At 31.8% G+C, this 72,089-nt stretch overlaps 2 protein-coding genes across 2 annotated transcripts; one reads left to right on the plus strand and one right to left on the minus strand.

Annotated features, from left to right (window-relative positions):
• Nucleotides 1-33,041: 33,041 nt before the first annotated feature.
• LOC122513072 lies at nt 33,042-35,543 on the plus strand. Its single transcript, XM_043629305.1, has 3 exons — nt 33,042-34,275; nt 34,369-34,473; nt 34,579-35,543. Exons 1-3 carry the CDS (start codon nt 33,042-33,044, stop codon nt 35,541-35,543), a joined length of 2,304 nt encoding a protein of 767 aa, XP_043485240.1.
• A 4,335-nt stretch (nt 35,544-39,878) lies between these two features.
• LOC122513073 lies at nt 39,879-41,287 on the minus strand. The gene is made up of 3 exons (XM_043629306.1): nt 41,168-41,287; nt 40,518-41,105; nt 39,879-40,367 (listed from the first exon to the last, which is right to left on the minus strand). Exons 1-3 carry the CDS (start codon nt 41,285-41,287, stop codon nt 39,879-39,881), a joined length of 1,197 nt encoding a protein of 398 aa, XP_043485241.1.
• Nucleotides 41,288-72,089: the final 30,802 nt, after the last annotated feature.

Consider the following 72,089-nt stretch of genomic DNA (forward strand, 5'->3'; position numbering starts at 1 on the left):
TCTTTGGCATAAGAGAGATTCTGGTTTTTTTGTTATTAGACTGTCTGGTTTCTGTGTAAATTTGTTTGGAATTTCTTTTTTTGTTGCAGATGTTCTTAGTGTAGGTTTGTTTGTAATTTGTTTTTATGTGTCTGATTTTGTTCCGTATGATCCTGGTGTAGGTTTGTTTGGAATTTGTTTTTTTATGTCTGGTGTATGTGTAGGTTTTGTTGTAGATGTTTCTGGTGTAGGTGTATATTTCCAGTAATCGACGTTAGTCTGCTCCTTCAGTAAATGAAGGAACATATTCCTAAACCGATGTCGAACTCCATCTGCATCGTTTTCGTTTTTCCTACAAAATCATGAAATTCTTTAGGTTATGTCCCAAGTGCGAAATGCCAAAACTACAGAAACGGTCTATCATTGCTCCAGTAATGTTTGCCGATAATTGGCAATAGTTACTGGTCCATTTCTGGTGTTCAAAATGTCCCATTGCTGGGCCAATGATGGCGCCGATTGACAGATATTCTAATTTTCCAAGACTGGGCTGACTCTCGGCCCAATAATGGCACGTTATTAACAAAGTTGGTCAATATTTAATGGTAAAATACAATTGCTAATGATGTGTCGACCATCGGCCCAGTAATGGCTCATTATTGGCACTTTAATGGCAAAAATTTTGTATCTTTTAAGGCAAATTATAATTGCCAGTAATAGGACGTAACTCGGCTCAATAACGGCACAGTATCGGCCAGTGTAGTGTAGCTTATAAGAACCCTTTTGCTTCCTCGACTTCACGTCAGAATAGCAGAGTGGTCAGAGTGTTAGGCTTTGGTGCGTCAGGTTCAGGTATCGATCCTCTCGAGCGGTAAGAATTTTTCAAATGTTTGTAAGTTTGCGTTTAATTTAAGAAAATAAACCGTATAAATATTATAAATTAATTACTTAATTAATTAAAAAATATTATTATTTTTTTAATTTTGACAATACTGGTGGAGTAATGGCAGCCGGTATTGGGCCATTAATTTCTGCCAATATTTGACTGCCAACCTCGGCTGACGACCAACCGCGGTTAACCTCCTAATAGTCGGTCCAGTACTGTCTGCCAAGATTCGGCACCAACTTTGCCAATACTTGGACATTATTGGGCCGTTTTTAATTTCGCACTTAGGGTTACTTAAATCAATTATTATTGACTAACAATTATAAATTTTATTCAAATATAACTTTAAATTGTTAAAAATGTAGAAAATTAAATTGCTTACCCTTCTACGAAAAGGAATTTCAAATATAATTTGACCTTTTCTTTTAAAATACGAAATTATGACATTGGACTAACTTTTGTTCCGATTGTTTATCGGATTTTTCCTTAACATAGACTCATTTTAACCCTTTCAGTCCCAGTGGTCGATATATCGACCACCTTTTAAGCCACCGATTTTTTTAACATAACTTAAAGGAAAAAGTTAAATAATTGCATATTTCTTATTTGTATGTTACTAAAAATAGGGTTTAGTAGTTTTTTAACAAATTAATCTATATTATTTATGTTTTTTGTTATTAACAAACTTATACACGGCAACACATTATTTCAGGTTAAACTTGACTGTAATAAAATTAAATCAGTAACATATACTTTAAATTATGGTTATTTTCTAAATTCTTGGGTTTGCTGAATATTAATCTAAGATCAGATATGCAAATTCAAAATGGTGGATCCAATATAGCGGACAAAAATTAAAAATTAAACAAATTTGCTTGAAAATGGTCTCTCGGGGGTTTTTGGGGTCGCTGATTACGAATCTAAAGTCAGCTTTTAAAAATTAAAAATGGCGGATCCAATATGGCGGACAAAAATTAAACAAATTTGCTTGATAATTGTCTCTCAGGGGTTTTTGGAGTCGCTGATTACAAATCTAAAGTTAGTTTTTAAAAATTCAAAATGGCGGATCCAATATGGCAGAGAAAAATTAAACAAATTTGCTTGAAAATTGTCTCTCGGGGGTTTTTGGGATAGCTGATTACGAATCTAAAGTCAGTTTTTAAAAATTAAAAATAGTGGATCCATAAATCCATATAGCGGACATTAAAAGTTACAAATTTGGAAACACCATCCTCTTTTTAATACGGGCTTGGGACCGGCAATAGCAGAGTATCATTTCTTTTCTTTTAATTTTTTTTTTGCTTTTTAAAAAATGTTTTTAATGTTTTTCTAAATTTTTTAAAACTTTTATTAATTTTTATTATTTTTTGAATATTTTTTATTTGTCGTAACACAACAAAATACAGGTGACAAAACATAAAAGACGAACGACAAAAAAAACAAAAGACAATCAAGAGAAAACAAAGGGACAATGACAAACGACAAAAAAAACAGTACTTCTCTCCTATTTTTAATATTATTGTTGCTATAGCCGTAACATTAGATTCGCCATTTAAAAATTTTGTAAGAATGATTCCAGATTTGAATTACACACCCCGCAAACTTCCAAGAAGCAGCATTTAGTCCTATATTGTCCATTTTCTATTTTTAATTATCATATTGTATCTATTATTTTAAAGTTAGAAAAACTAACTTCTGATTCAGAATCAGCGACTTCAAAAACCTCCAAATACCAACTTTTAAGCAAATTTGTTTCATTTTTAAATTTTGTCCGCCATATTGGATCTGCCATTTTGAATTTTGAAAAACTGACTCCAGATTCATAATAATCAGCGACCCCAAAAACCCCCGAGTGACAACTTTCAAGTAAATTTGTTTAAATTTTGTCCTCCATTTTGGATCTGCCATTTTTAATTTTGAAAAACTGACTCCAGATTCGTAATCAGCGACCTTAAAAACCCCCGAGTGACAACTTTCAAGTAAAATTAAATAGTTTTTAATTTTTTGTGTGGTTGCTTGTGAAAATAAAATTTTAAGTATCTTTTTATTTGTAAAAAATTAGTTTCCGTGTTTATTGCTTTCTTTCTAATTTTTTGAGTTGAACAACTCCCCTTCGTGAAGGTCCACAACAAATTTTTGGTTAATTTTCTAGGTTAAATTATGCACTGAAAAAAAAGTGCTGTTGAATCAAATATCTCCATGCTATTGAATTCCCCGTCATTGATTCAATGACACATTTATTAATCGAAAAGTATATTGCTTAAAATGAAAAAATGAAACTGTTTAAATTAAAAGTACGGTACTGTAGAATTAATGATATTGTGCAAATTGTTTCTATAGTTCATCTATACATAGCAACAGAATAATTTATTGCTTCTTTGACATTATTCATTTGAAGCATCTAATAGATAAATTTGAAGAAAATGCGTGTAAATTTAAATCAAATGAAAAATTGTTTGCTCTAAAGAAGCGCGCTCTGAAAACGAAAGCATATGCTTTCGTTTCAATGAGTGGTGCTATTGCGGACTGCCTATAGCATATGCTATAAAAATAAGAACACTATGTTTTGAGACATTGACAGGTACTAAATTTATTGAAATACTTACCCACATATATTTATATGTTTATTAAACCTGTCGTTTTTGAGATTCCAATATAAAAAAGTATTATTTAAATTCTTTTAATTAATTAATGACTAGTTAAATATAAATTCCCTATATAAATTCCCTTATATACGCGAAAAATCTCGAGCACGGTATTTAACCACAAAGTAAGTGCCCAACGTTGAGAAGCGGATGTATTACATTGCAGCGCGGCGGTTCTCGTCTATCACGGAAGTTAAGCGTCGTTGGTCGCGGTTACTAAATGGATGGGTGACCGCTTGGGAATAGCCTATTTTTCTGACTAAAAAAGATAAGTGTGTTTGAATGTGTATGTGTGTGTGTGTTTAGCCGTTGGAAAAAATGAAAAAATAATAAAGATGTATATGTTAGTGTGAAAAATTGAAAAAAAGATGTGTATAAAAAGTGTTGTGTTAAAGGTGTGAGAATTAATTATAGTATATAAAAAACATGTGAACAAAAATTCCCTTTTTTCAATTTATCGTTGGTATATATTTAACCACATAAAAGAATTGAATTAACAGCATGGTGTTATTCAATCGATAGCAACAACTAAAAAAATTAAGAGTACAAATTTTTGAATCATAAAAATGATGCTTTTAAATTTAAAAGTTATAGTCATTGACTCAAAAGCATATACTGTTAAATTAAAAAATTTTGTTTATTGATTCAAAAGGATTCACCTTCGAATTAACATAGTATGCTGTCAATTTGAGAAATATGCTTTTGTTTCAAAGAAAGTGATACTATCTAATCATTAGAATCGGTGCTTTCAAAACAACAGCATATACGTTAGGCAGCCCGTTATGACACTATTCAATGAATCAAACCCATATGAATGACTCCACTGTGTGACAGTAAAATGGCACTTTAAATCTGACCTATACTAACTTGTTCGTCTTAAAAAACTAAAAAAAGTAGTATGTGAGGCATTCTCTAACATGAAAGCCACACTAAAAAAATTTCTTTTTGGAAATGAAGTATGTTAAAGTATACATAAAAACAAGTATGTATAGTAGGTTTTTAGGTCTGTGTAATGCGTGGTTGCCATGTTATCAGGGGCTCAATTTTTTCAGTATAATTTTCAAATGGCAATATCTTTTACCCATATCAATGAATTTTAAAGTTGTATAAGTGTATAAGTGTTTTTGGGTATTTTTGAAAAAAATTGAAGGGGGGAAAGAGGGGGGAAAATTAAAAAAAATTTAATTTTTTGATGAAACTACATTTTTTTAAATAGTTAGTTATTTTATTCAAAAGTTTGGAAAATTCTCTACTAAAAACACTTATACAACTTTAAAATCCATTGATATGGGTAAAAGATATTGCCATTTGAAAATTATACTGAAAAAAAATTAAGCCCCTGATAACATGGCATCCACGCATTACACAGACCTAAAAACCTACTATACATACTTGTTTTTATGTATACTTTAACATACTTCATTTCCGAAAAGAAATTTTTTTTAAGGTGGCTTTTATGTTAGAGAATGCCTCATGTTTGAAATTTTCCAAACACCCCCAAAATTTAATTTTTGGGGCAAAAAACCGTTTTTGTGTATTCATGTAAAGAATTACTCGTAACTTCCGTAATTTTCAACCGATTTTCAAAATTGTTCTTTTGTTTAAAAGGGAAGAAGCACACGTTTTTAACCGTGTATTGCTCGTTTACTCAAAATAAAAATTGACAAAACCGTAGTTGAAAACATTTGCGATTTATCGATTTTTATTCCATTTTTTCAACTTCAACGAGGTTTTTAGAGTAGTATTCGAATTTACAGATTTTTTTCATAATAATTTCTTAAAAGTATATTCAATTCTGCGTAAAATGAGTATTTTCTAAAAAGTTTTAATACAAATTCAGAGAGATACGTTAATTTTGATTTACAAATTTTTTTCCCAAAGTTACAAATATTTCCATTTTGCTGTGGAATTTACATCAGGGCACTTTAAATTTTGTGTTCACTAAATTTAATTATTTAACTAAAACGGCATGCATGGCAAAGTTGTTTTTGATAGATTTAAATAAAGACAAAGTCCGTATTTAGGGGGGGGGGGGTTTGGTTAAATTTTACCTTTTCTATAATTTATATTGTTTAAGTGTGTCAATGTTTTTCAAACATTATTTAGGATTCAGATCTATTCTATTATCTTTAAATAAAGAATAACAGATAATTATTTGACAATTTATATAAGAATGCCTTAACATTTTGTAAAATATAAATTTGAACTTCTACCACATTTTTTAATTATTTTTTATTGTCGAACTTTTCATATGCTTTTTTCGCAATGTCTACTGAACAGTTTTATTAATTTTGATAATATAGAATAGATCTGAATCCTTAATAATGTTTGAAAAACATTAAAACACTTAAACATTATAAATTATAAAAAAAGTTAAAATTTAACCGGACCTCCCCCTAAATACGGACTCTGTCTTTATTTAAGTCTATCAAAAACAAGTTTGACATGCATACCGTTTTAGTTAATCAATTAAATTTAGTGAATACAAAATTTAAAGTGCCCTGATGTAAATAAAACAGCAAAATTGAAATATTTGTAACTTTGTAGAAAAAATTTTTAAATCTTAAAATTCACGTATCTTCCTCAATTTGTATTAAAATTTTTTCAAAAAATACTCATTTTACGTAAAATTAAATATACTTTTAAGAAATTATTATGAAAAAAATCTATAAATTCGAATACTTTTCTAAAAACCTCGTTAAAGTTGAAAAAATGTAATGAAAATCAATAAATTGCAAATATTTTTAACTGCGGTTTTGACAATTTTTATTTTGAGTAAACGAGCAATACACGGTTAAAAAGGTGTGCTTTTCCCCTTTAAAATAAAAAAACAATTTTGAAAATCGGTTGAAAATTACGGAAGTTAGGAGTAATTCTTTACATGAATACACAAAAAACGGGTTTTTGCCCCTAAAATCAAATTTTGGGGGTGTTTGGAAAATTTGTCACACATCATTGTTCATAGTTTTACTAGACCTACAACTTATACTAGGTCTCTATAAAAGTGCAGGCAACTTTTTTTATTTTGTCACACAGTGTCATCAACTGTATTATCTACTTTTGAATTATTTTGTCCTAATCTATTTTCATCATCTGAATTTAAGACATGCCGATTCGAGATGATATCGATAATGCGCGATCGCACCAAATGTCAACAAGTAGAATATCTCCAAGTAAAGCAGGAATTGGAAATAAGGAAGGAACGAGGAGAAAAAGATATGACGATTGCTTATCGTCACGGGCTTCCTACAATAATCAAAAACCGACAGCGCAACGAGAAAACCAATTAAATTCTACAATTATAACAAATAAACAAAACTTACGTATTTACTATCAAAATATCCGTGGACATTTTTTGCTTAACTGAGTCGTGGCTTAAACCAAACGTATCATAAAATCAAATTTTTGATGCTTCACAATTCAAAGTCTTCAGACATGATAGATTAATTAGACCTGGAGGTGGTGCATTAGTATCAGTGCATACATCTTTTTGTGTTACTCCAGTTGACATGGCTCCAGTTCTTAATCTCAATTTGGATATAAACATCTTAGGTTTGATTTAATGTAAAAATAATTTTTCTTTTATTATTGTCAACATATATATACCACCTAATATTTTGTTAGACAATTATAATTCAGTAATCAACGTACTTCAAGATATACAAGTATTGTTTTAAAAACCCTTAATTAATGTGGGAGATTTCAATTCGCCTTTTATAACTTGTTTACGCGAAAAAAAAGCTTGACTCTGAATCCTCTTCTCTATTTTTCCTAACCCATACTTTTAACATGCAACAATTCAATTCTTTCTTAAATGATTCTAATCGCATGATTGACCTTGTCTTTTCAAATATTCAATCTGCAATTGACAGAACCTATCCACCACTTGTTCAAGAAGATATATACCATCCTGCTCTATCTATTAACATATCAGTACATTGATCAATCCCATCTTTACCAAACAAATTTTTTAGCAACAATGATATTAAAAAAAATATAATTTTCGTAAATTATTATTATTATTATTATTATTTATTATTATTTATTTATTATTTATTTATTATTATTTTTATTATTATTATTATTATTATTATTATTATTATTATTATTATTATTATTATTATTATTATTATTATTTTTCGTAAATTATCAGAGATGGACTTATCTAACATTAATTGTGTTAATGACGTCAATCATACCTGTGACTTGTTTATTTATGAATTGGATAAAGTTTTTTAAGCGTGTGTTCCTTTATATTGAGTAAATAAAAATAATCACCAATACCCGCCTTGGTTTACAAAAATGATCATTAATAAAATAAAAAAAAATAATTTTATAAAAAAATAGAGTTATGGTCATTATGATTAACAGATTAAAACTCTCTTAACTGATATAAAAAAGAATATAAGATACCAGTTTAGAAATTATGTCAATAATGTAGAAACTAACATTAACTCAAATCCAAAGTCATTTTGGACATTTGTAAACAATACTGGTCAAAAATCTAAACTACCTGATTTAATGAATTACAAATCTTGTATGTTAACAATACCACAACAAATTGTCAACGCTTTCTCAGAGATGTTTTTTTCTATTAATTGTATATCTTTTTGTAATACTAATGTAAATTCATCGGATATTTTATGTAAATCTTCTAATTGTAGTACTAAAACTTTTCAAACTGATCAGGTCCTTAAAGCTGCGAAGTCCCTAAAACCTTCTTGTACAGCAGGTATTGATGGTGTCCCTAGCTTTCTAGTAAAAGACTGTGCTCATATTTTGGCTAAACCATTAACTAACATTTTTAATCAGGCCTTGATATCAGGAAAGTTTCCACAAAAATGGAAAAATGCCAAAATAGTTCCAGTATATAAATCGGGAGATACATCAAATTGTGAGAACTACAGACCAATTGCTATTATACCAAATTTTGCAAAGGTTTGTGAATTTACCATCTTACCATATCTAAATTTTTCATTAAAACCGATTTTATCAGAAATCCAACATGGATGTATTAGCCACAAATCAACGAATCCAGCTTACTTAAAACACTTCATTGTAAATTCTATGCAAAAGAATTCACAAGTAGATGTTATTTATCTCGATTTTTCAAAAGCTTTCGATACTGTCGACCATACCATACTTAAAAAAAATTTAAAAATAGTGACTTACATAACAGCTTAACTACACTTCTCATGAATTATCTTTCAGATAGGATCTGAAATACTTCTGTTTGCTGATGATGTCAAAATATTCCGTGAAGTGAATTCGGAACAAGATACAGTTGACCTTCAAGATGACTTGGATAATATTTGTGATTGGTGCAATAAAAATAAATTATTGTTTAATTATAATAAATGCTGTGTTAAACCCGTTCACAAACGATCAAAAACTGAAATTACTGCTAAATATAACATTAACAATCACATCCTAGTTAGAGTAGACTCAGCTGTTGACCTTGGTGTAACATTTAATTCAACTTTAAGTTTTTCTGACCATATTACTAATATTATACCTACAGCATCTCTAGATGCTGTAGCTATAATATTAGTTATTAGGATACCTGATTAGTTCATCAAAGAATTTTTCGAAAACCTCGACATTAATATTACTTTTTAATTCTTTTGATAGATCTCGAGTAGAATATGCAGCAATGATTTGGGATCCTATGTATAAAAAATATTTAATTTTATAACTTTAAAAGAGCGGCGTAGGGTAATGTCACCTTGAGTGGACCGCCTAAGCTTTTAAGTTATCTGACAGTGGAAACGTGAAATAAATAGTGCGAATAGCAGCACTGCAATTAGAAACCGTCGAGAGAAATTAAGTTCTGCGATGAACATATACGTTACCGTTTGATGTAACGCGTTTTTAACATCACAAACCAAAAAAAAGTCGCTCTTACAATAAGTAAAGTGATTTAGAAGTGTAAAAGTAGTGTAAAATTTAAGTTTTAAAAGGTTACTTATTTTTTCCTACTACTTTGACCATTGAAATTGATTGTCTTAGTTTAATTAAGTGATAATTTTGACTCAAAAAAAATTGTGGTGGCTGCCATGAAAAGTTGCATGTCACCATGAGTGGACCGCTGTTTGTAACCATGAGTGGACTGCCTGTTTTTTCCATTTTTAATGCCAGTTTACCATTTTTTGGATATAAGTTGACAATGAATTGGATTGAAACTATGTTTTATGTTCTTTATTAATTTTTTTGTGATTTTGATGTGATATGTGCCAAAATTATTAAAAATGGTTTCACTTGCAAACATTGCGACACACACATGGTCTGAAGCTGCAGAAGCATAAATTTTGTATGAATATATCAGCAATATTAAATACATTAAAGAATTTAGAATAACTTTTGCAATTTTTTAGGAGTGGTCCACTCAAGGTTACACTTTTTTCATTCCATAAAAATTAGCTTTTTCTTAAAAGTCAATTTTTTCTTCCAAATAGAAAAATCTAAGCTATTATGGTTATAACACTTTTTTTGCTTAGGGAATTTTGGGAAATCTGTCTACAGATACCTTGGATTCCGCACTCCAAGGTTATGTTAAGTTGGTATAATAAAACAAAAGAAATATAAAGAAAAATAAAATAATAAATTTAATAAACTGGCGACCTACTGCCAGCCCGACCCACTACAACCCGTAACCCTTCTTTTGGAGCCCTTTACCCTCCCTCGGAACTGTCGTAAGACTTTAGCCTTCAAGGGTGGCGCTCCAACTCTGTCGCTGATGCGACCTTCTTCTTTTTCTGCGGTTCTCCTGCGTCCATAGTTAAAAAAAGTTAAAAACTATTTCATAGTCTAAGCGGAATTTATAGCACAACAATATTAAAAAACGAATTTTTAAAAGTGTTAAAAGTCAAAAGTTAAAATTGTAAACGGGTATAAAAAAGAAACAAAAAAAAGTAAACACGTATATAGTGTTGAAAAAATAAAACTGTATAAGGATAATTAAATCACACAACAATTAAAAATTAAAAATGTATAAAGACAAATAATCACAGAGTAAATTAAAATTGTATAAGGACAAATTAAAATTACAAAACAATTCAAAATTGTAAAAGGACAAATAAATCACAAAATAAATTAATAAGAAACAAACAAACAAATTAAATGCTGTTTAAATTACGCTTTTTGGCGGCCGTCGAGATCCTTCCTTGACATAACCGAGGTTACAAAGTTCCCGACTTGCCGCCAATTTTCTTCCGACTGGGTCATCAGCTCTACCATGTTCTTCGGTGTAACCTAAAAGTTAACACCGTCGAACATGGCCCGCCTCTCCAAGTCCCACTTTTTGCATAAAAAGAGGGTGTGTTCTGCGTTGTTTACAGGGAACTGTCAGTACGCACAGACCTCATCATTGCGTAATTTAAAGCAATACAGGTACGTGTTTAAACACCCGTGGCCTGTAAACGCCTGTGTCAAATAATAGGAGACTTCTCCAGGCTTATGGTTTATTCAGGTGGTGAGTGTTGGAATCAGATGATGAGTCCATCTGCCCTTTTCCTCCCTATTCCATCTGTCCTGCCATGTCTCGATAAGTCTGTTTCTCGCATATTTGCGGATGCAGTCCTTGCTAAGTCTTACTTCCTCTGGGTACTCGGGATTATTTCTTCTTTTAAAAAGAAGAAATACTTCCTCCTTTTCCCTTGCCATAAGATCTGCCTACGGGATACTTGCAAGGACTTGCACAGCACTGGTCGAGACCGTCTTATACGCAGAGACGATACGGGTGGTAACACATCTCTGCGCATACAGCATATTATCGCTAATGGTTTTGTTTCTTTTTTTAAGTGAGGGAGCTCACGCTGCTGCTGCGTAAAACAGCTTAGCGTGGGCAACACTAACCACCAGTCTCCTTTTCCTTTCACGCGGTCCGCGAACGTTTAGCATGAGCCGTGCCAAGTCTGACGCACACTCTATTGCCTTGTTTGAGGCCGTCGCTATATGGTGATGGAGTTGGTGGATACATTCCACACGAATGGTCCCACCCTTGAGCCTTAGGGGCACCACTTTGCATCTCTTCCTTCAGATTCCAGTTGTCCCCCTCATAGATTACCCACCTGTCGCTAAGATAATCATTCATTATCCGCAACAAATAGAGCGGTATTCTCTTCTCCATCATCGACTGGATGAGATCTTTCCATCGTGCGGAGTTAAACGCGTTGCGTATGTCAATAGCCACCAATGCGCAGAAGCCCTTTTTCTTCTTTGGTCCCAATTTGTTTTTTCCCGCTTTGGCTATGTCCACAACCGCCTGAATGGCATCAACCGTGGACCTGCCTTTGCGGAAACCAAATTGGTAATCGGATAGACTATTCTCTCCGGTCAAGTGGGTTTGCATTCTCTGTAGAACCATATCCTCTAGAAGTTTACCCATCGTATCTAGCAGGCATATAGGCCTGTACGACGAGACTTTAGCTAGAGGTTTTTCGCCTTTTCTTAGGAGGACTAGCCTCTGCCGCTTCCAGTCGCGGAAGAACTCTCCTTTCTCAAGGCAAAGATTGAAACATCGGAGCAGAATCTGGGGTGAAGTATACCAATTTTAGGATCTCGTTACTTATCCCATCGATTCTAGGCGCCTTGCCTGTTTTCAATCTTCTACCTGCATTTTTGAATTCTCTAAAAGTGAAGAGCTCCTCCTCACCGACTTCACAGGTACTCCAGTCCTTCCTAACCCACTGTTCTTCAGGAGGAAATAAAGCTTTTATATTCCTTTTGACCCAATCGGGATTGTCCAGGCCGGGGGTCTTTTGCCTCGTTCCTAATTTCTTAGTAACGATTTCAAAAGCCAGACCCTATGGGTCCTTCTCGACATCATCAATTAGGTCTTTCCAGCCACGACGTTGTGAGCCTTGACTCGTCCACTCCGTCGACTTAGCATTAAAATCCCCGGTGACGAGTACATCCAACCTGAATTCTCTAAGGCTCGACTCGAGTTGCTGAATGTCAGCTTTAAAGTCCGTCAGTGCATCGTTTGGCGAGAAGTAGCAGCTGTACATACGTATGCCCGCAACCTCTACCCAAACGAATCCACTGCTCGTCTCCAGGTACCTAGCAACCCGCAGCTCAGGATTGCACACGTGAACAGCGGCCCTACCTGATTTATCCTGGCACTAGGGAGCGAGATCGTTCTTCCTGTGTTGCTCGCTGCAGAACAGGATGTCGATCCATTTTTCCTTGATCGTCTGCATCAGGAAGGGCCTGCGCCGTCCTGCAGTTTTGCAGGTTGACCTGCAGAAACCTTAAGGGTTTGCCTTTTTAAGCCTCTGCAGCAATTCTCTGTAAACCGGGCAAGAGCTTTTCCCGGAGAAATGGACAATATCTGTCTTCCCTGAATCTGTGCATGTTAAACACTTAAGTTGTTCGACAGAACAGTTCTTTGCCATATGACCCTCACCGCCGCATCTCCGACAGTTTTTAGTTCTATCGGGGTCTTTGCATGATCGGGTCACGCGTCCATATGTAAGGCACTTTAGACACCTCACAACTTCCAGATTCTCTCTGACTTGGACGTTTAGCCATCCTATTTTTACTTTGCCGATCTTGAGCAGAGTCTGACTATTAGTCTCTGCCAGGCAGACCAACGCGACTTTTGTGCCACTAAAACGTGGCAGAAGTCTGCACACTATGTCCGTGTCAGACTTCCCCAATTTTTCCCTCAAAACTGAAATTACATCCTCCTCAGTCGTAGTTTCTTCGAGACCTTTTAATTCTAGACACCTTCTATTTACAAGAGCCGTAACCTCGGCCCTACCATGTGAGGCCGAGGCCAGAGCCCCCGCGAACATCAAGGTATCACCGCCATTTCTCACGACCAGGAGAACATCTTTATTGAGTGCCCTCCTGATCCTGAGAACCTCTATATTAGATTCTTCAGGCCTCACAGAGCGTTTCATTTCTGTCACGATCTCAGCGATAGCCTTTGGGTTTTTTGCTGAAATCCTTACTGCCTCTGTATTTCTCGGCTTTGAGGGGTACTTTTGGAGCTCCCAAAAGTACCCTTTCTTTTTTCCTTTTTGAGGCCTTGTTTTTGGCATTTTCCTTTTTATCGTTGACAACGGCAAAACCGTCGCCATCTACTAAGACATCCTTTGAGCTAGCTGAAGCGTAAGTCTCTTTGACTTTTTGCTCTGCTGCTCCTCCACTACCTGGCTCCAACGGAAGAGTTTGCGCAGGTACGTCTTCGCGCATCCTCTTCTCAGACTGGCCATCGGGATGTGGACTCGCGTTCGGACTATTCCCGTTTCGTTGGCGCTTTCTATCATTAATTGCACCGCTCGAACCCTCCGCAGCACGCTTCTGTGGTGGTGTTACACAGTTCCTGTTTGTTGGCTCTGGGATTATAAAGGGCTCGGGGATAAATCGCAGGTTACTGCGAATCATTTCGACCGCCCTTGCTACATCCTCAATACCGTTCTGAACGCCTTTATTTACGTTCTTTTGACGTTTGCAGGTCTGGCGCATAGCATCAAGAACTTCCGGGATAATCCGAAATTGCTCCATAACATTTGCCTCGAAATTTCGAAAAAAAGCTTAGGCGGACCACTGAAGGTGACATTACCCTATTATTTTATTTACAATGTTTCTTTTCAAATTAATTAACTTCCAAATCAATTCTGCAGATCTTTTGAATCTAATTAATATCAAAATTTCACGTTTAAATGGAATGGACCATGGAAACTGTACATTCATCTTAGTCTCCTGGAGAACAACGACGAGATCCAGGAGGTGTCAAAACAAATCAACAAGTAGCAGACGACAGGCTGGAATCGAACGAAGTGAAGTTGGTATTGACGGAAGATAGTCGCTAATTGATAAAGGGGCCATCACACCATTCCTAAGGGCCCGTTTACATGAGAGGGGTGCACACATTGTTAACATGGTGTGCCACCCCCTCCCGAGATGAAAGGTTAGGAACTGAGGGTCAACTAGCATCGTCTTCAGGGTGTAGGAGACGTGCACAAGTCACCTCGGGCACGTCCTCCTAGAGAATTTGCAAACGCAAGACGGTGGACACAGACTTTCAGCGCCGCGGCGGATGTTGGTACTACGGAGTTTCCGCCGTGGGCCTGTTGTCCAACTGAAGTGGGCCGCAGCTTACCAACCTCACCTGTCAACTACATCGAGTCCAACAGTCTGGTCGAAGCCGTGTGTGAAGCAAGGTTCAAGTTTGTTTACAAAAGTCGGAAAGAGAATAAAAAATGAGTTCACGAGACTAGGAAAGACGTCGTCGAGAAGGTTCGTGGTGCTAGTTTCCTCCTGAGATCCATTGTCGTAGACGGTGCTGTGCTGTGTCGTTAAAAATTAGTTTTAAAGTCACAATAAAATATATACAGTAGAACCTCGATAAGTCGAAGTTGAAGGGAAACGGTGAAAACTTCGAGTTAAAGAGGTTTCGACTTATAGAGGTTTTCATATATTGTATATTTATTAAACATTAAAAGAAATCTGTAATTTTTGTTTGCCTTAAAGATTCCGAACACTGTTTATCTACAATGGTTTCTACAGTAAACAGTGCAGAAAATACATTTTCGTTTATATCATTACACTTTTCTACAAAAGTCCTTAAAGTATTAATTGCGTCCCTTGCTTGCTTCGTATTTACCGTCATAAAAGATGTAGGTAAGTCCTCATCATTTAGAAGTAAGTCTTCGTCTTCATCATTTTGTTCAATGGAGTCAATTGTTTCTGAATCAGTTATTATTCCTGTAGTAGAAAGGTCCTCATCAAGCAAAGTAAACTCTTCAAAAGTGATGTTTGTTGTAGATTTTAACTGATTCTGACCCGAAAATTATCAATTTTTAAAGATTTTGCGTAGAACTCAGCTTTTTCCATTAATACAGGCCCACTCACTGTTATATTTTTGTCGCGACATTGTTTGAACCAAGTAAGTAAACATTCTTCCAAATTAGGAAATTCAGCAGTTCGTTGTCTTTTAAAAGATAAATTTTCTCCGCTCTCTTCCTTTTCCAATACTGAAGCCTGTTTTTTTATTATTGTTGAAAGTGTACTTAAGGGTATGCCATATTTTAAAGCAATATCTTTTTTTTTCTACCACTTTGCACATCTTCAATAACTTTTAACTTTTCCGCGTATGATAAAGTATTTAATTTTCGTTTCACACTCATCGTTATTGAAAATATAAATGAATACTGAACACGAAAAATAACTTTTAAATTCAATACAGGAACCTCTGTTTGATAACAATTGTATTGTATTAGCTTCTAGATATAGAGGTTCCGAAAAACAAAACCTTAGAGTTACAGAGGTTTAAAAGAGCCATATGTACTAACTTCGAGTTATAGAGGTTGCAAAACTAAACTTCGAGTTATAGAGGTTAAAATACATGGAAAAGTTGTTGAAGGGAAATGAAAATTACTTCGAGTTATAGAGGTTGAAAAGTTCGAGTTACAGAGGTTTTTGGGCTTCTAGGGAAGGGAATGGACATTTTCTTCGACTTACAGAGGTTTTCGACTTATCGAGGTTCTACTGTAGTGTAAAGTTAGGTTAGAACTGAATCATTGAAATTTTCTACAGTTAAATAAATGTAGAATAGTGTTGAATTGCTGAAAATTTAAAGAAAAATAATATAAGTGACAAATCTCTCTCCTTTCTCTTGAAATCTACGTCCTGAGAAAGGAGTTAAACACGAGGCCGAGCATCCAAAATAATTGATTAATAAGTGTTCATGATGTCTTTTTTCGGTAATAATTGTTTTATATAAATTTGTATTTGTTATTAAATTTTTTATTTATAATTTCTTTTATAAAAATCTTATGTAAATTAAAATAAAAATTTTTTAGTTCTGAAGAGGACGGCTGTGACTGTCGAAACGTTAAACTAGACATGTGTGTTTTTATTATTAACCTGACTTGGATTGATTGATATATTCTCATATATTGTTTTATATACTTGACCAAGTGATAAATTCTATTGATATTATAATCCAATATAATTGTCACACCGGAAGCCACGAGGTCGTCGCAGTTCCGATAGAAATATTTAATATTTCTACCTGGCGCCAGGCGAATTTCGCATAGAGAAAGGAACGTCGTCGAAGGGGTTAACCGGCGGAACTAAGATAATTCCGCGGGTTATCGTGAGTGGTAGTTCCAGGGTGGTAAATCGCCAAATTGTATCTTGGAACAATTCTTAAGTTCGGCTTGGTCACGTGATCAGCTGACCAGGCCGACGCGCTAGAAAATCCAAGCATTACAAATCATGCGCATTATCATTTACGCTGGCGGTCGAGAAACGGACACAAGTCGCTGAATGATCGCACTATAGCGAAATTAGAAAAAAGGCTACAGAGCTATAGCGAAACGAAGACAGAACAGGCTTACTATATCACTTTGCAAACGAAAGCAGAATTATAATATAAGTAACGATTTACTTCGTTACACTTTATAATATTAAGAGTTGCATAATTAGAACGATACAATTTACTTACGTATGTAGTTTCCTTAATTCCTACTGCACTGAACGAAATAAAGAAGGATCGTTTTCGAGGCTACTTGCTTTACTTCAAGCGGGCAAAACTATTTTAATAATTCATATACTTTCAGCGAATTAAATTATAACGAACTGACTTGTCATAACAAAAATTCAATAAGGAAGTAGAACATTCCTTACCAACATTCCTTATATCTGACTTGTGCAGAGATACTCCATCTAACACTTATTGCCTTAATGATATAGTTTTTTCACTAACAAACTAATGACTCTGATCCATAATTGAAATAATGTCACAGGCCAATGAGAACAACATAACAAGTAGAGAACAACTAGATTTATTTTTATGATGAGGTTTACAATAGTAAAAGGTTAGGTGATTGGGGAGATTGAAAGAAATACAGAAAGAAAAGAAAAAAATGGTGAAACTACAACGTTTAAAAAATGTAGATTGCTTGCGACGGAGCTGGACTCACTTGATGAGGTCCACCAACGGAGGCAAGCAATGAAGGAGAGGAGAAGGCCCAGAAAATAACGTAGGCGATCACCCGTCGACAGTGTTCTTAAGAGAACACATTTAAGAAAAAAAAGAAGAAGAAAAGTAACGATTTATAAGAAAAGAAACAAATTGAAAAAAACTCACAAAGGCCGATTAGTAAACTTTGTTTCGTAGACTGGTCGGGTGGTCCTCACTATCCTTGTGAAACTTTAGGCCACGTGTTTCCACTAAAGAACGGTGAAATTGATGGTCAAAAGGCGAGCCCCAAAAAAACGATGTGGTTCCTCTAAGAGATCCGCAAGAAGAGAGCGCCTCGTTCGAAGCGTGTTTGCGTCGAGGTGGGAGAATTGAGAAAAATGATGGAAGGGGCGAGAGGTGGGGTCTTGTGTTCAGGGAAATTATGTTAAATAGTAGAAGCAAGGAGGGGAAGCCAGTGGCGTAGGACAAAAAAGAAATAAAACCTTCAAGAATGAAGCGAGATTCAAAATCAATTTAATTGCATAAACAAAGACAACTGCGATAATTGTTTTTTATTTACCAGAAAATAAAAGTTGAATTATGCCGAAAAAAATAAATGGTTTTTTACTGATCTTTTTAAACATTTGCCGCCCCCCTTTCGTTAAGCAACTAACGGAACAACTTGAAGATTCAGATATGTGTATAATTTAAAGTGTGTCAATTGGAATAGGAAGGGGGCATAGTTTAACAATAGGTCTAGTAACGATAGTGGTGCTTGTCTTTACCGTAGCTACTCTGACAAGGCCATCTTTACCGGGATGAACATCCGTGACTCTTTCCAAAGGCCACTTGGATGGAGGGTATCGTTCGTCGACAACGAGAACCAAGGTTCCAACTTTAATATTATCCGTGCTCTGATTCCACTTATACATCGACTGATATCGTTGAAGACATTCTCGTGACCACTTACTCCAAAATTGCTGCGTCATTTAGCAGATTTGTTTCCAGCGGGAGAGTCGATTGATGTTCACATTTTTAACGTTTGGCATCAGCTCCTTTTAAATTGGTTCCACAGTCACTCGACAGTATTTGGCAAATACCGCGACGTGACGTAAAGCGGTGATAAGCGGCTAAGAAAGCGTGAGTTGTGTAATCGGTCACTATTTCTATATGTAGAGCCGAAGTCGCTGAACACACAAACAAGACAAGGTACCCTTTGTATTGGCAACCAAGAATCCAACAGGTTGACCTTATGTAGAATAAAGTGGATTGAGTTGATCCATGAAGGGTTCGAATGTGGGCGTCAGAAATGATAAGTGTTGAAAGGTGTGAATCCTTTAGAAGGATGATGGGGTGTTTATTTTCATGGCTGAGAAAGGAATTGTTTAACTGTTCACCGACTCTAACAAGTAACACTACCCAAGTGCCAATCGGCGATTGACTTTGAGCATTTTTTAGAGGACCTAAAAATATTTGACACGTATTTTTTTATATCGGCAATGAAGATGTTTTAAGGGTTGAAAATAGGGGTTGAAAAGTCATATTTTGAGTGGCAAAATAAGCATATCATGGTAGAAAGTTTAATTTAAAGAAACTTTAATTAAAATATTAATTTATTTATTTAAGAAATGTTTGACACATTTCAAGGGTAGAAATTACCCTTATAAACCTTTTTGAATGGGGTGAGTTAATCCTTTAAACCCCAACGGTTTCGATTAAAACCACTTTTGCATTTAAAAATTCATAATTTTGTCAAAAATTAATAAATATTTGTTTACTAAACACAATTGTCCTACAAATTTGATTTACTTTATGAAAATAATAATAATTTTGGGCAATATTCTTCATATTCCTGAAAAGTCAATGAATTCGCCTAAAATTTGTTACTCGAGGGTTTTTGGTGTCACTGATTACAAATATTCAATAATTCAAAATGGCGGATTCAATATGGCGGACTTATTTTTTAAATTGATCAAATTCACTTGAAACTTGTCCCACGGGGGTTTTTAGGGTAGCTGATTACGAATATGAAATTCATTATCAAAAATTCAAAATGGCGGATTCAATATGGCGGACAAGAAACTTCAAATATCATTATATTGGCTTAAATCTTGTAACTTGGGGGTTTTTGGGGTCGCTGATTACAAATATGAACTGTATTTCCAAAAATTCGAAATGGCGAATTCAATGTATCGGACAAATTTTTTAAACTTGATCAAATTCATTTGAAACCTGTTACTCGGGGGTTTTATGTACGTTGATTAGAAACCCCCAAGTTACAAGATTTAAGCCAATAGAATGAAATTTGAAGTTTCTTGTCCGCCATTTTGAAATTATGAAAATGAATTTCATATTCGTAATCAGCGATACCGAAAACCCCCGAGTAACAAAATTCAGGCGAATTCATTGCGTTTTCTGCAATCATAAGAATATTGCACAAAATTTTCAAATTTTACATTAGATTTGACACCATATTGGTCCGCCATCTTGAAATTATTAATTCTACTTTACTTTTCCCGAAAGTGTATAATTTTTATGCACCGATGGTTGAAAATAGAATTTTATTCTTACAATTTTTCGAGGTAAAAAAATGTCAAACCGTTTTATTTATAATTACGTAGCTTGAAAATGACCAAAGAATTTTCACGAGTTGGGCATTAATGGGTTAAGTGAATCTATCAAGTTTTTTAAAATGGCCTTAAAGGGTTAATCACTCCCTTCCCAATTTTTTGTCCGACATATTGGATCCACCATTTTGAATTTTGAAAAAGTTGACAACAGATTCGAAATCAGCGACCCTAAAATCGCCGAGTGTTCATTTTTATGAGCTCATAATAAGCTTTGAGTAATTAAAAAAATTACCATTTTCTTTGCAAGTCTTATCAAAAACATTTTTTTTAATGTTATAATAATAAAATTGTTATAAACATATTGTACTATTATTTTCATAAAGTAAATCAAATTTGTAGGACATTTGTGTTTAGTAAACAAATATTTATTAATTTTAGACAAAATTATGAATGTTTAAATGCAAAAGTAGTTTTAATCGAAACCGTTGGGGTTTAAAGGATTAACTCACCCCATTCAAAAAGGTTTATAAGGGTAATTTCTACCCTTGAAATGTGTCAAACATTTCTTAAATAAATAAATTAATATTTTAATTAAAGTTTCTTTAAATTAAACTTTCTACCATGATATGCATATTTTGCCACTCAAAATATGACTTTTCAACCCCTATTTTCAACCCTTAAAACCTCATCATTGCCGATATAAAAAAATAGGTGTCAAATATTTGCAGGTCCTCTAAAAAATGCTCACAAACTCAAGTCAATCGCCGATTGGCACTTGGGTAGTGTTACTTGTAAGAATACCGCGAGCATCGATGAAAGGGGTTAACCGATTTAATAAATGGTTACGAGGCAATTGCTTCTCTGATTTAAGGGAATTAATCTCATCTTCAAATGCTACAGTTTGACACTGGTGGACACATATATACTTTGCGTTTTCTAACTCTTCGGGAGTTAAAGGGATTGTTTAATTACCAAAAAAACTTCGTTTCTTTATTACTCTTTGGCAAATAGCGACAACTCGTAAAAGTCGAGTTAAACTAGAGAATCGTTCAATTAATACAGATAGGCTTGTAGAGAGTCGCATTAGGTGATTGCGTTTTTCGACATATTTCTCTAAATTGGTGTCTTCATCAACAGAAATAGTAGGATTAGGCCAGAAAGAGGGACTTTGGATTAACCAAGGGGGACCACACCACCAAAGAGAATGATTTAATAATTCGGAAGTATTTAATCCACGTGAGGCGCAGTCGGCCGGGTTATCGTGTCCTGGCACAAGTCTCCACTGAGCTTGTGGTACAAGTTTGTGTACAAGACAAACTCTGTTGTGGACATACTCCTTCCATTTGGAGGGATAGTTACTGACCCATGTTTGAACGATTGAAGAATCAGTCTAAAGATAGAGGTGGCATTAGTAAGTTCGAGAGTATTGAGAACCACTGATATCAATTTCGCCAGCAATACGGCGGCGAATAGTTCAAGGCGAGGGACTGTCTGTTGCTTTAAGGGGAGACCCCACCTTAATTTTGACCCCTGTAAAATAAAATTATTAAAGGAGGTAATATCATTTTTCTTGCATCATTTTTAACCTGAAAACATATAAGATGGTCAAAAATATTTAATTTTTGAAGAGGTTAGAATTTTTTTCTTCTGACCTATTGCATATTATTGCAAATCCATGCGAGAAGTTGTTTAGAATAATAAAATATGCATGGAAAAAAAATTTCGTTAAAAAATATTAAAAACTGTAAGAGAAGATCGATTTTTAATATTCAAATCTTTAAATTTTGCCGAAATTTCGAAAGCCGTAAATCTTTAATTTTTTTCCAAATTGTGTTTATCTACGTAATTTGATGCTATTTTTAAAAAAACATTGTTAACATTTATATTTAGCTCATTTTCGTAGTAAATTCCATAAAAATCATAGTCCGAAGCTTTTATGGTATACTTTATATATACCGAAATAAATGCAAACAAGTTGTTCATTTCATGATCATTAAGCTTCCTCAATATAATATATACCAATTGTTTAATTTTTTATTTTAGAATAATTATTTTAAAGTGTTAAGATAAATTGTCAAAAAATACAAAATTTCAATTTTTTGTGAAAATTTAAAATATTTATTAATTCTATAAATTTTGATAAAATATATACTTTATATACATAAATCGATTCGTTTTTATGTCAGGAATGCAATTTTGACAAGAATTAATAAAAATTTTAATATAGAAAAAAGTTATTTCAAAAAATCCAAAAATTAATTTTTTCAAAAATTAAAAAATTGTTGAAAAAATTTTTTTTTTAGATATTTTTGAAAATCCTTTTGTCTGATTTTTGGTATTCGTGACCATAATACACCTACAAAATTTTATCAAAATCCGTCAAGACGTGTAAGAGAAAATTTGTCCACAAGAATCGGTGACATACACACACACACACATACATACATACACACATACATCCGGACATTTGTTCCTCTCGACGAATTATGTATACTACACTTGAAAATTTGTAAAAATAATTTGTTCTAAAAAATTCGGAAATCGACATCACTATAAGGCTTCCTTTATGAGGAAGCAAAAGCCATGATTTTTATAGTTTTTACCATGAAAATAAGCTAATCGTCAATTTTAACGATGTTTTTTCGACTCAGAGCATCAAATTGGAAAAAAATAAAGGTTTAGGACTTCCGAAATTTCGGCAAAATTTAAAGATTTGAATATTAAAAATCGATCTTCTCTTACAGTTTCTAATATTTTTTAACGAAATTTTTTTTCCATGCATATTTTACCATTCTAAACAATTTCGCGCATGGATTTGCAATAATATGCAATAGGTCAGAAGAAAAAAATTCTAACGTCTTCAAAAATTAAAATTAAATATTTTTGACCATCTTATATGTTTTCAGGTTAAAAATGATGCAAGAAAAAAAATATTACCTCCTTTAATAATTTTATTTTAAAGGGGTCAAAATTAAGGTGGGGTCTCCCCTTAAGGGTGCAACTTTAGTCTTGGCGCAGAGCAAGAAGGAGGTAATAGAGTGTGTGGTTGCAACTCGTAAATACACAACAGCTGCTAAGCCATCCACGGAGGCGTCAGAAAACCCGTGTATTTGCACCAGAGCACCATTAGTGATGCCCATCCAGCGTGGAATTCTTAAGGAAGAGAGGACAGATAGTTGTTCAACAAACATATTCCATGTTTTCTCTAAGTTAGAAGGAACAGGATCATCCCAACCTACCCCAATGGTCCATAATTCTTGAAGGATGAATTTAGCCCGAAGTATGACAGGGGCGACAAACTCAAGGTGGTCAAATAATTTGGTAATAAGGGACAGAATATGTCGTTTGGTAATGGGTGATGTAGGAGTAAGAGACAGTGAGAAATGAAAATAATCACCGGAAGGTTGCAACAAAAGCCCTAATGTTGGTACTGATATGGATTCATCTATAGTCAAACTACCAATCGGAAGTAGTTTGTCTGTGGGAAATCCTTGTAAGGTTGTCGGATGGTTGGAAGTCCATTTGTGCAATGGAAATCCACCAGCCTGGCACAGTTGATCAACTTGATTTGCTACTTCCATAGCTTCCTCAATGGAATCACCTTTTCCATGCACATCATCGACATACCTACTCTTCATCATGAACAGAATCGCTAATGGAAATCGATCTTCTTCGTCTTTGATCAATTGATTAAGCGCTCGGAGGGCGAGAAATGGTGCACAAGTGAGACCATAAGTTACAGTGGGTGTACTAGTACCTGACGATACATTTGTTTTATGACGTTGGTGAATACATACCGAAAGGTTCGGAACCGGTTATGCTCGAAACCGAGTGTTTTGTGCTCGAAACCGAGCACATCGGTTATGTCACTCTAGAGTTTCGTTCCAGAGTGGAGAATATCGTTTAGGGAGGTGCCGCTACTGATTTATGAGAAACATTGAAAACCACCCTAAGTTTTTTATCTAATTGATCTGAGTGATGGAATGATGAGGGAGGTAGAAAGAGGGGTGTGAAATGAGATCCTCAGATGGTATCTTGTTCATATGGCCTAATTGTTGATACTCATCAAAGAAATTTTGGTAGCGTTCAATCAACTGTGCTTCTAACCCTAGTCGGCGAAAATTATGGTTCAGCATTCGCAAGGCTGATGATTGAGATTCCCCAAGGTTAGTAGGCGGGGATTTAAATGGTAATCTAACACAGAACTTGCCCGATGGGAGGCGTGTATAAGTGGATTGAAAGAAATCTTCGCATTCCTGTTCCGCAGGGGAAAGAGTTGGTTCGAGAAGAGTCACCTCTTCTTGGAACCAGAAGCGTTCAAGTAACTCATATAAGTCACAATCTGCTGATGTGTGATAAAGGCTACGAGTGTCGGAAATCTGTGCTTGTCCAGAGGGACCGGAAATGATCCATCCAAAGATGGTTGATTGGGCTATTGGAGTATTAGGAGGTCCCTTTTTGAGGCCAAGTTGAATGATATGTGCATATGCATCGGATCCCAAGATTATGTCGACAGGAAATGGATCAAAAAAGGTTTGATCAGCAAGCGGTAATCCATCGAGGTGGGGATAAAATTGTAGAGAAATCTTTGTAGTGGGAATATGACCTGTAAGATTGGTTAAAATCTCAGTTGAAATATTACAAGATGCATCGGGGATTAATGTAGATTTTAGTGTGATAAGTGAAGAACCTTTAGACCTTCCAGACGGGTGATTTCCAGCTCCGATAATTAGTACGCGGGAAGGACGACGAGGGATATTAAAATTCTGGACTAAACTTTCAGTGATCAAGGACACTTCTGAACCTTGATCGATAAGGATTCTCACCTAACGGAAATTCCTTGGTCAAGTTCAATTTTCGCAATAGCTGTTGATAAAAGTACAGAGGTTACCTTAGAATCGGGTCAGGTATTCGAAGGACAAGCATCCTGATCACGTGGAACGGTGTTTGTTGAAAGAGGTGCAATAGAGTTAGGAAGTAGACTAGTTGGTGTCCTTTCGTCACTACCGTGAATAGTAGTATGGTGTTTTTTTGCCAAATTTGAGGCAACGTCTTGGTGAAGGGCACGTATTGAAAAGATGTGAACCCAGGCAACTATAACACAAGGAATGCTTTTTTATAAGTTCTAACTTGCGATCTCTGGATTTGAAAGAATACTCAGGGCATCGCATGGTCTGATGTGATTGCGAGCATATAGGACAATTTTTGCTGACAGAAGTAGCAGTCGAGGAGTTTACGGTACCCTGGAGAAAGTGAGATTTTGCATTTACTTGAGCTGGGAGGGGAGATATAATAGTTGATGCTCTGTCAAGAGCTTGAAGGGAGCGCCTGCGACATAAGATAAATTGATTAAGTTGGCTCAACTTAGGGTAGTCAATTGTTGATCCTAATTCCATTTCCCATGCCCGAACAGAAGCCGGGTCAATACATCGGGTTGTCAAGTAAATTAAGATGGAATCTCAATGTTCTATGGGTTGATTCAGGGTTTTCAAGGTACGGATGTCTTGTTGCAATGTAGTGTACAAATTTTCGAGCTCAAAAGCAGATTCTTTCTAAATACGTTTTAACCCATTGACTGTCGCTGACGCATATTATCCGCAAAACAAAACTGGCCAAAAATGGTTCATGACGCATATATGCGCAACTTAAAAAAGGTGATTAAAAACTTCTTAAATGTTCCTGAAACCGGTTACTCGGGGGTTTTCGAGGTCGCTGATTACGAATATGATATTCGTTTTCCAAAATTCAAAATTGCGGATTTAATATGGCGGACACCAAAATAAAAAATTGATCAGATTGACTTGAAACATATTACTCGGAGGTTTTTGGGGTCGCTGATTACCAATCTGACATCAGTTTTTCGAAATTCAAAATAGCGGATCCAAGATGGCGGAAATTTTTTCAAAATTCGTCGAATTTGCTTAAAACTTGTTACTCGGGGGTTTTAAGGCTCGCTGATTACGAATCTAACATTAGTTTTCCAAAACTCAAAATGGCGGATCCAATATGGCGGACAACAAAATAAAAAATTGATCAGATTGGCTTGAAACTGAATACTTGGGGGTTTATAGGGTCGCTGATTACGAATCTGTCATTATTTCTTCAGGGTATTTATCAAAATTTGATTTCATCAAAAATTATCATACTAATATCAGATTAACCAGATTCAAACCAATTCAATAAATTTTAAAAAATTTTCCGCCATATTGAACCAGATATTTTGAATATTGAAAAACTGACTTCACATTCGTAATCAGCGACCCTGAAAATCCCCAAGTATTCAGTTTTAAGCCAATCTGATCAATTTTTTATTTCGTTGTCCGACATATTGGATCCGCCATTTTGAATTTTGGAAAACTAATGTTAGATTCGTAATCAGCGACCCTTAAAACTTTGAAAAATTTCCGCCATCTTGGATCCGCCATTTTGAATTTCGAAAAATTGATGTCAGATTCGTAATCAGCGACCCCAGAAACCTTAAGGTACCAAGTTTCATAAAAATCCATTAAAAATTTTTTCAACACACTTTTGGCCCAAACAGTGGAAATCTCGTTGACAGCCAAGGGGTTAATGAAAAGAGGGCATGTTTCTTAACGGAAGATAAAGTTTTGTTGTTTATAACAAGGGAAGAGAACAATTCAGTAGATATATAGGGCCGGTTCTGGATACAGATTCCTTTACCGACATTTACCGACATTTGAAATAAAAAAATGGTTCTAATCCATTCTATTCGAGAAACTTCTAAAGAAAAAAAGAGAAGAGCAATTTCTTCTAAAAATTTTTCCAAAAAAAACTTATTAAAAAAATTTGTAAATTTTTTTCAAAACTGAGAAACGAATAAGTATATTTATTATGTATACTTTAACATACTGTTTTATTATATCTTAAGCTTTTACGGTAAGTAGAAAATTTTTTCAAATAAATTGTTTAATTATTTAATAGAAAATTAATTATCTGTCTATAATAATAAGAATGAGGAAGCATCACCTGTTAATGTTATGAGTTTTTATTGCATTGATGATAAAAATAGTCATGTACATTTCAGAGAGGAGTCATCTGAAGTGTAACATGATATAAGATATAAGAATCGTTTTATTCTAAATTAAATGACTCTCATACTTCTGAAGAGGATTATAATCATGCTTGTAAAGTATGGGAAACATTTAATTTGAAAACATTAGATGAATACTCTGACTTATATTTAAAGACTGATGTTTTACTTCTAGCTGACATTTTCAAAAATTTTCGAAAAACATGTTTATTAACATATAAGTTAGATCCACTTTATTATTATACTTCACCAGGTCTGGCATTCGATGCAATGCTCAAGTATACCAACATTGAACTTGATTTACTAACTGATATAGAAATGTTACTTTTCATTGAAAGAGGTATTAGGGGTGGAGTATCTCAATGCTCAAATAGATATGCGAAAGCTAATAACAGATTTATGGAAAAAGACTTTAATTCCTTTGAACCAGAGTCTTATATTATGTATTTTGATATAAACAATCAATATGGTGCTTCGATGAGCGAATATTTACCATATAAAGACTTTGAATGGTTTCAAGAATATAATAATGACTTTTAGTCAAATATTCCAGATGAATCTCTAGAAGGATATATTCTTGAGGTAGATCTAGAATATCCCCTTGAACATCATAATATACATAAAGATTTTCCTTTATGTCCTGAGCATTATATACCTCCACTTCCAAAATGCACATTACCAAAATTAATTCCAAACTTATTGTCAAAAAAAAATACATAGTTCATTATAGAAATTTGAAGCAATATTTATCATTGGGAATGAAATTAACTCAAATACATAGAGTTTTGAAATATAAACAAAAACCGTGATTAAAGCCATATATTGATTTGAATACAGAATGAAGAAAAAAGTCATGCAATGAATTGGAAAAAAATTTCTATAAATTAATGAATAATTCTGTATTTGGGAAAACTATAGTAAATATTAGAAAACACAGAGATGTAAAATTAGTAACAAAATGGGAAGGAAGATATGGTGCAAAAAATGTAATCGCTCAACCAAATTTCCATAGCTGTATTGTATTCGATAAAGATATGGTTATCATTGAAATGAATAAAACAAAAGTTACGTTTAATAAACCAATTTACACAGGATTCACAATTTTAGATATTTCAAAAATTATAATATACGACTTTCATTATAATTATATTAAAAAGACTTTTAATGATAATGCAAGATTACTGTATACTGATACTGATAGTCTTATTTATTATTTCACAGTACCAAATATCTATGATTATATAAGACGAGATTTACATAAATTTGACACATCTGATTATCCTGAGAACAATATTTATAATATTCCTCTTGTAAATAAAAAAGTTCTAGGTCTTATGAAAGATGAAAATAATGGTAAAATTGTAGCTGAATTTATAGGTTTGAGATCAAAATTGTATGCTTTTAAATTATGGGGTGATAATAAAGAGGTTCAAAAGAAAGCAAAAGGTGTAAAATTTTTAACATTAAAAAGAATAGAGTTTGATGATTATAAGCACATTCTCGAAAAATCTGAAAACTTGATCCAAAAACAGTACTTTATTAAAAGTAGAAAACATGATGTTTACACTTTTAAACAAAGTAAAGTTGTTCTCAACTGTCAAGATGATAAACGAGTCTTGCTGCCTGGAAAAACAGACACACTTCCTTGGGGTTACAATGCACCATGATGAAAAATTGTCCAAGTCATAAAAAGTGTGAGTATTTTCTTCTTTAATTTATTATATATATTAATGTCCAAAGTTAAGTAAGACAAAAGTGTTGATTTCAAGATATGCTTATACTTTAGGAATAAAGAATTGTCTCTTCTAGCTGTTCAGCTGATAAGAAGTGGGATAAATTTCAACAATTCAGCAGACCAACGTCAAAGGTTTTATATAAAAAATTTTCTAAACATTTCAAGAAGACTGGTAAAAAGGGAGGACAGTAGACTAAACAATGTACATGAAGACAATGTTGAAGAAGAGATTTCTTTCAGTTTTGTGTCACTTCTTATTGAGGCATGTAAAGTTTGCTTAAATAAATAATTATGTATCCTTATAGAAAAAAATTATTGTTTCATCAAGATTTGTATAAAAATATTATAAAACTATTTTCAAATCTTGCTGTGCAATAACATTTTTTTTAGAGTATTACAGTGTATTGTGAAAAAATAGTTAAATTTTGATTATTTAATTTGTTTGCAGTTAAAAAAAATGGCAACTCCAGTTTACAACCAAGTCCAGCCTACAATTGTGATTCTGAGTGAGTGGTGCAGTTCCTTCCGACATAAAGAACTTTTGGAAACAGTTAATAAAACCGTCGACTATTTTGTGGAACTTTATTTGGAAATGAATGCAGAACCGGACGTATCTTTGAAAATTGGTGAAGTTACAGCAAAACTAAATTTAGTAAATGGTGAATTTTGTTTCGTTCGACCTGGCTTTCCCAGATATTATACAAAGTGCTATATCTGTACCCGCAGAATGGTTTATTAATTATGACTTAGATTTTCTTTTGCCTGTATTAAATTTTTCTGTTGACCAATATATTGAAAAATATATGACTTTGAAATATGAGCCAAAAATTATATTAAAAATTGATAATGTTTTTTGCGCATTAACAACAATAAATAATAATTATGTGTTCACAAAAATCGATGCCTAGAGTTTAGAAAAATAGTTGTCTTAGAAATGTGTTGAAGAAAGTTGTGCATAAATATATTTTTATATTAATGAATATATTTTTTGAATTATTAAACCTTGATCTTTAAAATATTAGTACAGAATTTAATTAAAAAAATTAATTCTTGAATTTTTTATATCTACGGAATAAAACATTTAACCTTGTGTTCAGAATTTAAACAGTTTTTTGTGTTAATTCTAAAAACTAAATTCATTTAATTCTATATGCCTTTTCGTTGACAACCCGATTTACATCAAGTCCATCGTTCTTGATAAAAGTCGAGTTGCGCATATTCAAAATTTAGGAATCACACTCTCTTACTTCCGAGTTTTGCTCTCGAGAACATGTGCTCGCACAGAGTCTTTATATTTACATTTTTCAATCCGAAATTGTATTAAAAATCCTTCAATTTAACGTTATTTAAAACTAAAATTATATTTTCTAAAATTATAAATAATAATTAAAGTATTGTATTTTTTTGTTTACCAATTAAATAAATTACCAGTGTTTATTAAAGTGGTGAAAACTTATTTAAACAAAAAAACCTGCAAATCATTAAAATTAATAAAGTTTAAAATTAAAATAAATCAACAACAACTACTAAGAAAATTTCTTGAACATAATTAATGGTCCTTCGAGCCGGATTTTTAAACGATTTTGTGCTTCTTACGATTTAACTTAAAAACGTGTTTCAATGAATCTAACCTGTGTTCAACAAATATCAACACACCAGTTCACTGTGAGTCAATTCAATTCATTTAAAGGAACTTAAGTATGATGCAATTATTATATTTTCAAAAATATGAGTAAGTAATTTTACATCTTTTTTGTAATTCTCTATTTTGAACGAACAAATGCTTTATAATGCTTGCTTGCCTTAATTAAATTCGCTATTCTTACATGTCATTTCGAGCATTTTGCAATTAATTTAATACGAGCATGAAAATTATCTTTTCACCTGCTTTTTTCTGCCTTGCAAGTGTATTGCGTACCTTGAGGGGAATAGTAGAGTACCTTTAAGATGCTTGATGCATTTAAAGCTTTCAAGGCTTAGCTTAACTAAACTTCCTTTTTCAAATTTCGTTCTGCTCGTTTTATTTTAATTTGTAAAATAAAACCGAAACTTAATAAAACTCTTTTTTTCGGTACTACTTGACCTTGGAATCTGACAACATGGATGAACTCGTGAAACAAAAGGATCTTGCTAAACGGATCAACAAGTATTAGAACGATACCTGCAAATCTGTCATAGCAAAAGAAAGTCCAATTAATTATCTGGAAACTCGACTTACAACCCTGGATACTTATTGGAAGGATTGCTGTGAACTACACTGGAAAATCATCATTCATTCCGAAAGTGCAACATCTGAATATGTGACCCAATCACATTTCGAAATTATTGAGGAGGACTACATGGTAGCGAGAGCATCCATTTTGAGGGAAATTCAAAAGTTAATAAAACCACCTACACCTCCTGCAGAAAATATTCAAGTTCGAAATCAAGGTAATCATTTTTCTGATCATGTTTATAAACACTTACCTGCTTTAACTTTACCCAAATTTTCAGGGAATCAATTAGAGTGGGAAACCTTCAGAGATCTCTTTACTGCCATGGTAGATAAAACAAAAATTTTTAACGTTTAAAAACTATATTACTTAAAGTCCTCTTTAATCGGTGATGCCGCGGAAAGAATAAAAAATCTTACAGTTAACGAGACTAACTATACTGAAGCCTGGACAATGTTAGTGAAACGTTATGACAATAAACGTACTCTGTTAGCAGCACATATGCGAAAACTTCTTTCTTGCCCAACTGCCTCCAAGAGATCCGTTGATGAGATTCTTCGTCTCTTGGATGCTACCAACGAATCAATTCGAGCTTTTACTAACATGGATCGACCCGTTGAACTATGGGATGATTGGTTTGTTCATCTTCTGGTGCATAAACTTGATCCATGCACTAGAGAAGACTGGGAAACTTCTTTAAGGGACTCTGAAGAATTTCCTAGTTATGAAGATCTATCCTCTTTTCTTGAAACTACTGTTAGAGCATTGGAAGCCTATTATCCAAGTCAAAACTCTTCCAGTAACACACCTAAACCTCAGACTATGAAAGGGAAGAAATCAACTGTTTCAGTTAATCTTTCTGAAACTGATACTGTCACCTCAACTTCTTCCTCATCTAAACTTTGCCCTATTTGTCAATCTTCACATTTTATATCTTATTGCCCTCAGTTTAAGAAATTGAAAGTTTTACAAAGACTTGAGCAAGTCAAAAACTTAAAACTTTGCTTCAATTGCCTGAGAGGCAATCATAAATTGGAAGACTGCCCTTCGCAGAAAAGATGCTTTGTCTGTAACTCACACCATCATACTTTTCTTCATGATAGTGTTCAAGCAAAGCAAACTGCAAAAATTTCTAACCCTGCGCCAAGCACTTCTTTCTCGGAGCAGAGCAACAGTCATGCTTCATACCAGTGCAATCATCTCTCTGAAAATCAAAACAGTCGTCCCAACGGCATCTTTGCCTCTACTTATGTTAAATTGACCTCGTTTAACGGCAAGTCAATCATCGTAAAGGGTTTCTTAGACTCTGGTTCCGAACGAACCCTAATAACTGAACGAGTAGTTCAACTGCTTAAGTTACCAAAATTGAAATGTGATGTCACTCTTAAAGGTATTGGCAATTCATCATTGGGATCTGCAAACTACAAGGTCAATCTCTGGTTACAATCACCTAAGGATTTGGAGTTTAAACTCCCGCTTAATGCTCTTGTTCTCAAATCATTAATTCAAATGGTGCCTAAAATCAAACCTAGGCATAGTAAGTGGCCACATCTTAAAGATCTTGACCTTGCTGATCCCAATTATCACATTTCCGAACCTATAGATTGTGTTCTTGGAATCGATCTTCTCGGTCATATTCTCTTACCAAGATTGAAAAAGGGTCCGCTTGATAGTCCTACAGCATTACTTACTCCCTTTGGTTGGATTATTTTTGGTGGATCGTTGTCTTCACATGATTCTGAGAATTCTGCTTCTGTTCTTCATGTTGAAGAAAAAGAATCTTTTAATCAACAACTTCGCAGCTTCTGGGAATTAGAAGAATTACCCAAAACTACTTTTCTCACAAAGGAAGAGATCGAATGCGAGAATATTTTCCGAGATACCCATTATCGAAACGACAAAGGTCAATATGTAGTTCAACTACCTAAACTCTAATCACCTGATCTATTAGGTCGATCTAAGGAAGCTGTTGTTTCCATGTTTAAAAGAAACGAAACTCAACTCACGAAAGATCCAGTTACCAAAGTTAAATCTTTCATTAAATCATATGGAGCCTGTTTCTTCAAAAGATGAAAACTACCCTAAGCCTAACTATCTCCCACACCATGTGATTTTTAATGATCTTCTGTTAAAATTCAGAGTAGTATTTAACGGTTCTTTTCTAACTAGTTCCGGCGTGTCTCTTAATGATATCCTGCACCCCGGGCAGAAACTGCAACCAGACATTTGGCTCATCATCAGTCGCTGGAGGTTTTGGAAGTTCGTGTTCACTGCCGATATTGTTAAAATGTTTAGGCAAATAAGAATCGTGTCTTCCAATTGCAACTTGCAACGAATCGTTTGGAGACCTGATCCAAGCCAACCCTTTCAGGAATACAATCTAACTACTGTCACTTACGGCACTAGACCTGCTCCTTTTCTAGCCATTCGAGTTCGTCAACAACTGGCTAACGATGAAAGGGAACAGTTCCCATTAGGTGCTGAAGTCTTACTCCAAAATACTTACGTTGATGATATTTATCCCGGTGCAAATTCTTTACAACACGCCATTGAAATAAGAGATGATCTTGTCAATATCCTAGCTTCTTGTGGAGTCACACTTAGTAAATGGGCCGCCAATGATAACGCTTTACTTCCAGATAATAGTAATGAAAAAATAAAATCCGATAAGGCATTTGATTTCGAAAATTCAGTGTCCACACTAGGTCTGCGCTGGAATCAAACCTCTGATGATTTCCATTTCGAAATAACACCTATCTTGTTATCAAATCCAACAAAGCGAATGGTCGCCTCTGAAATCGCAAAACTTTTTGACCCATTAGGTTGGTTGTCACCATTCTTGCTCACAGCTAAAATTCTTCTTCAAGATTGTTGGTTGGCTGGAATTAATTGGGATGCAACTCTTCCTGAAACTCTTCAGATTAAGTGGAGTGATTTCCAAAAACAGTTTAACCAGCTCGGCATGATTAAGATTCCTCGATACATTCAAACCAACGATGATCAGTCCAATTGGGAGCTCCATGGTTTCGCTGATGCCTTTGAGAGAGCTTATTCTGCAGTGTTGTTCTTAGTCGATCGATCTACGGATGTTGCACATTCCCATCTTCTTATTTCGAAAACAAAGTTGGCACCAGTCAAAGCAATTTCTCTTCCCAAGTTGGAACTTTGTGCTGCTCATCTTTTGTCTAAACTAGTTGCAATCATCATCGAAAAACTACTAACCTCAATCCAATTAATATATTACTGGTCAGACTCGCAAATTGTTTTATCTTGGCTTCAAGGTCATCCATCAAGATGGAAACCTTTTGTCCCTAATCGGGTGAGTGAAATTCATTGAGTTTTGAAAGATGCTTCTTGGTCGCATATTCGCTCAGAATACAATCCTGCTGATTGTGCAACGAGAGGATTCACGGTACAAGAACTTCATGAATCTTCTCTCTGGTGGCATGGACCAGAATGGCTGATCGAAGATCCTGAACGTTGGCCTGTTTCCAATCATGTAGTTAAAACCGAATGCAATCTGGAAGTTAGATCTAAGTTTCTGAAAGAGGATGAAAATGCTCAGATCAGTCTCTTATGAGAAGTTCAAGACCCTGACTTATTAGAAAGAGTTTCATCGTTGTCCAAACTCGTCAGAGTTACAGCCTACTGTTTTCGTTTCGTACGGAAACTACGAGATCGAACTGTTGACTTACCAACTTACCTTACCTCTGATGACCTGAAAGAATCACTTAATGCCTGGATTGTATTAGTCCAAAATGAACATTTCAGTCAAGTTAGAAATACCTTGGAAGCCGGTCGACGCCTACCCTCTAAACATCTTATGTTAAAGCTAACTCTATTTTTGGATCAAAATTCAATCCTCCGAGTTACAGGTCGCCTGGAGAATTCATTTTTATCTTATGACGAAAAACACCCGATAATTTTACCCAAAAATTCTCGTTTCTCAAAACTAATTGTCCTAAAAGCTCATTCTGAGTGCTTGCACGGAGGTCAGCAGCTCACTTTGAGCAGAGTTCTTCAAAAGTTCTGGATCATCAGTGAGAAGACATTCATCAACAAAATCGTTCGAGACTGTGTTAAATGCGCTCGATTTCGTACCGTAACACCAACTCAACTCATGGGTCAGCTGCCAGTTGAAAGAATCACCGTATCAAAACCGTTCACTTTCACTGGTCTTGACTACGCTGGTCCCATTAGAGTTCTTCCCTCGAAAAGTCGAGGCATCAAATCAACTAAAGGCTATCTCTGCCTATTCGTCTGTCTTTCTACACGAGCCATTCACCTTGAATTGGTTTCCGATCTTGAAACAAAAACCTTTTTAGGTGCATTTAATCGATTCACTTCACGTCGTGGTCAGTGTATCAAGGTTTTTAGTGATAATGCCCGAACCTTCGTTGGCGCTGAAAGAGAATTGAAGGCACTTTTCTCTGGCGCAAAAAGTATTTTTCCCAGAGTTGCCGAGGTACTCGCTACTCAAGGAACCACGTGTTCCTTTATTCCTCCACACTCCCCTCACTTCGGAGGAATTTGGGAGGCAGGAGTTTAATCGGTTAAACATCACCTGCGAAGAGTCATTGGTGAGACTCGACTTACCTTCGAAGAGTTGTCGACTGTTCTTTGTCAAATTGAGGCTTGTCTTAATTCTCGTCCCCTCTACCCTGACACTTCTGACGCTCAGTCTGTTTCAGCAATTACGCCAGGACACATTTTAACAGGTGGACCTGTTACTGCTGTTCCAGAACCTACTCTCAATCAAGTGATGCTTCAACCTAATCAACGTTGGAAATTAGTAACAAAAATGAGATATGAATTCTGGATGAGATGGTCACGAGAGTATCTTCACCACCTCCAACAAAGATCCAAATGGCTAGTGGAAACGAACACAGTGAAAGTTGGAGACGTAGTTTTGATCAAAGAGGACAACTTGCCTCCTACTCAATGGTTGATGGGTCGAATCCATCAATCCTTCCCGTACCAATCTCCAACGACGATGCTTAATGTAACTATATCTACGCTTTTTCTTTTGTTTTTATGTAAAACTTAAAATTTTTATTTTGTTATAATTTTTGCGTTGATAAACGCAACCCGGACAGAATGTTCAGAATTTAAACAGTTTTTTGTGTTAATTCTAAAAACTAAATTCATTTAATTCTATATGCCTTTTCATTGACAACCCGATTTACATCAAGTCCATCGTTCTTGATAAAAGTCGAGTTGCGCATATTCAAAATTTAGAAATCACACTCTTTTACTTCCGAGTTTTGCTCTCGAAAACATGTGCTCGCACAGAGTCTTTATATTTATATTTTTCAATCCGAAATTGTATTAAAAATCCTTTAATTAAACGTTATTTAAAACTAAAATTATATTTTCTAAAATTATAAATAATAATAATTAAAGTATTGTATTTTTTTGTTTACCAATTAAATAAATTACCAGTGTTTATTAAAGTGGTGAAAACTTATTTAAACAAAAAACCTGCAAATCATTAAAATTAATAAAGTTTAAAATTAAAATAAATCAACAACAACTACTAAGAAAATTTTTTGAACACCTTGAATTTAACATAGGAAATAATGTAATTTAATATATGGGCAATTCCACGGGAAATTTTTCTACGACATTTTAGAATCGGTTAAACATATTTTTTTATCGTTCTTGATAGAAAAATATTAAATACGTATTTTTTTATTTTTCCATATTTGCCAAAATTTTCGAGTTATGAATTTTCGAAATTTTGGATTTTTAAAAGTAGACCTATTTTCAATAGCTTATAACTTTGAAAGTATTGAGTTAGGAAAAAAGTTGTCGAAGGAAGAAAGTTTTGGTTTTTCTTCAACTTTTAAAAGATTTAAAAAAAAATTTTTTTTTTCAATTTTTAATAAAAAAAAATTTCTTTTTTATAAACAAATTAATTTTTTTTAAATTTGGGCGCGATTTTTTTTTATTTTTTTTTATTTATTTATACCTACTAATATACAGAAAAGTTTCCAAAAAGAATCGAGATGGGCCGACTCGTAGTTTTCGTTCCATAAATTTTTTATAGAACAAAAACTGTGAATTATAAGTCTAAAAGCTTGTAACTTTGAAAGTTTTGAGTTTAAAAAAAACTTGTCAGAAAAAGAAAATCTTGGTTTTTCTTTAACTTTTATGTAATTTAAAAAAAAAATTTTTTTTTAAATTTTTAAGAAAATTTTTTTTTTTTTACAAACAAATTAATTAAAAAATTTATAGAACGAAAACTATGAGTCGGCCCATCTTGAATCTTTTTGGAAATTTGTCTGTATATTAGTAGGTATAAATAAATAAAAAAAAATAAAAAAAAATCGCGCCAAAATTTAAAAAAAATTAATTTGTTTATAAAAAAAAAAAATTTTTTTTATTAAAAATTGAAAAAAAAATTTTTTTTTAAAATCTTTTAAAAGTTAAAGAAAAACCAAAACTTTCTTCCTTTGACAACTTTTTTCCAAACTCAATATTTTCAAAGTTATAAGCTATTGAAAATGGGACTACTTTTAAAAATCAAAAATTTCGAAAATTCATAACTCGAAAATTTTGGCAAATATGGAACAATAAAAAAATACGTATTTAATATTTTTCTATCAAGAACGATAAAAAAATATGTTTAACCGATTCTAAAATGTCGTAGAAAAATTTCCCGTGGAATTGCCCATATATACAGTTCTGTTATGTAACAATTGAAAATGTTAATTTTAAATTATAACTGTGATCTAATTGTTACAGTTATGTAACCTAATTGGAACAGTTTTGTAACCTAATTGTTACAATTACGTGATCTAATTGTTACAGTTATTTAATCTAATTGTTATAATTATGTGACCTAATTGTTACAATTATGTGATCTAATTGTTACAGTTATTTGATCTAATTGTTATAATTATGTGACCTAATTGTTACAGTAATGTGATCTAATTCTTTTGTTATGTGACCTAATTCTTTTGTTATATTACAAAACTGTAACAATTAGATCAAATAACTGTAACAATTAGGTCACATAACTGAAACAATTAGATCACATAATTGTAACAATTAGGTTACAAAACTGTTACAATCAGGTTACATAACTATAAAATTTAAATTATATTTATGCTATTTTAAATTAAATTAGAGTAATATAATTTTGTTTGTTTTATATATTTAACTTATAATAAATAAATATAATATAAAATTTAGATTGTCTTTAAAAAATTTTATCAACAATTTATCAAAGAAATTTAAATAATTTTTTTTTTATTGTTTATACTCCTGCCCTATTGGCCTTACGCACTTCGACAAGAGTCCCCGAGAAATACTTTTTTGGATTAAGCATAACCATTCTACTTAGAAATTTTCTATATATTAACCTAATTTGCGTCTACAGCCGACTTTACTAGGAGTACTCACATTACGCCTGGACCACCCGTCAATGGGTTTTCTCGCCAGAGAAGAGGGAAACTGTAGAAAACCTCTCCTGAGTACAACCGGTTTATCGACAGTCGAGTTCTAATGGTGTGTACCGGACAATAATCGACGGTGCACATCATTATACCTCGACGTCAAACCTCCCGCTCAGATTGTCTCACGTGCCGGAAAAATACCAAGCCAAGTGGGCGCGAACCAAGGGTACTTATACCCTTGGTCCTTAAACGACCACCAACGCTAGGCATCTATCCGACTGAGCCAATCTGTCGGTAAATTTAAATGATTTAAAAGTGTAATAAATATTAATACTTTATATTAAGCATATTTAAAATTAAAAAAATAAATATTAATTCAACTAATTTAATTTTTTTTTACAATTTAATTATATTTAATATCTATATTAAATAAAATCCTCGCAAAAGCATATGATATACAAGTCTCATAGCAGGCTATATTTTTATATAGTACGCTCAGCTATCCTCGTCCGTCCTCCGCTTCCTCATATACTTTTGTCACCCCTTTCGCTGCACTTACGTCTTAAGATTGAGTTACTCATCATACTTTCCTCCCCCGCTTCATCAACACGTGCTCAGACCCCGGCCGCCCATCACTACTTCTACGCACCTATAAACTAAAAAATGACTCGAATAACGCTTGGAGATAGAAACGTTATTCATTTACTTATTTAATTTCTGTTTTCAGTTCTTAAATATTAAAATAAAGACTTATCAACTATGAATAAAGTTGAAACTACTTTAAAGTAATTTTTTCTTTTTTTATAATAAATTAACATTTCAATCAAAATAATAGCGTTTTTATAAATAAATGATATAAGACTATTTTAAATTTTATTTTATTAAAAATAAGAATACAATTTTTTACATTTTTCTTTTTAAGAAAACTTATTGCTAGAGTTTTTAGACAACCACTCTGATAATAGTTTTACATTTCGCTCCGCACATTGAATTAAATCTATATCAATTATTTTGCGATGATTATAACATGGTTTAATATTATTTGCATCATGTTTTAGTGTTTGAAGCGATGAACATATCATCATATCTATAACTACAGTAGATGGCTTAAGAAAGCTTTTTAACCACTTCTTTTTTTCTGAACCCTTTACATAAATTAGAGTTGCATTTTTATAAACAGTCTCTAATATAATGGGAAGTAATGTATATGGAATATCACCAGTTGACCAATTTATACAATGTAAATTATTTTCCAACAACTTATTCATTGTTTTGTAATGTGGTGAAATACAGTTCCAATCACATGGAGGTTGAAAAATGAATTTGTATGGTTGTAGACAATTTTTTTCAAGCGGTAAAATAGCTAATTCTTTTATAATAAATTCGTTAATAGGTAATTTAAAACATTGCACATCTACAATGTATGCCATTGTTCTGAAAACTGAATATGTTATTAAAAATATTAATTAATTTATATAATTTTTTCAAACAATTTCTTTAACCTCACCACTAATTGGTCTGTACTCAACAATTCTATCATGTAAAATAAGACAATAAGCTGCTGTTTGGTCAGGTAAATTTTCCTTTGCTTCAAATTCAAGACGAATGTCAACAGGGCCGTATTTTATTGACTCATTTTGTCTTGAACAATCAATTACTATAAGTGGAGCATATTCAAGAAACTCATTTTTTGACAAATATGGTTGCTGTTCCTTATTGTAATAGCTCGCTTGGAAATTGGTATAGATATCATAAGGAATTGCATAGTGTCGTTTATCAAAATCTAAATTCAAATTTCCATATGGATAACTTTGGTTGTTTAAAAATAATTTAACATTTGTAATTTGACAATGATCAAAATGACTAGCATTTCTATTATTAACATTTTTTCGATTTGTCTGAAAACCTAAAATTATGAAACGAGGTTTTTCCAACTGTGTTGATGTTTTAACTGTCCCGACATGATTGGCTGCCTGTGGTAGTAAAGGATATTCATAGAGTTCCTACGTTCGAAAGCTAATTGGAATAAGTGGGTCTTTCTCAATATATTTTAGTAATTTGAATTTACGTGAATCAGACAAGCGAACATTAGGTAATAACCATTAAATTTTATTAATGGATACTCTAATTTGTTCTTCACCTGTCTGCAGAATCGCATTCACATCAATTCTTGCTCTGGTTAAAATTAATTCATGCCTTGCATTAACAATAATTTTTTGGTAGTCCTCAGCAAAGCCAAATAGAATATTAAATGGTATTGAAATATCAAAATTTCCAAGGTTATTAACAAGAACAGTATTTGCGTTACAAGTCGAAAACCAACCAGCGTTTTCTAAAAATTTACTTTGAACTCCATAGACTGAAACGTAATTTTCCATGAGAGTTGTAAGACCAACATTTTTAGTTTTATCAATTTCGATAGCGTTAAGTTCATAACGAGCTTCTTCAAACAGATGACAGATGGCATTGTTGACAAATCTAGTATGTATAACTGGTAATCCGTTTTCTTTTACTAATTTTCCTTGAATATGCAAACAACTTTTGCTTGGCAACACACAATGATCCTGATTTTGTACAGCTATTCTTATTTCATCACTGTTATTAAATGTTGCTGAGGCATATGGTAGATGAGCATGAATCTCATAGTGAGCAATAGATTCATTGTAGACAATTGGATTTGCAATATTTAACACATCTTCATCTTCCATTTTCTTTGACAAATAGTACACTTTTTAAAGAGAAAAACCACAAAACAGATGCAAACAACTTTTACTCTTGTTATCTTCTTCTTTGTTCCTTCTCGATTACTTTCAGGCCCAAATTCTTCAATAGTTGAATGTTTTGAGGTGTTAGCCTCTTGGTCGTAGTTTCGTAACTGACTCTTTTTACACATTCTGGCTTTTTATAACCGTAACCTATTCTTCGATTAAAGTCAATACCCATTTATATTGATTTCATATGCAATCTAATGGTAATTGTTTCACTTTGAAAATGTACAAGATTTCCGTCTTAATCAACAATTCTTAATTAAATTTGATCAATGCTCTTGACTGCGATAGGCAGGTAAATGACATGAGAAGGTACTTCCACTATTTTATATCCTGGTGGAACAGTTGGAAAAAATTTATGAATTGTGTGAACCTTTTGATTATTTATATATGCACCGGTTGTAATATTACATTCAACACGTAATGCATTAACTTTTATAATAGACACTGCTAAATTAGATTGGACAAGTTTATCAGCTTCAAGAATTTGAGGGTCAAATCCTAATAAGTAAGCTATTGAATCACTTTTTTGAAAATTAATTTCACGATTGCACAAAATCTCACTACGTAAGGTATTGTTATTTGGTTTAATATAAATTTCAATTTCTTTGGGTTTTAAAACACTTTGTAAATAGCGCTGTATATCACCAATTTCATATCTACCAGTTGGTATAGTTATTTCTTCTTGATCAACATAAAACTTATTGTGTCCAATAGGTATCTATATTTGGAATTGAATTAAATGTAAGAAATTCAACAAGACCAAGTACATAATTTTTTTAAGGCAACAATTCAATTGGTGGAAAATATTGTGTCTCCAATATAGATGATTTACCTGACAAGGTAAATGTTAATGAATTGTTCATATTGCTAGTTTAATTTATACTAAACTCAATGTTTCCATGTCATTACTTTTAAAGAGTAAACATACTTTTATCCTTGAGTTTATTTAAAAGAAATTTTAAACACAAATGACCACACACAAAGGTATTAAAATTTTAATAACTTTTGTGATTGTATTTAATAATTTTAACACCGAAATAATTAACAAGATCCGTAGGTGGTTGAAGATTAGCAAAACTATCAAAATATACAATATTATTGTTCATCTTTCTATAAGCTACCCAATGAGTACCAGCATTATATTTACTATCTAAATTTACTACAGCTGACTCAAATTTATAAGGTCCTGAAACTGGTAATTCATCACGCATAAAAACACCACGAAAGTGTGGAATTTTAACGATTTTAGCGTATTTCAGTATATCATAATTAGTTAACGCTCGATTTGGTAATTTTACAATTTTTTGGGCTTTTTTTTCCTTTTTTCCACAGCACATGCTAATCCTAATCCTTGTTTATATGGCTTAAGATAGAGAGACCTTTTCCTACAGCTAGAGATTCCATGGCTCTGTTATGACGTTGACTTTCTTCCAGTTGATTTTTAGCTGCTTTTGCTATTCCAGCTGCTCCACCAGATAGAGCCCCTATTGCACTAAGGCTAGCAAAGAGTGGTATAAGAAATGGTAAAAAACCATTAATTTTTTTTGGTATGGGTAAAATTCGAGGTTGTTTCACTTTGCATTTTCCACCTGCTACTTTCACAGCTATACGTGCACCTTTTAGAGCTGACTTTATAGCAGAAGATGTATCATTGCTAGGTGTGATAAATTTTTTTGCCGCTAAAACAATATTTCTTAATGGAAATGTGGCCTTTTTGTTTTTCTTCTTTTTCATTTTCGATTTAAGACCCATTCCTAATTTAGTTTTTATTTTTATTGCGTTAGTAACTGCCCAAGCTGCAGCTTTTTCACCAAGTTTTGCGTCACTAGCACGTACACGATTCCAAGCTTTTTCCGCGAGTATCTTATCTGCAACGTGTCTATTTTCAAGGTTATCTTTATTTTGAGAATACGCAATATCGTGTTCTCTACAAGCTTGATCAAGAGGATTAATTCCAGGATCACCACGTGCCAATCGTTTTGCTAAGTTTGTTCCAGGTCCACAGTATTGATAACCAGGTATGTGTAATTCAACAGGTAACTTGTTGATAATTTGATTTAAGAGACCTCTACCACGTTTGATAGATTTTTTAGAACTGACAGTTTTTTTCTTGACAAGCATACTTTTATATTTCTACACAAAGTATCTTTTTAAGACTGATGTAAAAATGTATAAAAGCCGTGTGTTTATACTTTCTTAACCAGTTTACTCTAAATATTTAACCTTTCTGAATTGCACAAAATTCTATAAATAAACAGACCTACAAAATAATCTAAAAAAGTCTTGCATTTATACTTTTCAACCTCAGTGTGAATCAAAAGATGGAGTTCAATAAACAATCAACAGAATTACCTGTGTTAGATTTTGATACAGTAACACAACAAAAATCTAACAAAAAACGTCATGGAAATCTGTTACCTAATACGGTAAGAGCAATTTTTTGTGGTCCATCAAACTGTGGCAAAACAAATGCCTTACTTGCTCTACTAATACATCCAAATGGACTACGTTTTGAAAATGTCTACATTTTCTCAAAATCATTAAGTCAACCAAAATATAAATTTTTGGAGAAAACTCTTGACTTAGTGGATGGTATTGAATATTTTCCATTTCAAGAGCATGAAGAGGTTATTGAACCAAACAAAGCAAAATCAAATTCTACAATTGTCTTTGATGATGTAGCCTGCGATAAGCAAAATAGAATTCGAGAATTTTTTTCAATGGGTCGTCATAGACTTATTGATTGTTTTTATTTATGTCAAACGTATACACGGATTCCAAAGCATTTAATTCGAGATAATGTAAATTTTTTGATAATTTTCAGACAGGATGACTTAAACCTTAAACACATATATAACGATCATGTTAATACAGATATGATATATTCAAAATTTAAAGAATTATGTTCTTCTTGTTGGAATAGTGACAAATACGGTTTCGTTGTTTTTGACAAAGATAGTGACCTTAATCATGGTAGATACAGAAAAGGGTTTGATTGTTTTATAAAAGTTGCTGAAGCTTAAAATGATTTCCACTGAGCCTCTAAGTTTAGTTGGTTTATACTTGGTTTAATTAAGATGTCATCTTCAAGAATTGAACAAATTCAAAAACAAAAAGATATTGCGTGGAATTTAGCAAAAGCCAGTGATGCAATTCGACGAAAACATAAGATGTTAAAGTTAGATAAAGAAAACTTTGAACAAACGTTAGGTGATACTTTCAAACCCATTATTAATCCTTTAGAAAAACTTGTTAGTGATTTTCAAATACTTAAAAAAGATAGTAATAAAAAGGAGAATGTTAAAACTGATAAACTGGAAAAATTTAAGACTTATAGTGATAAAAATGATGGTGATGATTATAGTGATGATAATGATGATGATGATGATTATGATGATACTGATAATAATAATAATGGTGATGATGACAATATAAATGAAGAATCCTTCAAATCAGTAGATTATGAAAAGGAAGAATCACATTCTTCTTTTTTACCATCATTAGATAACGAAACAAAAGTGTATCTTAAATTGTTAAATACAAATAGTAAAGAAATCGATAATATATGTGGTGTACGAAAATTAGCTAATAGCAAATTAAAGTTTGGTAATTCTCCAATAAGTTTTAATGAAAACTATATAAATGTGGCAAATTCAACGTTTTCTAGTAGGAAAGGATTACTTGAACTGCTCTTTAAAAAAATTCCAGATGAATCTTTGATCTATGCTAAAGATCTGGAAAATTTAAAAAAAATACTTGTTTTGACAAACGCACATAAAAAGAAATATAAAGCTAATAGTGACATTCGTCAAAGTAAATCGTTTAAATTTAAACGATTCATATGCAAATTATTTTCACCTACAATAAACAATGATCATAAAAAAGAAATTTCTTCTCGTGGAGGTGCATTACTTGAGTTTATGCTTGCTAAACAAAAAAATCAAATGGACTATATATATTGGGATGATCCAAATGAATTAGTGGACAGACTACGTTTACTATTAGCGTCTCAAACAGCAGGAAATCCAAGCCACACAAACGAAATTTTATCAATCATTGAAGAATTACGAGAAGCAAACATTATTTATTAATGTTGATTACTTTAAAAACCGATCAGTTGAATAATGTCTCTCGACGTATTTGGACGTTCTTTTAAAAAAATTGAGAATTCTATTCGTGGGCCTCCTGGAGTTGGCTTTAAATTTACAGAAGAAGGACATTTTAATGTTGAAAATAAAAAATTGTGTAATGTTGCAGAAGCTTTAAATGGAGGTGATGCAACTAACTTGAGCCTTGTGAAAAAAATAGTGAACAATGAAGTCAACGATTTTTATGAGATATTAGGATCAATGAGATCTGATATACTTAACAATAATATAAAAATAACAAAGCTAGAAGATTCTATAAACAAATATTTACAGAATCTATAAATAAGTATTGAGAGAAATATAGAGTGGTTGGCGCTTAATAAAGAGATCCTTACTCAGTTAGACAAACGACTAAGTGCACTTGAATAAAATAAAAAAAATTTGATTGTAAAATATGAATGAAGAAAAGCAAGCTCTAGTTAGAGAATTACATAAACCAGCTAGAAGAAATTATGCTAGGCGAAAAGTTGACATACGAGCTATCGATGACACTTGGCAAGCCGACCTCGTGGATATGCTAACATATTATGCAAAGAAAAATAGAAACTACAAATACATCTTAACGATCATTGATCATTTTTCTAAGTTCGCCTCGGCTGTTCCTGTGAAGAATAAATCTGGTGAAGATATTTCAACTGCAATGAAGTCAGTGCTGGACCGAGGTCGGGTGCCGAAAAACCTACATGTGGATCAAGGAAAAGAATTCTACAATATTAATTTTAAAAATCTCATGAAACAGTATAAAATAAATATGTATTCTACATTTAGTAACTTAAAAGCTTCGATTTGTGAACGCTTTAATCGTACCTTAAAAAACAAAATGTGGATGCAATTTAGTTTACAAGGCAGTTACAAATGGTTCGATATTTTACAAGATTTATTTTTCTCGTACAATAACACTAAGCATCAAACCATTAAAATGAAGCCAAAAGATATAAACAAAAATAATGAAAAGGCAATTTTATTTAATGTATATAAAACATTTCTTTGTAAAATCTTCGAAAAAGAAACCGAAATTTGAAAAAGAAGATAAAGTTAGAATAAGTAAACTTAAACATATTTTTGAGAAAGGCTACACACCCAACTGGACAACAGAAATTTTTACAATTGATCGGGTAAACAATACTTCACCAGTAACATACTTGCTCAGAGATTATCAAAATCGACCTTTAGCTGGTAATTTTTATGAAGAAGAAATTGCTAAGGTTAAAAATCCAGATATTTATTTAATTAAAAAAATATTTAAAAAACGTCGTCATCGAATGTATGTTAAATGGTTAGGTTTTGATAATTCTCATAATCGTTGGATAAATGAGGATATGTAACAAATTTTTTATTGAAATAAATAAATTCAAGAATTTTCATTAAAATATATTTATTGTTCAAATTTATTCTCCTTCAATATAATAGTTCTAAGTTATTACATCATCATCTTTTTTTCTATTTATATTTCATTATTATCATTTTGCCATATAATACATTTCTTGAAAATTACACATTAATATAATTATAAAATATATTTTAAATACAATAGATATGCACAATTAATTTCATTCTTCTTTGCATCAATCATCATCTATTTTTCCTTGAAACAATAATTGGTTTTCTTCAATTTTTGGATAAACTTTGTGAAATCTACTGGACAGAATTGTTCTGAAACTTATAACAGATATAAATTAAGTATATTATATATTAAGAAAATTTATACACAATAAGAAAACTAAGGAAATACTTACATTATAATTTTCATGATATTTTGTTTGTATATTTTTGAATGTAAATTAAAACTTCATTACAAATTTCCTTTAAATGAAAAGTCATAATCTCAGAAAATAGCTTTTCTATATTTACAGGAGATGGACATTCATTATTTAATAATACTTTTTCTAAGATTTTAAAATAATTTTTCTCAATTAATTTTTCCAAAGCCGTCAGTTGGTGTAGTTCAAATCGCTGATACACAATTTCTGCAATTGTTTTAATAACACTTAATTTAATATATTGCAAAGGTAAAAATTTTTTATCCCACATGCACAAAAATGGCGCTTTTAGATAGCTGACGACAGGGAGTAAAGTCATTCATTTGTTCGACCGTATGAAAATGGCGACCTTTTTTCCCCAAGGGCAAAAATACAGCTAGTCCCATGCTTTTTTTTGCCCAAGGTAAAAAAAGGCCGCCATTTTCATACAAGTCGAACAAGTGAATGACTTTTACTCCCTGTCGTCTGCTATCAAATTTCAGAGAAAATAAATGTATTAAATCTAATTCTTCTTCTTGTGAATTTCTAATTAACACAAAGCGATGATTTAAATAGCTGTAAAAATTCAGATGAAATGTATCACAGTTGATTTCATGAGGTTCAGATTTATTATCAAAAAACATTTTAATTTCTGAATAAAAAGTGGTGAAAAATTTCCATTCTAGTACTGAGAATGAGACTGATGTTTGTGGGTGGCTGCTTATTAACTTAATTTTTATGGATAAATTGCTCTTTAATTCAGCTCCAATAATTACTTGTTTTGTAAACGATGAATTTAAGTTATATATGGTTGATAGAAGTAGTTGATTACGAGGAAGATATGTCATTTTTATTATTCTGCTTTAGACACAAATTCAAAGTAAAAAAATTTTATTTTTGAAGTAATCAGGTATTGAAGTTTTAGGTCATTTTATTTTCATTTTATTATTACTTTGAAACAAATAAAGATAATAAAGTAATTTTTTTTTAAATTAAAGCTTAAAGTCTATACTTTAAAGATGAAATAAAGCGATTGCTAAAAAATGAAAATTTATAATTGTTATTAACAATTCTTTTAAACAATTGCAAATTGAAGAATGTTCTCAATGTTTTTGAAAGATTAAATTACGATATATTGATGCGCAAAACTATAAGGAGCCATTTAAAAAAAAGAAAAATGAGTAACCTCCAATATTATAGAAATTGTGTAGATTTTTCTGCCAAAATGCAGGCCAAAATCGATTTTTAATCTTAAAAATCCGCTTGAAAGCGTGAAGTTTCTAACAAAACAAAAGAAGATCTTATTTATTCGTTTGCAATTTTATCTTTTTCCAGGAACTTGAGTCAATTTTTGCTTGCATTTTGTCAGCAAAATTTACATAATTTCTATAATATTGGAAGTTACTCATTTTTCTTTTTTTTAAATGAATCCTTATAGTACTGCGCATCAATATATCGTAATTTAATCTTTCAAAAACATTGAGAACATTCTTCAATTTGAAATTGTTTAAAAGAATTGTTAATAACAATTATAAATTTTCATTTTTTAGCAATCGCTTTATTTCATCTTTAAAGTATAGACTTTAAGCTTTAATTTTAAAAAAAATTACTTTATTATCTTTATTTGTTTCAAAGTAATAATAAAATGAAAATAAAATGACCTAAAACTTCAATACCTAATTACTTCAAAAATAAAATTTTTTTTTGAAAAATATTTTAGGGGGAAAAAGTGTACTCATATATCTACTAAAAATCATAGATAACTTGAAAATTGGAGATAAAAATTTTTCAAGTGGCCGGTTTCACTTATTTTGACCCATAAATTATTTGACGGTATTAAGAGGATATTAATTTGAATTGAAATAATTAATTATAATAAATAATTGAATATTTGATACAAACATGAATTATTAAATCAAGTAATTTTCATAATTAATTTAAAGCAATATTTATCAAATCCAATTAATCCATTTATTTATCTTAAGTAATTTGTTTTTGGTAAAAATAAACAGTTATTGAATATTATAAATTTTTAATACTTATGTCTAGTAATATTTATTTAATAATATTAAATAATCATTTTTATTTGATTTAAATTAATTTTTTTTCAGTGAGAGTATGCCTACACAACAGATGTTAAGAAGAATGCAAAAGAAATAGCTGAAGAATATACGAAAAGAAAAATTTACTTCAAAAAAGAGATTAAAAACCAACTTAAGTGTTCAAGAAAAGTTATTGGAGTCAGCACCGGAATTAAATGAAAAACCAAAAGTTGTAAAAGAGAGAAGTGAACTGTGTACTTCTCAGAAAGTAGCTGAATCCTTGTGAAGCAGTAACAGCATTGATAATATTAGCTTTAAAGACAACGAATTCTCTAATATTGAAGATACAAATAAATGTAAGTATTTATATATGCAATAATTAAGATGGTTATTTTTAATAAAGAATGGTATTTTAAGCAGGCTTCGCACTCATCTACTAAAACCTGCTATTTACTACTTTTTTACGTTATACTTTTATTTCTTTGATAAATTTTACATCCGTCATTCATTTATTTTGTTGTAATAAATTTTACGAGGCCTTATACGGTTTAAACAATTTTATTTATTTATTTTGACGACGTTTCGATACATTAAGTACCCTCTTCAGGTCAAAAAATTAAAAATAATTAAAACAAACAGTCGTTCTGTTATTTTATCGAAAAAGTAAAAGAAAACAGAAACACCTCATAAAGAGGGTTTCTATTAATTTATTATTATTACATTTAAATTATTTTTTAAAAAACAAAATGTTAAAGCAAATCCAAATCAATTAGGTATTATTTTATTTATTTATTTCTTTTTATTTTTTTTATTTATTTTTTTTTATTTTTTATTTATTTATTTTTTTTATTTGGTACTATTTTCAGATTTCAACCACTAAAAGCTACTATTTTTATGTTTTCAATATCAGGGAAAACAAAAATGACTATAAAAATTTGTTTTTTTAAGATTTTCATTGTCTTTTTGGACATTGCAAATTGGCATTTTTAATACTTTTCTACAAATGGCGTTCCACTTTCGCTCAAATATTGATAAGTAAACTCAAAATATTTATATGGGAAATAATATTGATTTATATCTTATAATCTCTGAATCGTAGAACTGCGTTATAGAATCATTTGTAAATTGTTATAAATAAATTATATAAACAAATTGTTAATTAAGACGATGGGTTCAATGAATTTTAATAAAAATTGTTACTCGGAGGTTTTTGGGGTCGCTGATTACGAATCCGATAAATATGTTCATGTTAAACTCATATTAAATTCCTAATCAGGGTCACCAAAAACCCCTGAGTAAAACGTTTCAAGCGAAATCAATCAATTTTTTGTAAACTTGTCCGTCATATTGGATTCGCCATTTTAAATTTTAAAAAACTGACATCGGATTCGTAATCAGCGTCACCAAAAACCCCCGAGTAAAACGTTTTAAGCGAATTTAATCAAATTTTTATAAACTCGTCCGCTATTTTGGATTTTAAAAAAACTGACATCAGATTCGTAATCAGCGACCCCAAAAACCAAAATGGTGGATCTAATATGGCGAATGACTTTTTTAAAAATTGATCCAAATTACCTGAAATTTATTACTCGGGGGTTTTCGTGGTCGCTGATTACGAATATGATGTCGGTTTTACAAAATCCAAAATGGCGGATCCAAAATAGCGGATGATTTTTTTAAAAAATTCATCCAAATTACCTGAAATTTGTTACTCGGGGGTTGTCGGGGTCGCTGATTACGAATATGATGATGGTTTTTCAAAATTCAAAATGGCGGATCCAATGTGTCGGACATTTTTTTTTAATTTGGATTCGCTTGAAACTTGTCATTCGAGGGTTTTTTGGGTCGCTGCTAACGAATCCGATGTCAGTATTTCAAAATTTTAAATTGCGCATCCAATATGGCATATCGTGGAGATCCACTTTACCCATGAACTTATTGGAAAGGTGAAATGCGTTAGGACATTTCAAAGTAATTTTAATTTTTGCTCTCTCTTTATAGCTGTTCTATGAAACCGGCATTTGTAAATATTTTGTTCTGCTTTCACTATAAAAACAAATTTTTTTTAATAGTATATTAACCCCTTCGCAGTCAAGACCAAAATTTCATAAGTGAGCTCAAGATGTCGACAACTTTTTAGAAAACTAAAATTCAAAATGGTGGTTCCAATATGGCGGACGAAATTTTCTAAAATTTATCGGATTCACTTAAAACTTTTTACTCGGGGGTTTTCGGGGTCGCTGATTACGAATCCGATTTCAGATTTTGAAAATTCAAAATAGCGGATCCAATATGGCGAATGAAATTTTCTAAAATTTATCGGATTCATTTAAAACTCGTTACTAGAGGGTTTTTGCTGATTACGAAAAACTTTTGAAACGATAATAAATACAACATTTTTTCCCGCAGTCAGCTGTTAAGTATACTACGTTACTAACGACTCCAGAGTTTACCGCGTGGAGGTATGCGGTCGGATTTTACACTCCTTTATTTATTTTGTTTTTTTATTTTTTTTTGTTCTTATATTGGATCCGACACTTTCAAAATCGATATTACATTTTTAATCTACGACATCATTAAATCCCAAGTAACAACTTTTAAGTTAAACTGATAAATTTTTAAAAATGGCTCTAGCCATATTTGAAACGCCACATTGTATTTTAAAAATCTTATGCTACATTCGTAATCAGCGACCCCGAAAACCGCCCAGTAACAAGTTTTAAATGAATCGGATGAGTTTGTAAAAATGTCGTCCGCTGTATTGGATCCGCCATTTTGAATTTTTAAAATCTAAAATCGGATTCGTAATCAGCGACCCTGAAAACCCCCGAGTAACGAGTTTTAAATGAATCAGTCGAGTTTTTGATAATGTCCGCTATATTGGATCCGCCATTTCAAATTTTTGAAATCTGAAATCAGATTCGTAATCAGCGATCCTGAAAACCTCCAAGTAAAAAGTTTGAAGTGAATCCGATGAATTTTAGAAAATGTTGTCCGCCATATTGAATCCGCTATTTTGAATTTTCAAAATCTGATATCAGATTTGTAATCAGCGAGCCTGAAAACCCCTGAGTAACAAGTTTGAAGTGAATCCGATGAATTTTTAGAAAATGTCCGCCATATTGGATCCGCCTTTTTAAATTTTCAAAATCTGATATTGGATTCGTAATCAGCGACCCCGAAAACCCCTGAGTAACAAGTTTCAAGTGAATCCGATAAATTTTTTAAAACTAGCGCAGTCGACGGCCGCAAGCGGCCGTCTCCTTTGCCGTTCTCTGCCATTTCTCAATTCAGTTCCCTGCCTAATTTTTAATTAATTACAATTTTTCTTTTTTCTTTGTGAATTTCATATACAATTAAACTTACACAAACATATAAGCGTAAGGCATATGAAACTGGCGAACGCTAAGCATTAAATAGGGAATTATCTTTAACTGTTCTACGCCATTTCTAAATTTAGTTTGCTGCCTAATTTGGAATTAATTCTAATAACTTTAATTTCATTACATTTAAATATAAGATTTAAACTCCTGCCCTATTATAATTATATTCTTTGTTACTATTATTAATAATTACTTATTATTTTCAATAATATTGATTTCAATTTATTTATTTTAATTTCTTTTTTAATAAACATAAATTGATAAATATATACCATTTGTCTAGTTTTAATTATCTGATGCTGAATTAGAATGTATGTTCATTGTTATTAATAATATTAAAAAAAGTTTTTTGTTTATTTAATTTTCTTAATTACTTTTAATTAAAAAATGAATAAAAATAAATATTTATTTTTTATCAATTTCAAAAAAGGCTATCAACATTTTAAAAGTTAGCGCCAACAATTGGACAACCGCAGCTCCATCTGCAACATGCACTTTGCTTATGAGTATGCCTTTCTCCAATGCTTTTTTCCTAATCGCGCTGCGAGTTCTCTTCGATATTTTCGATATTCGATCTTGCCCATGCCTTCATGCTTTTTTTTGGTAGGATGTCATCCGCCATATTGGATCGGCCATTTTGAATTTTTTAAATCTGAAAACGGATTCGTAATCAACGACCCCGAAAACCCCCGAGTTTTAATTTGTGGACAAATCTGTGTATTTTTGTAGCCAAAAATCTGCTTGCGTCTATACACGTCATCGCCAGTTTGAGCCCACCTGGACCATGACATGTATACACGTCATCGACTGCCAAGGGGTTAAGCAACAAGGGTATAAAGCTGGCCATTTGTTTACGGTAATTTTTGTGTCACGAGTGGAGGTGAAGGGCGCCCCGAGACCGGAGCGAGTGTCACAAAAATCATCGTAAACAAATTGGCTGCCTTTATTCCTATGTTATTTACGATATTTTTTATTCCTAATGCACAAAAGTGGCGATTTCAGATAGCAGACGGCAGGGAGTAAAAGTCATTCACTTGTTCGACTTGTATTAAAATGGCGGCCGTTTTCTCCCTTAAGCAAAAATAATGCATGTTATCAGCTGTTACTTTCGCACATGGGAGAAAATGGTCGCCATTTTCATACAGTCGAACAAGTGAATGACTTTTACTCCCTGTCGTCAGCTATCTAAAAGCGCTATTTTTGTGCATGTGGGATAAAAAAGTTTCCGCCATATTGGATCCGACATTTTGAATTTTTAAAAACAGACATCGGATTCGTCATCAGCGACTCCGAAAATCCCTGAGTAGTAATTTTCAAGCTAATAGAAAATTAAAAAAAAAATTTACCATTTTGGATCATTTTCCATTTTGAATTTTGAAAAATTGACATCCAAATCGTCATCAGCGACTCAGAAAATCCCCGAGTGACAAGTTTCAAGCGAATCCAAATTTTAAAAAAAATATCCGCCATATTGGATCCGCAATTTTTAATTTTTAAAAACTGACATCGGATTCGGCGTCAGCAACCCCGAAAATCCCCGAGTGATAATTTTAAAGCGAATCCAAAATTTTTTTTTTAAATGTCTGCCATATTAGATAAGCCATTTTTAATTTTGAAAAACTGACATCATTCAGATTCATAGTCAGATTTTTTATTGTTGGCATTATGGGCACATTTAGTGTTTTTCAGCCGACAGTTAAGCAAAAATGGGTAAAATGTAAAATCCCATGTGGAAAATTTCAATACCTACTTGAAAAATAAGAGTAGATTTTACATGGGATTTTTTTTAAAGAAATATAGGCTGTTTTGGGATTATTTAAAGTATATTTATCACTTAAAATCGTGTCGCAATTTCCCATACGGTTTTACATGGGAATCCTTATGGTTTCCTTTATTAAAATAGATCCCATGTAGATTCCCATGTAGGAATCGAAAACGTGTTATACTTTCCACTAATAATATATTTAACAGTGTCTATCAACCGCGAAGGAAAACCGAGAAATAGCCGGAAATTTAATTCAACCAGAAAAAATCGGGGATTTTTTTATCTAATTAAAAATTTTTTTATAATAATTTGTTTTTCAAAAATTGCTTTTTGCTATAATTTTTATTGATGTAATATTTTTATTTGTCAAATTTTAAGCCCTAAATTCAGCCTACAATACTGCCGTCCAGTTTAAAAAAGGCACTATCTACATATTTTATGAAAAATGAATTCTTTATACCGTTGGATTGGTATTGAAAAGACGAATCTAATAGTCGTATTCGTAATTAAAAACTTTAATTAGATTAGAAGATAATTAGCGGTTAATTAAACTATCTACAGAGATTTTCGAGAAATATTTTTTAAAGTGTCACTATCTGCAGAAGGAGACGACCTACATACAAAATTTTCAGGATTTTCAACCCACTTGGCCCCAGAAATCCTGATTCACGAGCACTATGTACATAGGTTAGTCAGTAAACTGATCTCAAAAGTCACAAAAGTAGAGAACTATGTACATATGTAGTGACGTTTTTCGTACATATTTTTCTCAAACTTTGATTAACTTTCCGCAAGAAAGAGCACTATCTACAAGTTTAATTATGCAAATAAAATAAAAATAACAAAATAATTTGCAAATAAAGCTTTTATTTTGTATTAACACATATAGGGTAAGTGCGGGTATAGTCGGACAGTACTAGTAGTCGGACACTTTCGTGTTTTTTGGCAAATAAATAATAATGCATTGTGATAATTACTTTAAAAAGTATACTAGACGAATGTGTGAAGTTTATATTTTATTAAAATAGTGTTATTTTCGAAAATAATTAAACAATATATATTTTATTTAATGTTTTAAAAATCATGGTGTCCGACTATAGATACAACCATTTTCGAGTAGCGCGATGAGTGGCACAAAGTTTTTTTGATAATTAATCATAAATATTAAAACTTATAGGGTTTAAATAATATATTAATAACTTCTAATATGCTTTAATTCCATTTTCCAGCAGATAGCAATTAAAAAATTATCTTCTTCACTTTATAAATTCAAAATATCTGACAGATGTCCGACTATAGAAACAAGGGGAAAAAGTGTCCGACTACTAAAGCATTCGTAATTTTTTATTAAAATGTTAATATTTTATTAAATACTCAACTATTTGTAACAAATTTATATGATTTTTAATCCTGAAGAACTCCTTTAATTAATAATGTGCTTATAAACACAGTAGATATTTTCTATTTCAAGAAAAAAAGCATAATTTAAGATTGTATCCTTAAGTGTCCGACTACTAGTGCATTTACCCTATGCTGTAGACGCAAAATTAGGTTAATATATTGAATTTTCATATGTAGAATGGTTATGCTTAACCCAAAAAAGTATTTCTCGGGGACTCTCGTCGAAGTGCGTAAGGCCAATAGGGCAGGAGTATAAACAATAAAAAAAATAAGTTTTTTTTATTATTGACAATATTTTTTAAGCATTAATATAATTAATTTATCTAAAAATCACATCATCATTTTCTTTGCTCTCAAGTCACATATTCTACTTTTGCTCCTATTATTATTATAAACCATTTTTACTATCAGCCCCTCTATGGTTCGTGATTTTTCGTTCGGTACTTTCAAATTTAAAAAATATAATATAATAATAAGTAAAATAAAATATAAAATAATAATAAAAATATAACAGAAATAAAGGATTGTGTTAGAAAATAATGTAGCTAGTGACGCTTTCAATAGGAAAGTGGACCGACAAAGCAATTTTAAACGTACTATCTACCACATAGTGCACTTTTCATGTATTCTCCATAATTTTCGGATAAAAATGTGTTATCTACAGTTTTATTCATAAATAATTAAAATTAATAATTTTTTTTGCACCAATGAAAAGAGCGTGTCTGAATTAGTCAAGAACATAAGTTTGTTTACAAAATTTTAAATTTTATTAAGAGATTCAGATACAAACGCGTTTCTTACAATATCTCCGATTGAGCTAAAATGTAGATACTGTCTTTTAAAAAAAGTATGGCAGAATATACGTCTTATTTTAGATGTTAGCAGTCGTAACGTAGGGTCTACTTGCGATACAATTAGTTTGAATTAGACTCTACATAACTCCAAAAGCCGGTGGAAAATTAGGATTAATTTTTAATACATTAATTGAAATACTACAAACGCCTAAATTACTACAAATTGTCAAATACTGTTCTGTAAATCTGAATTAGTTAAATATAGTATTTAATAGGAAAAGTCATTTACTGATTCAAATAGTAATATTAATTGGTAACTAATTATAATTATAATATTATAATTATAATTATAATTATTATATATAAATTATTTTTAAACCAGTATTCCAGAGATATTAACCCTCCTGCGCATAAAGCCGAGTATACTCGTCCAAACTAAACCGTTACCGTATGCATGAGGACGAGTATACTCGTCCAAACATATTTGTTAATAACTTTTGTTTAAATAAATATTAAGACATCGGACAAGTTGCAAATTTCTTTTAATGAACAAACAAAGCTATTTGAATTATTTAGCACACTATATATTATTTATTTAACAATAAATATTGCATATAAAATGTTTAAACAAATTGAAAAATTTCTGTTTTATAAATTAATTAATAATTAATAATTAATTAATAATTAATTAATGTTTGTTTATCGGATTTTCCAAAAATTGTCCATCAAAGGGTTTTTGGGTGCGCTGATTACGAATTTAACCTCAAAATTCAAAATTTCAAAATGGCGAATCCAATATGTCGGACAATTATATTTTTTAAAAGTGGACTTTTAAAAAAATATATAGAATTTTACCAAAACTTATTATTAAAGGGTTTTAGAGGTCGCTGCTTACAAACATGGAGTCAAAATGACAAAATTCAAATGGCGGATCTAATATGGCTGATGACAATTTTGAAAAAGTTTTCTAATCGTCCCGTCTATTGCTGTCTAGGTGTTTTTGAGGTCGATAATTACGAATCTAAAGTCAAAAATTCAAAATTCAAAAAATCGAAAATGGCGGACCCAATATGGCGGACGACAATTTTTAAAAAGTTTTGTAATCGTCCCGTCTATCTCTATCTAGGGGTTTTTGAGGTCACTGATTACGAATCCGAGGTCAGAATTCCAAAATTGAAAATGGCGAATCCAATATGGCGGATGATAATTAAAAAAAATTAATCCGACCCTCTATCGCTATCTAGGGGTTTTCGGGGTCGCTGATTACGAATCCGTTATTAGATTTTGAAAATTCAAAATGGTGGTTCCAATATGGCAGACAACATTTCCTAAAATTCATCGGATTCACTTGAAACTTGTTACTCAGGAATTTTCGAGTTCGCTGACTACGAATCCGATATCAGATTTTGAAAATTCAAAATGGCGGATCTAATATGGCGAACATGAAAATTAAAAATCGACTGAATTGACTTGAAACTTGTTACTCAGGGGTTTTCGGGGTTTCTGATTACAAATCCGATATCAGATTTTGAAACATTTTTAATCTATGCCATCAATAAATCCCAAGTAACAACTTTTAAGTAAATCTGATAAATTTTTTAAAATTGCGCCAGCCATATTCGAAACGCCACATTGTATTTTAAAAATCTTATGCTAGATTGGTAATCAGCGACCCTGAAAACCCCCGAGTAACGAGTTTCAAGTGAATCTGATGAATTTTAGACTTAAATAAATAAATAAATAAATAAATTTTAGAGAATGTCTTTCGCCATATTGGATCCGCCATTTTAAATTTTCATAATCTGATATCAAATTTGTAATCAGCGACCCCGAAACCCCTGAGTAACAAGTTTCAAGTGAATTTGATGAATTTTTAAAAATGTCTGCCATATTGGATCCGCCATTTTGAATTTTTAAAATCTGATATCTGATTCGTAGTCAGCGACCCCAAAAACCCCTGAGTAACCGGTTTCAAGTGAATCCGATGAATTTTTGAAAATGTCCGCCATATTGGATCCGCCATTTTGAATTTTCAAAATCTGATATCGGATGTCGGATTACTATTATTTATTTAATAAAACATTAAATTCAACAATTATTCCGAGTCAGTAAATGTTCAAATAAAAATACTATTATTTATTACTTTTTTTAACAATGGACTTTAAATAAAATAAACAAAAACAGATTGAAATTTTTTTAAAAAATTTTTGAATGCTTATTGTTGTTCTATTTTCAAACTACACATAATAAATTGCTAATATTGGATCTGACATTTTGAATTTTGGAATTTTGGACTTTATATTCGTAATCAGCGACCTCGAAAACCCCTAGATAGCGATAGACGGAACGATTAGAATTTTTTTTCAAAATTGTCAAAATTTTCTGCCATATTGGGTCCGCCATTTTGAATTTTGAAATTCTGACCTCGGATTCGTAATCAGCGACCCCGAAAACCCCTAGATACTGATCGCTGTGCAAATCCTATATCCTGAAAAATGTATGCATTTGCAAGCGACTTTGTGGGTAGAAACGTATGCGCAGGAGGGTTAAAGATTTTAAAAAAGCAACAACAAAAATCCGAAATTTTTTTCTTCTTATGATTAATCCCACTTAATGGTCTTAATTGTTGAAATATTTTTTAATCAAAGCAGTTTTACTTGATTAATTATTACAGTTCTATAATGTAGATAATTAATATTATTATATTAATAAATGTTAATTTTAATTGTAAGTGATGGCATTATTTATATAATCTTATTTGTCTATTTCCGTATTTAAAAATATTAATTCCTTGAAATACGGACAGTCGGATTCAGTTTCAGCGATCCCAAAAGCTCCGAGTAATGAGTATTAAGCGAATCTAAACAATTTTTAAACTTTTTGTTCGCCATATTGAATCCGCCATTTCTAATTTTCAAAAACTGACATTGGATTCAGATTCAGCGACCCCGAAAATCCCCAAAGTATATCTCTGGCTAGTAAACTTGTAGAGTATCTCGATTGTGTCAAATTATTATTTAAATCATTTCCATTATACTTAACCACTTCACTGGCGGAGCGTTCCAAATGGCGTTCCGCGCGCCGAGGCCCAGACTGGCAAAAATACCGAAATGGCGTTCCTAATAAAACTTTATTTTTAAAGAGTGTACACTACTTTTAACTTATACAAAGCAATATTTCTATAGTTTAGACATCAGGTTACAAGATTATCACAATGAAAATTTCAGTTTTTGGGATTTTAAATGTTTTTTCAAACGTTGAAATAGTGGATTTTTAACACTTTTCACCAAATGGCGTTCCACTTTTTTTCAATTTTTACGCAGTAAAACTCATATTTTTTATTTAAAAAATATATTTACATACAAAACATTATAATATAATAATGTTATAAGTAAAAAATAAATATAAATAATTAATAAATAAAATATAATAATTATTAATAATAACAAAAGTGGAACGCCATTTGTTAAAAAGTGTTAAAAATCGACTATTTCAACGTTCGAAGAAACATTGAAAATCTCAAAAACTGACATTTTCATTGTGATAATCTTGTTCCCTGATGTCTAAACTATAGAAATATTGCTTTGTAGTAGTAAAAAGTAGTGTACACTCTTTAAAAATAAAGTTTTATTAGGAACGCCATTTCGGTGTTTTTGCCAGTCTGGGCCTCGGCGCGTGGAACGCCATTTGGAACGCCCTGCCAGTGAAGTGGTTAATCTTTCTGTCTCGAGCTTGTCTAATATAGTACGGGGATGCCGCCCTTGTCCATGATGAAGTCTTTTTTGTTCAGATAGACAAATGCTTCTGGAGCTAAATTCCCGCATGATATTAGTTTGACAAATTCGTTATCGTTCTGCATGAAGGGTGCTGATATAAGTGGGTTAATATTATTATTTGACGCTCTCAGAATATGGTTTCTAATGAGGCCTATAATAAAGACATCGATTCTGGGAATATTCGCCAGGTTGTATAATTTTAGGTTTGGAATATGTTTCTCGAAATCTGACTCCGCAGCTCGGAACATTCCCAAGCAAGTACGGAGGCAGTTTCGTTCAAAACCTTGTATCTTCTCCATGTAGAATAGCGGCAACCCATACCAGATCTGGCACCCATACGTGATAATTGGGCGTATAAATAAAAGATAGCAAATTAATTTAACTTTAGTATTAAGTTTAGTCGATAGGAAGATGTTTTTGTAGTAAAAAAAACCTTTTCTCGCTTTCTCAAGTGCGATAGCGATATGTTCATTATACTTTTTTTAGCTTAGGAATTTTTTGGAAATCTGCATACAGATACCTTGAAATCCGCACTCCAAGGTTATGTGGGGTTGGTGTCGTAGAAGGCGCTTCCTTCCGTTTCTTTACCTCCTTTGTCACCTCTGGACTACTTTCACTTTTATTCCTTTTCTTAGAGAACTGCCACACGACATTTCTAATGACGTTTGCTTAGAATCGCTGTCTTCTTCTCTTCCGATCCTCACGCATCTCTTCCGAAATGGACATACCGTGTAGAAGCACGCATCCTGCTTTTTCGCGGTTTCATGCTAACCTCCTGTACAATTTCTGTCAGGTTCTTTAGACCGTTTTTGATCGTCATATTGACGTTCGTCTGTACCTTGCAGGACTCCAGCGTCTTGCGTAATTCTTCGTCGATCTTTTCAATGCAAGCCGCCTCCTCCTCTCGCAGCTTAATACAAGTGTCCCTGTCCTGATTATGAATAGCGATAGCATCAGCAGAAGCGTTGCTGAAAACACTAATGCAGCTATCCACACTTGAATCGCTACCTCTTCTGGGTCCTAGTACACCACTTTTGTCTACTTGGATTCTTTCCAGGATGATCTGTGGAATCTTAAAAGCGTTTTTGCCCTCCTGCATCCACAGGCTACCGGCCATCGCCCCACGCTATGCGCTTGACGATCGGAACCGGAGAAGGATTTAGCTGAAGCATTACCCTGCAGGTAGTCATTTTTTTATAGCTCATTTTCATGATTCGTGCTGTTTTATTCCATGTCCCGTGTCAAGGAACGAGCGAGCTTAACAGGGTACTACCATCTGGCCAAGAAGGACCCTGAACCGCCTCCGTTATAGCATTGCTGAAGCATTGATTGATTGTTTTGCTTTGACTTTAAATGTGTTCCACTCTTGTCTGTTTTTCTTTGTCATCTGAGGGGAGAGCCATTAATTCCGTACATTTTTAATACGTCACTTAAGAATACATTGAATAACAACGGAGAGCTGACTGACTGCCCCCTGCTAAAGGCCACCTTTTAACGAGTATATTTTACTATTTACTGAGTTACTTATAGAGACAAACATCTTCTTAACGTTTAACATGTTCCATATTATTTTTAATAAGTAATCTGGGACACCTTTTTTAATAGGCGATAGGTCAGGACCTCGATCCATGCAGTATCGAAAGCCTTCTCAAGGTCAATTAGGCAAGCCGCTACCACTTTTTTCATTTCACTCTTTTGAGATATCTGATGTAAATTTTGCTATGGCGTGGATGGTGGAGGTTTTATATCGAAACATAAATTGTTCGTATGGGAGTAATTGATTGTCTTCAATATATTTATTTAACCCTTTATTGCCTGAGTTTTTTGCTGTTATTATAAATGTATAATGTTTAGTAAATTCGATTATTCTATTATTCAATATAAGAAATTTTTTTTTAAACATGCTCCACGCTTTAATCTATTTTGAAGGAAAATAGGTTTCATAATGATTTATTTAATTTTAATAATTAAAAAAGAGTTTTTTTAAACTACTGAAATTACCTTAAACCAAAAACTGGGTGTCAGACAAGCAGAAATTTTTCGCCGACAACTTCATAAAGTTATCAAATACACAAAGACACTTGGCAGACTAATGTCACTCACGAAACATAAATTTAAGTACAAAATGTACCGTTCAATATCAACACATGATCAACTTTTACGAATTTAACGGAAATATTAGAGTAAAGAGCTAGAATATGGGTGTCGCACACCCAGGGTGCGATTTAAGGGTTAAAAAAAATCTATAGATTCTAAATGCATCTAAATTATAAAAAATCTTTCTAAGTTGCACAGATATGGATAATAGGGTGTCCGTTATTTACCAAGTTGTTTATATTGTTTGCGACGCCTCCTAAAGTTTTAGTGTATCATCTAAAAAAATGTCAGACCAAAATAAGCCCTTAATATTGACAATAAACCTTGCCTCAAAGACGATACATTTTCAATTTAAAATACCGTAAACTGGGGCTATTAGGAACAAAATTCTGTTTTCGGGTAGAGTTGATGCTAATGACGCTGTTTGTCGATAAATTATGATATAATAATCATTTTTAAGTGGTAATTCTATTAAACTTTTATTATTTTAACATTTTAGTACTAATAAAATATAAAAATGTAACATAATTTAATTATAATTAAATCAATTTAAACATGTGAAGCATTTTATCTACAAATAGCGCTCAAAAGGTGTTTAGGATAATCTGGGTGATTCGCAGGAACCTTATTCATTTCCCAGGAAGACTTTAGGAAATCAAAATGTACGGACTCCATATGAAGATTTTTTATATGGGAGAAAAATAACTATATTTTCTATTTTTTAAATAATGTTTATTTTTTATGGCAAAATTGAACATTTTAAAATAATTAATTTCTATAAACCCTAGTTCGGTTGTAATTCAACTTACTTGTTTTTATTTATTTATATTAAATATGCAATTATTTTTTATAATTAATTATTTTAATTTACTCTCTAAATCTGAATTAGTAGTTTTCTACTAGTGAAATAGTGCGAATTCATTTACTAATTGAATTAGTAACTGTTTTTACTATTTTTTAGTAGTTTTTATTAATTATTAGTAGAAAATTTACTAATTTTAAATAGTAAAAAATACGTTCTACTAATTAAATTAGTAATTTTCCACTAGAAATTAGTAAAAAAGTACTAAAAATTAGTAAAAAGAGTTACTAATTCAATTGCTAAACGAATTCGCATTATTTTATTAGTAGTAAACTATTAATTCAGATTTAGGAAGTAAATTAAAATAATTTCATATTTGATATAAATAAATATTTAAATAAATAAAAATATTATAAGTTGAAGTATATTATAAGTATAAGTTGAAATACAACCGAACGAGGGTTTATAGAAATTCATTATTTGAAAATGATTAATTTTGCGATAAAAAATAAACATTATTTAAAAAATAGAAAATTTAGTTATTCTTTCCCCAGATAAAAAAATCACCCGGATTATCCTTAACATCTTTTGAGCCCTGTTTGTAGATATAATGCTTTACATGTTTGAATTATTGTAATTATAATTAAATTATGTTATATTTTTATATTTTATTAGTAGTAAAGTATTAAAATAATAAAAGTTTAAAAGAATTATTACTTAAAAATTATTATTATATCATTTTTTCCTTTCTATTCATATAAGTAAACAATGCCATATTTTCCAAAATATCGTTCTTCGTGCGCAAAAATGTTCAAAGTGGATTTATTTCAAAATCTCTCCACAGATTATTTTAGTTTTTTGATTTTTCCCATCTATGAACATTGTAAATTCAGAATATCTACTAATTTTCTAGGTGTAAGACCTTTTTATTTAATTTTAGTTAAGGCGCACCGTGACCAGCAACGTTTAAAACACACATTCGCTCATTTAGATTTGTTTCTACATTTGTTTTAAATTGTGTGTGTACTTTTAAGCAATAAAAAATAACTTCTTTAACCACTTCATTGGCAGGGCGTTCCAAATGGCGTTCCACGCACCGAGGCCCAGACTGGCAAAAACACCAAAATGGCGTTCCTAATAAAACTTTATTTTTAAAAAGTGTACACTACTTTTAACTTCTACAAAGCAATATTTCTATAGTTTAGACATCAGGGAACAATATTATCACAATAAAAATTTCAGTTTTTGAGATTTTTAATGTTTCTTCGAACGTTGAAATACTCAACTTTTACCACTTTTCAACAAATGGCGTTCCACTTTCTTTCAATTTTTATAACAATAATAGTAATTGTTATTATTAATAATTATTATATTTTATTTATCAATTATTTATATTTATTTTTTATTTATTACATTATTATTATTATAATATAATATTGTATATAAATAAATTTTTTTTAAATAAAAAATATGAGTTTTACTGCGTAAAAATTGAAAAAAAAAAGTGGAACGCCATTTGTTGAAAAGTATTAAAAATTGAGTATTTCAACTTTCGACGAAACATTGAAAATCTCAAAAACTGAAACTTTTATTGTGATAATATTGTTCCCTGATGTCAAAACTATAGAAATATTGCTTTGTAGAAGTTAAAAGTAGTGTACACTCTTTAAAAATAAAGTTTTATTAGGAACGGTGTTTTTGCTAGTCGGGGCCTCGGCGCGTGGAAAGCCATTTGGAACTCCCTGCCAGTGAAGTGGTTAAGTTTAAATACGTTTTCCAATGATTTTTACCACCTTGTTCCTAATAGCCCCATTTTGTAATTTCGAAAAAATGCGTCTTTTTAGACTTTTTTTTTTTTAAATTCCAGCTTTGATCAGGACAATTATTTAACCCTTCAATGTGCTAGCCAAGATCAAGAAGAGAAACAAAAAATTAAGGCAATATTTCAATTCACAAAAAAGTTACAAGGCTTAAAGTTGAAATCTGTTCCTAATAGCCCCAGTTTACGGTACATGGGATTTTACTACTTTTTACAATTAATGTTTTTGTTAAAAATTTTATTGTAAATTAATGATAAATACATATTCCTATAAGAAATTTAACGCTCTAAAAAAAGGTTTGTTATGATTTTTCTATAAATTATTTCCTTTAAAAGTTATTTGAAGTTGAAGTTTAACTCTGTGTAAATTTTTAGATTTTTGTACTTTTAGGGCAAAATTATTATTATTATGAATAAATTTAGTCGTTTATTTTTTAAAATATATAATTCTGAAGGTATACATGTACAAAATTAAAGAATCTATGCGTTATACTAAATTCATACTACCTAAGTATGCCTGATTTATTTTATTAAACATTCTTTTGTTAGGGGAGAGTCTTCAGTTGTGAGACACCTTCAGTTGTGAGACAGTCAATTTTTTTTAACATGCAATATTAAAAAGCCGATTGGATTATATAAAAACATTTCTTTTTATATGAGCCAACTTTTTTGTGTACGCCGAAGTGGATATATAAACTGTTTTTGTTAAATACCAACACTGTGTGTGATAATCAACTAAAAAGCGTTTTATCAATAAATGCAAAGTACTTTTTTTCCAAGTTAATTAATTGGAAAAGGTAAATGTAATGCATTTTCTTTTAGTGTTTTCCTTATATTTTGTGATGCAATATTGCATTGTTCCAATCTACGGTTGAAAATAATTTAATTTTCTTTTTTCAAAATAGCGCCAATTTCTGGGTGTGAGACACAGCATATCACCAGTTGTGAGACGGTGTCAACACCCATCTGGGCAGCATAAAAAATACGAATTTGCAGGCATACTATTTAAATGTTGTTTTGATTTTTTTCTAATATTTTTGGGCATGTCAAGTGGAAAAAAGTCAATTGATTCAGAAGAAATCAATTTTAATCCTCTTGTTGAAGCTATTAAATTGTGTTTATTTGATAGTCATATTTTGGCGAATAAATATTATTATTTAGTGTATAGTAATATATATTATTAATATATTTAATAAATTCTACTATACATAACGTTTTATGTCAAACTTATTAAACTTCAGCAATTTTTAATGAGTGTCTCACACACGGTGCGCTAGAAGCAAAAATAGGTTTTACAAAAATGCGGATAAAAACGGTTTGTGTAGCATGTTTTGTATGTATTTACAGGTTAAAAATTCGTTTGAATTAAAATCCTACCTGTTCTCGTTTTCGAGAAATGCAAGTAAAGCTTTTTTATATTTAATAAACAATAAAATCTATTTAAATTTATAAAGAAGCAACTTCTCGCAGGACAAATTTTTGTGGTAAGCAGTTTCCATGGTAATTTTAATGACAGCAAATATGTTTTTAGTTGTGTTTGTTGAATACAAATTACATTTATACTGAATTGTGTTAAAAATTGTCTACTATTATAAAGTTTTCAAGTTTTAGCAGATGTAAAACAAAGGTATGAAACTGAAAAGTATGTAATTAGGGTAAATGTGGGTATTATCGAGGAATTTTGTATAGGTCATACTTCCAAGTGGTTTAAAAATAATAAATGAATATATATGGTTTTGTGTTTTATTTTAAATGAATATTTATGCTTTTTTTTCTTTAAAAAAAATTGTTAATGTTGTAGAAAATAGTTTTAATATTTAAATAAATAATTAAATAGAAGACTCAAATGCTTGTAATCTCGCGGGACTTAGTATGACTTGAGGGTATTTTCGCGTGTCAAATATCGTGGAGGAGTGTATTATCGCGCGGTAAATATCGCGGATAATAATATGAATATAATAATATAAATTATACTCTGATAAAATATTCTAAAGTAATTATTATCAAATATTTCTAAAGTACAGTCAATTCTCATTTAACACTTTTGCTCCTTTTTTACAGCTATGTATTAAAAATTTTTCCTTAAATATACAGATCTTACTTACTTTAATTTTAATTTTTTTATCCTTCCCATTACTCTTTATTTTCTTGCTTGTATTTTGTAACTGTTACATAAGATTTACTAAAATTCTGAACGTTCAAATATAAAAAAATTTTGTTGTGTCTAAATGTGTTTAAGAGTTACTGTGCAAAATGGAAAAACATTGTTAATTCAACATTTATTTAGTTGAAATTTAATTTTTTTGATATATATACAAAGTATTTTTTAATAAAATATAAATTAAAACAAGCAAAAATAATATCGGCTATAATTTTAACGTTTTAAACTTTAGAGACACACTGCTAACCTTACTTTCAAGAGTTATGATAGGAGTTGCGAAAATACCCACATGTTAAAAAAATATGTCTCCATTATCGTGACTGTAAATATTTAATAAAAATTAATTTTTTTTAACTAAGCAAATTTTTTTTATGAAGAACAACAATATATTTACCGAAATATAAAGAAAGAATCATCTCTTAAAGCATTATATAATATAAAAAAAATAATTTTAGACACCACTGCAGAGTTGAATTTCAATCCGAGGTGAGCCATTTTGAACGTTTTTCAGACATAAAATTTTAAATCATTTTTAATAAATTAATTAATACAAAAATAATCCAAAATATGATATAAATTATAATGTCTTATGTGTCAGGTTCAAAGAGTGATTTTTTAAAGTCAAATTTTTTTTATATTATTTAAAATATTCATTAAAATACAAAATACCACAATAATACCCACATCCGCGATAATATCCACTTTTACCCTATAAATTTATTAACTAATATTTTAATAGGACAAAATCTTATATTTAAACTTTCTTTCAGTATTACATATTACTTAAAGATGAATCATTTTTCCAAATGTACGCACAAAGAGAATAGATTAAAAGTATGTGGGCCTTGTGGTTCGAAGATTTCATTTGGCACAAAAAATCCTAAGCATTTTCGAATAACAGAAAAACATGAACAACTTATTAGGCAGCTATTAAATCTAAATTTTAACCTCAATGATCCCAGGTTTCCATTGAGTATGTGTGGTACATGTTATAAAACAATAGTGGAACACGAAAAAGATAATTTCAGAAGACAGTTACCAAATATGCCTAACTATTGTGATATAAATTTACCGAAAGATACTAGGGCTTCTGATGGGTTTTGCAATTGCTTCATATGCTTGACAGGAAGATTTCACGGTAAATCTAAAGTGAAGAAGGGACGAGGTCATAAAAGAAATACGTGTGTTGTTATTGACGAAAATAGGGGATTAAACGGAAATTCTTCCATAAATAATCTGACAAAAAAGGAGAAAACTGATTTAGAAAGTACGACGTTTACACTTTGCACAAAATGTCTTCAACAAATAGGAAGTGGAAAACAACACCAATGTAAAAATACAGTAGTTGCTCAAAAGAATTCTATAATAAGTCTAGTAGAAAAACTACCTGAAAAGCAGCAAGAGCAAGTGGCTTCTTCGATTTTGAAAAGAAAACTGGAAACATCAAATGAGGCTGGCGGCAAAGCCTCTAATACTTCTGGTAACGAATTGAAACTAAGTACGAATGGTTCTAAACTAAGGATTTCTTTGAATCCGAAGACCCCGAAACTTAAAATTCATTTTTCTATTGACAGTTTGGATAACTTTCAAGTTAATACCGGTTCGTCGTTTAATGAAATGAAGAAAGTAACTAATTTTTTAAGATGTAACGTCGGCAGAAAATCTGTACCTGCATTTTATGAAAAACACATGAAAGAAAAATCGGGTACTTTAGAAAACATTTATAAAAATGGGGTTTTCGAATTTAACACGGCAAACAAGACAGAAAAAGAAAAAAGACCAGTTGTTTGAACAGATGCGAAAGAATTAGTAGAATCTGTAACGGAGAAGAGAAATTACATTGGAAATATTAGCATTAAAGTCATGGCAGATAGCGGTCAAGGTTTTTTTAAAATAAGTTTGTCATTGTTTCCTGAAGATTACTTATCGAAATCAGAAGATAAATGCAGAAGTTTGTATTCAGAAGGTGGAACAACCAGTAAGAAAAATGTACTAACCAGCGTGAACAGGTTGATATTACTATGTGCAGTTCCACAGATCAAGGAAACTTACGCTAATATTGACGTTTTGTTTAAATTAACAAATATTAACAAAATATCCTTTAAGTTTGTGTCGGATTTCAAAGTTTTACTTATTATAAATGGTCAGCAAACATCAACAGCGTCGTTTCCTTGTCCTTATTGCTTTATTTCATTGAAAGATTTAAGAAATCAACAAGATCACGATATTTATAATTCTGTGTTTGAAAGTGTCTCATCAATTAATGGAATAAAAACGGCTTCTGTTCTGATACCATCGACACTAAAATCTTATGGAGATTTACGTAGAGATAAAGAAAGTAGAATTAGAAAAGAAAAGTAAAGAAAAGTAAGAATTAGAAAAAAAAAAAAAAGTAAAAAAAAAAAAGTAAAAAAAGTAAGTAAGTTAAAAGTAAGAATTTCTTAAAGAAAGTGAGAATTAGTGCCGTATGTTTCAGCATTCAAGGCGATAAACAAAGTTGTAAGCAAATATTTTACTACAAAAGAAAATGATAAAGATTTTAACGAATTGGAGAAATGTTTAAAGGACCTACGCAAAGCATTTGAAGCGACAGGCATTTCAGAAACCCTCAAAATCCACGTTGTCTTAGAACATTTAGCAGATTGTTTATAGTTTTTAGATGAAAATGGATTAGGACGATGGTCTGAACAAGCTGGGGAAACAATTCACAGAAATTTTTTGAATTATTGGAACAAATATAAAATAAATTCCATTAATGATGAATCTTACTCAAAAAGACTGAAGAAGGCCGTAGTTGAATTTTCTTCACTGCACATTTAAATATCAAAATTGCTAATTGGTTTTGTATTAAAGTTGAATTTTTTGTCAAATTAATTATATTTTATTTAATTACATATCCATATATTAATTGAAGAAGGCCGTAGTTGCAATTTCTTCACAGCACGTTTAAATATCAACGTTGTTAATTAATTTTGTACAAAAATTGATTTTTATGTTAAATTAATTATATTTTATTCAATTATATATGTATATGTTAGGCTCAAAGACCGAAAACGCTCATTGAGCGAAAATATAGTCCACAACGCGTTGTGGCTACTTCAAATTGTCCACAACGCGAAATTCGTGTTGTGGCATGGCAAAAAGTGCTCAAAACGCGTTGTGGTAATTTGAAAAGGGCCACAACGCGAAATTCGCTTTGTGGCTGCTACAATATTCGGCCACAACGCATTGCGGTAATTAAGAAATGCCACAATGCGTTCTGGATTCTTTTATATTTGCCTTTACACGTTTTGGTAATTTAGAAAAATCATAACACATTTTGTTGCTTGCAAAGAAGGTGTATACTAATTACCTGTCTTATTATTTGATACTTAATTAATCAATTTTCTATTATAAGTATGTCATTAGCCTCTACGATTATAATATCTTTGAAATTTTCTTTATTCAATGAATAGTTACAGTAGTAAAATTTCCACATCGGTGATTGATAAAGTAGATTTAACTTAAAATTTTTGTAGTCTTTGTGTAATATTTATATTGTGACATTTATATAATTTAAAAAGCTGTGCAGGATTTTAACAATAATATTAATAACTCATAATGGATAATAAAGAGGCAATATTTTTTGGGAAATTAAGTGAATTGATGAAGAATAGCACGGTACGATATTTATTATTTTTATATAAATTAAGTAAGTAAAAATAAAACAAAGAAAAAATATAGATCAAAGTACAAAATAATAAAGTACAAATGTTTATGTTTAAAGTTAATTTCGGGTATTTATAGTTTAAATTATTTGTAAATAAAATTATTTGTTATTTGCTAAAAAAATACTACAGTTATTTATTTCTTATCATTTCTAAATTACCAAAACGCGTAATGGCAAATATAAAAGAATCCAGAACGCATTGTGGCATTTCTTAATTACCACAATGCGTTGTGGCCGAACATTGTAGCAGCCACAAAGCGAATTTCGCGTTGTGGCCCTTTTCAAATTACCACAACGCGTTTTGAGCACTTTTTGCCATGCCACAACACGAATTTCGCGTTGTGGACAATTTGAAGGAGCCACAACGCGTTGTGGACTATATTTTCGCTCAATGAGCGTTTTCGGTCTTTGAGCCTAACATATATATATATATATATAAGGGAAGTGTTCCGGTTGTGGGCACCCTTTTGTTTTTGCCTCATAACATTTGTCCATGTGCATATTATACAAATATATGTGTACGAATTTAAAGCTAGAGGTCTAAGGTGACTGTCAGTGAAGGAATTAAATTGATTCCTTTAAATAAAAAAGTTTTATTAGAAATTTAGTGAAATGGGAATTTTTTGACAAAAAAAATTTTGTACCCGGTTGTGGGCACCCTTGAAAAATCCGCTAAAAATGGAAAAATATTAAAGGAAACCAACACAAATAAAGAAGAAATGAAAGTTTCTTTATTTTAAGAGAATTTGCTGGGATAAAGAACAAAAATGATGACACGTTTTCACACTATGCTCATAGCTAACAAAAGCATAATGCTTGCATGTGAAGTAGCTAGTACTCATAACATAACGCACTTCTAATGCACTGAACGACTATATTCATCGCATTTAATGGAGTTTGCGGCTGTCACTTTCCTTGGCAGAAAGTTTAGACAGATGAGACAGTAGTCCTCATCATTGTCAGATGGTAGAGCCTCCTTAACATAAAGGTGCCCACAACCGGGAATGACAGTCATTTTTTAAAAAGACCAACACATTTTGTGATGCAGGATTTTGGTTAAACACGAAGGTAAATCACAAAATATAATAACAACACTGCAAAAAAAAAATTAAATCCTTTTTTTCTGAACGAATCTACACCCATATGTTGCTCTTCGAAAACAATACAAAATTACTTTTTTATTTATTTAATGCAAATTTTCTTTATTATGCTCACAGCTATTACACAAATGCATATATTTGTTTCGTTATCAATACGAAAAGTCCGTATTGTCAACGAACACGACTTG

The sequence above is a fragment of the Leptopilina heterotoma genome, unplaced genomic scaffold, assembly GCF_015476425.1.
Source record: "Leptopilina heterotoma isolate Lh14 unplaced genomic scaffold, ASM1547642v1 Lhet_132, whole genome shotgun sequence".
In the NCBI taxonomy this organism is placed as follows: Eukaryota; Metazoa; Arthropoda; class Insecta; order Hymenoptera; family Figitidae; genus Leptopilina; species Leptopilina heterotoma.

Coding starts and splice junctions, on each gene's coding strand:
- LOC122513072 (XM_043629305.1), top strand. CDS start 33,042: ATGGAGCCTGTTTCTTCAAAAGATGAAAACTACCCTAAGCCTAACTAT. Junction 34,276..34,368: donor TGTTTTATCTTGGCTTCAAG/GTCATCCATCAA, acceptor ATATTCGCTCAG/AATACAATCCTGCTGATTGT. Junction 34,474..34,578: donor GCTGATCGAAGATCCTGAAC/GTTGGCCTGTTT, acceptor TCTTATGAGAAG/TTCAAGACCCTGACTTATTA.
- LOC122513073 (XM_043629306.1), bottom strand. CDS start 41,287: ATGTGTAAAAAGAGTCAGTTACGAAACTACGACCAAGAGGCTAACACC. Junction 41,106..41,167: donor CAAAGAAGAAGATAACAAGA/GTAAAAGTTGTT, acceptor TATTTGTCAAAG/AAAATGGAAGATGAAGATGT. Junction 40,368..40,517: donor CAGGTGAAGAACAAATTAGA/GTATCCATTAAT, acceptor TTACTACCACAG/GCAGCCAATCATGTCGGGAC.